Below are 60,948 nucleotides of genomic sequence, written 5' to 3'. Positions count from 1 at the left end.
ACTCTTCAGCGATATAATCATGACTTGCATCTCAGGTTGCATGTGTGACATCATAGACTGTACGTGTGTGTGTACATGTACATATAAACCCGTAACACAACTCCCATGTAATATACTGAAGTGTTTCCCGGGTGCCTGCTGTTGGCATCAAGGTCTTGTGTGCAAGTGTTGGGCGTAAAAGTGGAAAGAGACTGGATGCAAAACACAGGGGGGGAGAAATGTGTCAAAACAGTTGTAAACCTCCAATCTTCTTTTTTTTTTTTTTACCAGCAGGGCTAAAAGAAAGTGTGATGTTGAAAGGAATTGAAAGAGAACTAAATTATATGGAGGCAAAGCGTGAAAAGAAAGAGGAGAAAAGCAGCTCGGCACAGTTTAAAGGCGAGGGACTGAAGAATGAACACACCTTCATATGCAAATGAAATGTGGACACATTGGAGTTGGAAGATTGGACCAATTGTGGAGACACAGACAGAAATAAACACTTTAAACTCTTGGAACAAATTGCAAAAAACATCTTGTGTAGAAATGGGCTGATTTTGAGTTTCTAGTGAACATGCCTTATATATATATATATTATGCTCTAGAGGTATAAGAATCATCAAAAACATGACAATACAAACACAATCTAAAGATATTACAACCAGTCTTTATTAATATTATTATACACTGCTCCATCTACTTACATTATCTCATTAGGGAGAAAGTACATATAATTATTATACATCAATACAATTTTCTGTGTAAGTGCCAACTATTCTGCAGGTAATTTGAAATGTCATATTTAACATTTCAAAAGCAAAATTTATTATAAAATCCATACGTTTTGTTAAAAAAAAAAAAAAAAAGTTACTTTTCCCATTAACTGTAGTTTAGCTGATGAGTAAGTACTAAATCAGTCTTCCTTCTGTCATTTGTGTTAAACGTTTCACATTTTAGGGCGCATACATCACTTTTTTTTTTCTTTTCTTTTTTTAAACACTCCGACACTTAGTTTGCTCCTCTGTTTGAAGTCACCATTCGTAAGGCACTTAGCAGTTGCTACAGTATCAGAAAGAGTAGGGTTCTTTTTTTCTAAACATTTATCATATCGTCTTCGTTATCAGCACAGGAATGTGTGTGTGTGTGGGGGGGGGGGGGGGCTTAGCCCAGCAGACTATGAACGAAGGTAGAGTACACTATGGAAAGGTCACCAGACCATCCCAGGGCAAACACACACACCCTAAGAGGTCATTTAGATTCCCCAATTAATGAAATGAGTGTTTTTTTTTCTCCTGTCGGTGGAAGAAACCTGGAGAAAACTCATGCACACATTGAGAACTTGCATACTTCAAACAGAACCCCCCTTCCACCCGCCAAAAGCCAAACCCAGTCTCAAACCAGGGACGCCCCAGCTATGAGGCTATTGCGCGAACCACTACAGCACCATGAAGCCCTCCTTTCTAAACATTAGAGAGAAAAACAACCGTTGTGTGCGACTGTGAGCTTTAGTCACATACGTCCCGCTTGCGCTCGGGAGAAAGCTGCCGGCTCCGGACGTAAAACATGACGGCGAGCCACTGTTGTCTTGCTGGGTACCTATTGTTCCTGTGCTCACACAGCAAATGGTTTTCCCCCTGGTCCGCCCCACTTCCACTTCCTGCGAGTAAGCCTGGACGAGCTTTTCTCCACAAGCAGAACCTCTTTGCTGAGCGATTTCAAAATACGACACCGTCTCGGCGCCATTTATTCCCGAGGCTGTGGGCAACGACTGTGGCGCTGACGGAAACACTGGTGAGAGATTATCATTGTGCCTTGTAAAGAAGACATTCTGACACTTTATGACCAGAGATGCAGAAAATGAAACGACTTTTAGTATTTCAAGTGACATCTCCAAAAAAATGTTTCCCCATCGGTCAGTCAGAAATAAAGGATATTTTGTTTTCCCAGCATCTGGAATAACCAGAACCTTGCCGATTGTTCAAATTGAATGTTCAGGATTATTAACCGCAGCCAATAAAAAAACTAGAACTTGCCATAATAATGCAGCATGTTGCCCTGAAAACACAAGAGGATCTTGTCTCGACTTCAGTCTTCACGGTCCCCCCAAAAAAAAGAGTTTTACTGCCCCCCTGTGGTCAGCCATGAGACCGGCGGGTCTTTCTAGGTCAACACATTTTAAAAACTGTGCCTATAAAAGGAGCATGACCTTTCCTTCAGGTAGAAAACACGTGGAACGCCACAGAACAGACACGATTTCTCCAAAATGAAACTGAAGAAACTCGATTCAACGCGTTCTGTGAGTTAAAGTAAAAAAAAAAAAAAAGTGTATGTGTGAGAATGTGTGCAGGTGAAGTCCGACGCGAGCGAGTGACGAGGGCCGGTTTGGCCCCGGGAGGCGCCTCCACGCCCCCCCCCACCCTATCCCAGCAGCACCCTCTGCAGGCGGTCGGCGGGCACGCTGTTCTCGTCCTCGGACTCGGCGTCGCTCTGCGGGTTGGAGCTGCAGGGGGAGGTGCACTCCGGGGAGCACAGGTAGTGCATGAGGGGCAGCCGGTACTTTCCACAGAAGTCCACGAATTTGATCTGGCGCACACACGAGTCGAAGTACACGCCTGGAGAGAGAAGAAGAAAAAAACCCCCAACGAGGGACAGGTCAAGAGGCGGTCGTTCAGAGAAAGCGTGTCTTTTTTTTTTCAGATTCTCTAGAAATGGTGTTTTGCATTCGGTTAGAAAACCACGGTGAAACGAAGGAATCTCACCGGCACACTTGGGGTTGGGACATTTACTGGCCAGGTTGAGGTAGAGCAGCAGGTTGGAGGGCAGGTCGCTGGGGGAGTAGGGGACGTTCCTGCTCTTGACGGTGCGCCCCGCCAGCTCCAGCAACGACGGCGGGTCGTAGATCATCTCCTTGACGAAGCGGACCACCAGCGGGTTGCCGCGGAGACTGAGCTCCTGCAGGTGAACCAGGCTGAGGATCTCCCTCGGGAGGTACGTGAGCAAGTTGTTGTGGAGGCTCAGAGACCGCAGCGAGTAGAGCCTGCGAGAGACACGGGGGGGAAACTCTTAACACGTTTCATTTCACCAACCGCACCTACGGAACTGTGCAACCATTGATTCACATGGATCGACATATTGGCCCCGTGGTTTGATGGTCTATTGCTGCAGGTTAACGTGGCGAGGTGGTGGTCGGGTGCTTGGCGTTACCTGGTGAGTTGCGGCGGGACGCTTTGGATGCGGTTGTCACAGAGAACCAGGTAGCTGAGGTAGGGTAGGTTGGCTACTTCAGGAGGGATGGCCGAGATGAGGTTACCACCCAGGTACAACATCTCCAAACTGTCGGGAAGACAGGAAAAACTTTTTGTCATATATTGCCTTTTTCTAGAACACATTGATTTCATGCAGTTTCCCCCAATATCCAACATCAAAAAACACATAAATGGTTGATTTCTCTGACTGAATGGAAACATATTATATATATTAACATTATACCAACGCAGGTTGACTGTAAAGTGACCGATTCCAAGTTTGTTCCAAAGCCAAAAGAAACCTGAAGGAAGCAATTGCACACATTTTAGGTTTGAGCTTACAGGCCTTCTTGAATCTCCAACCGTCATCAGACGACAACCCAAAACACGTACCACAAGGGGGAGCTAAAGATACGTTGTGTTTTTGCACCCAAGTTCATGTTAAGGTTTCTGCCTGAACAATAAAATCCGTTTCATGCGGTCATGAGTTCAGACTCCCGGTTCCATCTCTCTCCCTCCTCTCTGTCAGGATGCTGAACGACTGCGATGTGTCAGGGGGGCATCAAACACATTCCCCGCGGGCCGCGACAGCCCCGCGACAGGGCCCGTGGCAGGAAGTGAGAAGACGTTTTTTTAAAAACCACAAAGAAAAACCAAAGCGTGGCTTGCATGCGACACACCTGAGGCCAGAAGCTGTTCCAAGTTCAGAGAATATTCAATTTCAATGTAGACATTTTCCATAAGTTGGTTAAAGAACTATTCGGAGCGGTTGAATGTGAAGTGATACCATCCAGTCTATTGAGGCTGACATGGAGCCGAGCTGAAAGGAGCTGGGCTCCTCTGGGGTATTTAGTCCCCCCCCCCCCCCCCCCCCCATCATTCTGCAGGGCGCTGAAGCAGCCCCTTGTTCACTTGTTTGTTTGGTCCTTCTCCCTCTTCTATCCACCAACTCTATCTAGAAGATGGCAGCCTCCTCTCGAGTCTCGTTCTGGAGGTTTCAACGTTTACGCAGTTCTTCCTTGGCACCATTTTCCAAATATATATTTATTAGGGTAAAAAAACATAGCGTTGACTATGTTTTTAAATGTGTGCCATATGAATAAAACTGAATTGAAAAACACAAAAAAAGTGTGAAAAGAAGAAAACCAGGACGGAAAGTTTTATATATATATATGTAAATGTATGTGATATTAAGAGAACAATATGAGCCTGGCATGTTAATGGGGGAATGGAGCACACAAAGGAATAATAGGGAGTCAGAGAGAGAGAGAGAGAGAGAGAGACAGAGAGAGAGAGAGAGAGAGACGGGGAGAGAGAGCCACGGATGGCTGGTCAGCGAAAGTAAGCTGTCAGGCCATCTGCCTGCTGGAACTGATGACACAGCGGCTGTGAGACATGATGCCATTATACTGTCCTTGGTGGCTGAGCACTGAGCAAGCCCCCCCCCCCCCTGTGATGGGGACGGAGACATCCAGGGTCTGCTCACTGCCCGCACTGACACAGTAACACAAATCAACCCGGCAGACACGAACACCGCTTAGTAATGGGGGTTACGTCAAGGACAACGCAAAGGGAGATAAGATTTTCACAGCGAAGCAAAAAAAAAACTGGAGCCTGTTTTATGGGAAGTTACAGCCAAGAAACAGCTGGTGGTGGAATCGTTCTCCGCTTTACACGCTTAGACTCGCGCTGCGCTGCCTGGCAACTGGGGAACAGCACGGCTTTTTACTTTTTCAAATTCAAAAAGCAGATTTTTAGCTCAGTAGTAGGGAAAACAAAAAAAAAAACACATGAAGAAGACACTTCTCTTAGAAAAACACTTGACGTGTGCTGAGCAGGGATGAGACATGAAACTGTCATCCTCAAAACCCAGGGAAAATACTTCCCAATTGTGATACTGTAACTGCACAGTTTTTATAAATAGTGTCAGGTTTAAGCGGGATTGAAATGACCATCTTCCTCCCAAAACCAATATGCAGCACATTTTTGAATATTGGCTCACGGGCTGCAAAAACAATGGGTGTGGGTTGTTTTGTACACATTTGGTTTACAGAAAAAATAAATAAAATAAAGCAATTGGGGAAACGGGAACATTTGAGTGCACCTCGAATTCTGATAGTTATTCAAACTGAGGAAGCCACACTTCCAACACCCTCTGTACCTTGTGACGAGGGAGAAAAACGATTCATGAATATGAGGCTCACTTCAGAAAAAGCATTTGAGGCGAGCAAAGTGTAACTCTTATTAATGTAAACAGAACACTTCAGTGAGGCTCGTACGGACCCTTATCCGCAAGACTCAATGTGGAAATGTGTGAGCGTTCAAAACATTAATTCAAATGCTTTCAAGTTATTTCTACCACTTAAAATCTTCCTTTACCTGCAATAGTGTGTCAGTAACTAGACACAACGATTCGGGCTGTTTGCTCACTGGCCTGACGCGAGGTCACCGTGACATTCCAAGTTTCATATAAACTCATGCATGCAACACACGTTTTGTTCCGCTCTCACAGACACACTGAAACGAGTCGGACTTTTAAAATCTCATGTTGTTGCATGTTATTTCAGGATGCAAGTTGCTCTGCCATGTGTCATTTCCTCTATTTACTACAATCCCTGTAATAAGACAGTCCCGCAGCGATTAATGTCTCCGTTCGATTAGCTTTATTACATTTCTGTAAAATATTTAACCAAACTCAAAGTGGACTCACATGAACTTCTAGTAATGAGTGGAGTTGGTGCACCTCCAAACCCACAGCAGGACACTGACAGGAACAGTTCAAGTCCACGGTTCTCCTGCCAGATGATGACGCAACATGTTCACGGAATAAACTAACTGGTAAAAAATGCAGGAAAGATGTTTTGAAACGAATTTTTCCTTAACCTTTAGCACAGTTTGTTGAAATGCTGCGTTTTGCTTCAGAGTGACAGCAACTTTAAATAAGTGGGTCAACTTTCAATGGAAGTCGGTTTATAATACTTTATATGACAACTAATAAATTCATAAAAAAAAGAAAAGTTAATGATTTCAACAGATGAAGTGAGGCATTTTTATGTTTTACCTTACATTTGGCCGAAATTAGTACCACTATCATTGTTTATTCATTTCAAATTGTTGGGTTTTTTTTGTTTTTTTTTATTGTCTGACAAAATGTTTATCGTATTGTCAACACTGGGAAGATGCATTCACTCATATGTTATTGGAAATACTTTTTTTTTTTTTAACCTAACAACTTATTTATTTCCAGATATCCACTTCATTTTCCATGGAAGATAAATGAAAACATGAATAATATCAAATGCCATTTGAACAGAAGGATCGTGCACCATTTACCCGCAAAACATTTCATTTATCAATTCTTATCCGATTAGAATTTTTTTGCTTAGAATAATTGACTGTTGCACACATCTGCTCCTTTACACAAGCTGCACTCCGTTTTGCTCGATTTCCTAGAGAACATTTGCATTGGGGGTGAGGGTGTTTTTTATATTCACTTGTGTATTTATTTATTCACCAGATCAGTTAGAAATGCAATTAAGTGATAGAGTGAAAATGCTCATTCTGGGAGCTTTTTTGTGAAAGTTTAATTCTTTTCAAAGGTTTACTCATTGTATTTATAGTTTTCATTTGTTGTTGACTAATGCACCTCTTTCCGTCGACATTGCCGATACTCAAAATTAAGTTAATTAAAAATATAAAACTTTTTGTGCCATTTCATTCATGCCTACTTTCAGTAACCTTTCCATTTATTTTGAGCATCAACCCTTAAAAAAAAAACAAAAAAAACCTAAATAGTGAGATGAACATAGTCATAATGATAATATCCACACTGCTATCATAAGTGATAATGATGGCAATAACAACAGGAATCACTAAAGCCTGCCACCTGATAGGACGTGATTAGCCTCACAGCGAGGTCATGGGTTCAAATACCAGCCAGGCCTTCCTGTGTGGAGTTTGCATGTTCACTGTGTGTGTGTGTGTGTGTGTGTGTGTGTGTGTGTGTGTGTGTGTGTGTGTGTGTGTGTGTGTGTGTGTGTGCCTGTGTCCTGGGGTTCATTGGGATCTGTAATATGTCCCAGGGTGTGAATGTGAGCGAGTTGTCGCTCGTCTCTGTTTGCCCTGTGATGGACTATGTTCTGTTTTTGCTTGTTTAAGATATGTCTGTACTGTGATGGACTGGAGACCCGTCCAGGGTGCATCCTGCACTTTCTCATAGTAAACTAAGATTGGTCCCAGTGCCCAGCGACCCTGAGCAGGATTAAGTTGTACAAAAGATGGAATGCATTGATGAATAAACCTAAACTGTAATTGAAAGTCGTCGTAGGAAGAGGGGAAGTGAAAGATGACAAAGTCTTACATCTAAAAGTGGAGGATCTTCAAAATAATTTCTTGATGTTCTTTCTACACCAATATAACGTACAACCTAAAAGGCTTCAAGCATTTAAACAGGTTATATTTACATATCCAAGGTTCAGCGTTATGACATAAGAATATCATCTGATCTAATTAGCTAGTAATGTTACAAATTAATGTTTGTGAGTAATAATATTAATGTTTGTGAGTAATAAACCTAAGAACAATAAACCTTGTGTCAGTGTTTCTCAGATCCATGTCAACATGGGTAACCCTGGCAACGGCACCAGGGTTCAACAAGTAAACTTCGGCGAAGCTAATCGAACAAGCCAATCAAACGCATTTCAGTCTGGACACGCTCGAAACAACAACCTTCACAATATAAGACCAGTAAATACGGAAGTGGGAGTTGACTCCTTCGTCTTCATATGCTTATTTATGGTGACAAATCTAAAAAATTATAATAATAAAAAAAAAAACTATAAGCAGGTCACAAAGCTCCATTTAACCACGCCTGAAGTAAACCAGCCAATCACCGGTCCTGTGGCGTTCACCCACCTGACGAGGTTTTCTATCTCCGCAGGTATACTTTTCAGTCTGTTGCCGCCGAGCGACAGCGACTGCAGCCGCGGCAGCTTGGTGCACTGCAGCGGGATCTCCTCGAAGCGGTTCCCGCTTAAGTTCAACACCTCCAGCGGCAGCAAGCCGAACTCTTTGGGCAGCGAGAACTCGTCCAGGCGGTTGTTCTTGGCCACGAGTGTTTTCAGCCTGGTCAGCTTGCTCAGGTCCTCGCAGATGACCGACAGTCGGTTGTTGCTGATGTCCAGACACTCGAGGTTGAGGAACACCGCCACCGACGCGGGCAGCGAGGTCAGTCGGTTGTAGCTCAGGTAGAGCTGCCGGGTGTCCCGTCTCCTCTCGTCGCGGACACTGTCAACGCTCAGAACGTCCAGGCTCAGGCGCGAGAAGTCGAGCACGCAGTCGCCCGCCGCCCCTTCGTGAATCTCCATTTTGGTAACTTCAGCGTAACTTTCTACCTCAACGCGAAGTCCTGCCCCAAAAAAAAAAAAAAAAAAGTCCCCGCCTGTGCGTCCAACCTTCCCCCGTGCGAGCGCGAGTTAGTTCCAGCACCCTTTGCCCTTTTCTAACGTGGACAAAGGATGTGTTTCTATACACCTGCCAGCGACATTAACCAGCATCCCTAGTAAAATCTAGGTCACTAACTTAGGACTGTGACATCGGGTCTGCTGTGGGCACATTTTAACTGCAGAGCGCCGTGCTGCTCCGCGAGAGGAATTCAGCGTACGTCTTCACCGATTGGCTGATGACTCGCCAAAGCCCCGCCCACGTCACCTCCGATTGGCTCCTCTGCCAGTCCGTCACATTGCGGGCGCACGTAATTAACGCGTGTAACAGGTTTAGAGTAGAAAAGTTTATCGTCGTTTTACAGCCATAAAGTTTCCACGTCAGCCGTGTGAGACGACTGCGACCGATTTTTTTTTTTTATTGTTTTTTTTTTTTTTTTTATCGCTCGCAGGTACAGTAGAGTGGCACATCATGTCAGCTGCAGTCTTCTCCAACTCTTATGCAACATCCTCTCTTCTGTTACATTATGCAACCCTCTGCTGACTTGGTGTGCGTGGAATGGGAATCAGCTTCAGAATATTCGGACCAATCCCAGTGAATTCAGAAGCGGCCACAATGCAATCAGTCATTCTTTAATAGATTATGGTCCAGACAGCTGGTAATCCTTGTTAATCCTACCGATTATACGTATATCGATGATACTAACTGAGAACAATTATGTGGTCAACTTTGTGTTGCTTTATGTAATTTTTTAGAATTAGAGAAAATTATGAAAATTAAAACATACTTTCACACTTCTAAAAACACCACACACACGCTGTCTGTACTTGATCAGATATACTGCAAAGAAAACTTGGATTTTGTAGTCCACAGTCACACATGGGCACGAGCTTATACAAGAAACTAATTGATTGGTATAGTCTGAAAGCAAGCCCACTAATAGGTGTGTCAAACTTTTGTTGATGAGCTGCACATAGTTCAATTTGGTCTTGGGTTGAAATGAGAGCAAAATACCTTTATAAATAATGACATTGCAAATGTTTCTTTATATTTTGAGGCAATACGTATTCTTTAAACATCTATATTTTTACAAACCTGAACAAGTTGAAGGGAAATAAGTACATAAAATGATAATGTCTCTCACTGACATCTCGCTTAAGTGGCATTGAACCTGTGCAGTCAGTACATTGGTCAAAGCATAAAATGAGAATTTCTGCTCAGAAACCTTTTGATCGCTCCCTGAAGGTCTCCTGGGGTCCTTCACGGGGACCCGCTCCTACTTTAGCAACCAGATATTGTATTTAGGACTTTTTTTGTTCATTAATACATTGGATTCTCTTTGTAGAAAGGCTTCAGATGACTTCTTCATTTCCTACTGTGCACATTAATATTATCATATTGGACTTTACTCATTTACAGTGTCAGATAGTTTCCTTCAACATTTGGCTCTTCAAGTGCAGTTGTACCATATTGAACAGAAATACACTATTTTTAGGAGTATCAATGATAATTTACATTTAGTTCAGTTTTGTTTTTTTTACTGTGACAAACATATAAAAAAAGTCCTGAAAGTGAAATTAGGCATGTATAACAGGTGTAGTCTTACACTTGTTGGAGTACTTTCAGCTTTAATCTCTTTTTATAATACAATTATGTGCAGCAACTTTACACAATGAATGATTAAACCAACGACAGCTGAATGTGAACGCCCCCTTGCCCACATTGAAACTCTACCTTAAGCGTATAAAGTTTTACTCTAGAGAGTTACATTTACCATAAAATCAGTCAGAGATAGCTTGCAGGAAAAAATGTCAAGTTTTGCAAATTATATAAATTTCTTTCCTGGTAATCTTTTCTGAAATGGGCTGTTTCTTAAACAATTCAGTTCATTGACAAATTCATTGGCTTCCTCAATACATGTTTTTAATCTTCATTCTAATGTGCACAAGCAGTCGGTCCAAAACTGCTAACAAGGGATTCCTGAACTTTGTATGGAGAGAAAATAGATTGATACATTGGTTTCTAATGTTAGCAATTATTTCTTTTTGTACAACAACAATGCATTTCCACATGGAGTTCCTATTAATCATGACTGACACAAACAAAATGACATCATTATAGTGGTGTATGGGCTTTATTTTCATACATACATATCCTTACAGTCTGCACTTTTAAGTATTTAGGTGGAATATAAAGATTCAGCAGGAACCTAGTAATGTAACTTTCACACAGACGTTTATCAGGGATGGAGTCACAAAACACTAGAATACTGCTCAACTTTAGAAAAGCCCGCTCGTTCTCATCACGCTCCGTGGCATTAACAGCCCAACGTGCAGGCAAAGGGAGAGAGACCTGCAGTATATCGTTTGCAGGTTTAAGGCACTGAGTTATATCCCAATTTACGTACAAGTTTTTTTGACAAAATACCACATTTAACAAACCCAACTACTCTCAGCATTGTATTCTAGTAGCACACTCACACACACACACGCACATTTTCCTTGCACCCGGTTATTGATGCGTCTAAGCTACGTTAGTGGACACTGAGGCTAGTCCCTCTGTTAAAGAGTGATTTTGAAAGCACAGGTATAGTGTTGTTGCTGGGTCCAGAGTAATGCTTTACCTGGAGGGGTTTGTACATCATTCAAACACTTCGTCAAGACTTTGGTTTTAATCTCCGCCATGTTGTGGTCGGATCAGGTCTCGCAGCGGTGCAGTTGTAAAAGCGGGACCACTTCGGTCTTCGCCAACTGAAAAACGTTGAACCAAAAAAAAAGCACCGGAGAGACTTGCCTAAGCAAAACATGGGAACAAAATTCATTTCAACTCAAGCCAATAACACACTGTACACAGACATAAAATAATTACTTAGCAGTACAATACAAATACATTTCAGCCTGGTGATCGTCTAAAACCTAATCAAGCTAAAGAGAAAGGAAGAGAAGTGCAATGGTCAAGTAATGGCCAACTGTGGCCGGACTAAATGGCAGGAAAACTATGAGCACGCGTAACTTTACTCTCCTATCCCAACTTTTATTCCAACCATCTGAAACTGTGGATGGTTGAAGTAAAACGCTGCACCAGGTGTCAAGCAGTCACTTCTTCGGGTGGATTACTCGAAGCACCAAACCACACAGCTCTCTCAAACAGCAACTTCCATATTCCAAAACAGTGACGACTCAAAATGTTTTTTTTTTCTTTTCATAATTGTAAAAATATAACAATTGTAGTAAAAATAGCCCCAGCGCTAGTGTGCAGGCAAAGTAATACAATCGAACATGACAGTACTGAACACAAGGGAATCCAAAATATACGCGTCGATTGCCCCCGAATCTAACAGACATCAACACAAATGCTGAAAACACTGTAAAAATGTATAATAATTAACATATTGGAAAAAGTCAGTTTGATGACACTTGGCCAAAAACGGAAATCAAGTATGGAGGAAGGGTGACGGCATGCATCCTCTCCTTCACCGCGTCCTCATTCAGGCCTCCTTTGTGCTGCTCTTCATCTTCTCCACTGTTTCCTGAAAAAAAAAAACAGTTTAAGGAAACATGAGCTGTAGCGAGTCACTTAACATAATGCATAAATATTTACAAGGGATATATCCGCATCTCCAGGCCATACATTTCCTTCTTACTCTATTATGATGATATTCATATCAATGGAATTCTTCCCTCCCCTTGTCAGTATGGAAATTGTGTTATTAAGGTGAAGTTGGTACACCCGAAGCCACAAGGGGACCATTTATTTACATCCCGCTGTGCTTCAGGGGATAGATGACATGACCTCGCTCACTCAGCCAAAACCTTCAGCGCGATCCCCTGAGCTGCCTCGTGAGCGCCGCGCTGTTGCTCACACATATAGGCAAACACGCAGCGATTTGGTTTTCACATACCAAGGTCATTGAGGAGAGGTAATAGCAAGTGAGCTTCAAGAACATGTGTTATTTTTTACATATTTAGTATTGTGAATAATTTAAGAATGTAAGACATGTCGGCGTTGTTACGAATGGGGGAAAAAATGCTTTATAAGGACTAAAAGTTAGAACTATATAATTTAAGTTAGAAGAAAAGTGATTGTTTGGTTTGTTTTGCGATCCAGAAGCAGGTCCAACTTTCGTTGTGTTGGTTACGTTTAGAAAACGTGGTCATATTTTTTCCTTTTAATCATGGGAAGAGGAGCAATGTCACATAAGACGTCACGTTAGAAACTATAAAAGTTTCGAGGGCTTATTAGATATGCCTAACAATCGAAAACAAAGTGATGCCAGCAAAAGTACATAAATGCAGTGGGAAAATAAACAGTTTCACAATTTCACCCCTGTTGATTGATGCAATGTCATTTTGTTTGTTTCTTTTCAATACTCTGACAGCAGCAGTAAATTTGACAGTGATGAAGGTGGCTTCGCTCCGTCTTTGTTACCTTCACGTGAACCGGAAAATGGAGCCTTCCCAACTTTTAACCTTCCCAGTTCCCAACTGCATAAATGCAGAATAATTTCAGAAACAACCGTATGCACCTTTTTATTTGAGGAACGTCCTGATCTCTCTCTACTTACTTTGCCTAATTCACCAATGATCCGTCATCAGCGATTAGCCTTTAGGAGAATTTCAATATGAGGTGATGATTAAACCTCTTTCGAGGGCATCCTGCCCTTTTCAAAATCTATAAGACAATGAAAAATGCCGGGAATCATTTGGCTCCTCTAATCTGCCACCTGCCCTCTAATTCATTGTCATAACATTGTTTTATTGACGTAATAAAGAAAAAGATTTTTCATTTCAGAGCTTTTGATTTACCGTGTCGGGTTTTATGTCAGGAGTAATAAAGCTGCTGATAGCACGGCTCACCGAGCTGTATTAGGTTGGTACACAGTCACTTAAATATGAACACCGACCAAGTCTTCTGCGAATTTTGTTGCGCTCGCGGAGCCGTTTCAAATGCTCTTTGTTCAAAAGTACACTGCAGGTAGTAAAAGTTATACGCTGAAGGAATCTTAAAAGAGACAATGGACCTTATGTTGGGAATCTGTTATATATATATATTTTTTTTTTATAACCAAGTGTAATGCTAAGACCTGTACACAGCAATTACACTTTGAAATAAACTTTGAACCATTTTGATTATGTAAGATTTTCAAGCTTGATAATCACGAATGAAAAACCTCTGCTTTCCAGCTTGAGCAGTCATCAATATGACACAGTCTGTCACTGTTGGACCGGATGTTCAAACACAAACCTGGTGCTTGTTGAGCTCGGCCACGCGGAGGTTCCACTCCTCCTCGGTCATCTCAGCGCCAGCATCTGCTGACTCATCGACAGCCGCCTGTTTGTCTGCACGGATATGCACAATGGTGAGTGGATGCGTTTCGTAAAAGCACTTGTTCAAGCCGTAAAGGTGGTGAGTGGCGCCACCAGGATGAGAATATATCCACAAGGACTTTGCCTCACCAGCGCAGGTCATGGCGGTGCAGACCCAGTTGCCGCACGCACACACGCAGCGGTTACACTCCACCTGGGTCTCGGCTCCATCCTCGTAGGTTTCATCCTCCAGGGCACATTCTGCAGGGCGCACATGACGAGCGACTCAGATAACAGAACGCCGACCAGTGATAACGGAAACAGCGCGACAATGATTTCCATGACCAAGACTTGTCAGCATTCCAAATACCACATGATTCATGCAGTAGCATATATTGGCCACGCTTACATGCCTCTGGCTACTTTTAGCTGAATCATGTAAGAGTCAGCAAGTACTCCAGCGCCCACGCAGAGCCGAGAGTTGGGAAGATTATCAGTAGAAAAAAAAAGACTTGTAAAGTGTGCATCATTATATCTACCCATCAAGACCTGAAAAACGTTCGCTTTGAAGCTGAATGCGATAACTTATATGTGAATTTTAATAACTAACACAGAAAAAGGACACATTTCCCAAAGGGTTAAAATTGCCAAAAAATACACAATTACTTATTAAATCCCAGTAGTTCAGTAGAGTCATTTTTAGCTTTATGGGCCCTGTATGTGTATTAAACACAAGGTTTATCTGAAACAACTCTTGTGCAATTCTCTCTTCAAAGCTGTATGTGACTCGATTATTATTATTTTAAATACTCGTGACATAAGACTGGAAATCACAGTGCAGCCAGCTGGGTTTTTTTTGGAATAACCTTATATTAAGTAAATGTTCCTCGGTAAACTTAACTTCATTGTCCTAACGTTGCACAGGTACTACACATATAGATTTAAACCTAAACAGCTCATGTGCAATTTTCTCGGAGAAGCTCTATGTGACACACAATCACACAATTGAAACAACTGTGGTGGCATGCTGACTGTTACTTTAACAGTGGGAAGGTGAACTCACAACATGTCCACCTCTAAATATAGAAGCTCCCAAACATTCCATCAGAAGTGGCCGAAGATCTTAAAGGGTTAAATTCTCTTCAGCTTAACTAAATTGCCCGTGATGGAGTCTTTATGTGCAGTAAACATAAAGTTTGAAAATTAAATCCTAAGCGGCGAGCCAAATTTGATTGTGTGTCTTCGAGCGCCGAGGTTTCGGGCTCCGCTCTGTTTGACGCAGCTGTGCTTCTGTTTCCTGTGAACTTTACCCCAGATACCTCGGCACCAGTCGACTGGGTTTGGCTGAAGTGATTCCAGGAAAAATGTGTGGCTATATCTTCGGAATAAAAACAAGGAAACAACTCCAGCCACGGCTGCGCTGCTGAGCTCCTGTTTGTGCATTAATATTAATAAACAGCCTACCCATGTGTGCGATACCCTTCCATTATATCAAAATACACAAAGTTGTGCTTTTCAGCTCACTCTTCTCGGGTGGATTGAAGCCGGGCTTCAGGCAGTTGAGGAACTCGTCAAAGCTCAGCTTCCAGTCGGCGTTCTCGTCAGAGAGCTCAATCAGGGCATCGACGCACAAGCTCCTGCGATGCACACACATACACGCAAATGCTGAATTGAAAGGCGTACAGTCGCATAGAGTGACAGCAGGTACAAAAAAAAGCAGTATGCAAAAATCATAATTAGTTTAGAGGCACCCGGCGCAGAGCCCAGATGTTTACGACAGCACTGAGTCCCACAGGAGGCCTTCAGTCATGATGGCTCTGGCCGAGATATAGGGTTCAACGACAAGCTGTGGGACTTAAAATAGCACCCAGATATCAGTCTGTGTATACAAGCATTGCCACTGAAGAAATGCTGTAAGGAGAGGGGAAAAATAAATACCTTTTTTTTTTTTCCCTACACTGCCCTGCACTAAATACTCAGTTTTGCCAAAACCACAAAGACAGACCTGAGCAACTTGTTGCTCTCCTGGTCCGCATAGGACTCCAACTCCACAACAGAGTCATTGTGCTGGATGAACTTGAGCAGCTCTGAAGAGTCCAGCTGAGCGTCGCCGCTGTCATATGTCTGTGGAAACATACACACATTCCATGTCAAACATAGAGAAATAAAGCAGTTTATATTTCTACTTTATTGACAGCCTAAAGCGACATGAAAAAGAATGAGTTTCTATAAAAGCACGTTATTATTTTTGATAAATGAGTATTGACGAAATCCTATTCATTACTCAGAATAACAACTGAACATTTGAGAATCACGTTGCTTGTTTGTGTGCAGAGGCTTTGCAAAGCTGTCTGCTTGAGGCAACTTAACCAAGGAAATCCTGCGGCACCGTGTCAGACATCCATCATTTACACAATGATTTGAAGAGTTTTGTGAACGGCTCATGTACAGAGAGGAGTTATAAAAACGCTCCATAAAATAAGCTTACAAGTACGCTTTCAAAATGTGCCATGCGTTTCTAGGATGGGAACACCGAATTGTTGTTGCAAACTGTTCACAAAAAGCGTTTGCTCCTCTGCTTTAATGCCATTCATGGTGCACTGTGAGAAATCCTCATTAAACTGAACTCCAGCCATCAGCTGACACGCTTGAGAGGTCTGTCACATGAATAATTAGACACAGGCTGAAGCAGCTCCAAGGATCAATGCAGTTGGAGTGGGCCCTGAATAAACTGGGTTATTCTGTAAAAAAGAACGGTGTCGAGCGAACGACGGGCACTAATCGCGACCGGGGTTCTGCACCCCAACAGATAAAGAAACCCCGCACCTTGAAGTATTTGAGGAGGATCTCAGAGAAGTTGGAACCCTTCGCAAACCAGCCATCTGGGACGATCTCCGTCTGCAGCCACTGGATCACGCGACTCCGTAACTCATTGCGGTCAGCAGCGTAGCACACCACTGCAGGGGTGGGAATATTCACAAAGGTCAGGCGCATTAATAATTCAACGATCCCAATCTATCAAGAAAACTCGTTTACAAATGCGACGTGACCTTTGTATATACATTTCTTTATCTGGTTTCACAATGTCCGCTCCATCATACCATAAACCAGTTATTAAAGATGCAATATAGAATTGCAATGCGAGTTCACAGGCCAACTCAGTGCTACTGCTGTAAGGTGCACACAATTAAAATAAACACATACTGGTAAAGAATACACACACCCATGCAAAAAGGGTAAAAGCAAACAGAGAACAAGTCAAATTCACAGAAACTGCATGAAGACTGGTAACAATAAGTCGCAATTCCAATTAACAGCTGTAACAACACTGGGATATTTCTGGCAGATTTAATTCATAATCGAATGTGAAAATTAGCCCAAATCAAAATAATTCACAAATATTGCAAACAGTCGATCTTCAGCACATGCAAGCACACGCATAGAAAATCACAGACTTACCCGGGCTGGCAGCAGCCTGCTCTGTCTTCTTTTCTAAAGGCCATTAAAAGAAAAGACAAAAAAAGCCCAAGAGATGAATAACGCAACACGTGAGGCAAAGGATCAATTGAATGGCCTGAGCCAGATTAACGCAGATAAACGTGCCTGTCACAGAATAGTTGGCCAAAGGTCTGGAAGGAGGACAGTGTAACGTAATGATTTTCCCTGACAACCATTCGAGTCACTGATAAATGTTCGTGGGCCAAGAGGGACACAAAGAGAGTGACCCCGACACTGACAGGCAGGAGAACTAAAAGTACAGTCAAGATAAGATGTTGATATTAGATTCTTTTGAAGGTGAGTCAAGGCCAGAGGTATGGGTGTAACCACTGATGGCTTCAGGTTATGTTGCGCGCCTGGCACACACACGACCAACAATAAACTCATGCACCTCGGATTATCAGTTCATCCATCATACGCCAGTTCAGAGATCACACACTTATCAGCTAAATTAACTCTGCACAGTGTCATCATTTGCTGTCAACGCCAGCACAGCAGGGGCTGATATCAAACAACAATAAAACAGCTGACAGAGAAGAAAGTCAGCATATGGCATGGTGGCTTTCTGACAAATAACCTGGACAGGAACGCCACAAACACCAGAGAATCAATATCAGACTTCAAATGATTGAATCTGTTTTGGTATTAAAGTCTAGTATCTGAAGCCTTTAGTATACACACCACACAACACCTGGACTACTGACATCTCCCTGCGAGATAAAGAAGGCCCAGCAGAGACTGTACTTCCTCAGGAAGCTGATATAAAGTCGCCTCCCTCAACCCCTGCTGAATAATTTTTACTAATCAGCCGGCGGGGACTTTTTGACGCACTGTTGCACTGTGTAATCGTCCAGCTGTACAGAGGAAGGACCTGTGGTGAGGGCGGCAGAGCAAATCATAAACAGGCTACCGTCTCCTGAAAGAGGAGCCATATATACGAACAACTATGAAAGAAGGCCAGCTGTGTTTTAAAGCAGCGCTTCCCAACCTTTTTCTTGAGGGAACCGACTTTTTTTTTTTTTCACTATCTAACTTAAAGGACCCAACCAACCCTAATCCTCACCTGATCTGCCCACTGCTGTCGGGAATACAGACAAAAATCTATAGAAATGGAATAATATACACCTTCTAGCCCCAAACAGTCAATTTGATTCTATTTGATTCTATTCTATTCCAATCTATTCTATTCTATTCTATTCCAGTGAGCCTCTCTCCTGCCTCCAACTTAATATTGGCTCTTTGGTGGCATAAAAAAAAAAAAAAAAAAACATTTCCTTTATTTCCCCAATGTGTGATATTGGTTCACTAGTAACTCACAACAAATCTTCCATCTGGTCTTTATTACCACAGCAGTTTTTTGGTTTGAGGTGAACTCGGATAAAACAAAATGACTATAGACATCTATGCAGCAGATGTTTTAATAGAAAAAAATAATAATAATTGAGTGGTGTTTGATATTATCTAATCACAACCTGTTTTAAAGATATGGCTGCATCTCATTTTAACTTCTTTCAAATACAATATCAGATATGACCTCGGAGTTAATCCAAACCAGAACTGGATAAATACTATGACAACATGGCCATTTAAAAATGATTGCGTGTTCCGAGCCACTTTTTCATTTTAATGGTCCTCCTGTATTATTGCGCTGCGGCTCGTACCGTGGCAGTGTCCGTCATGGGCCACCTGGATCTTCAGGCCAGTCAGACAAGCATCTCTGTGGAGCTCACAGTGATTCCTGTAGGTTTTGCCATTGCTGCCACACACTGACCTCTTGTGGGGCTTGCAGCTCTGGTAAATGAGAAGAAGAACAATAAGTAAAAGGCAAACTTTAAAGCTTTTTTTTTTTTTTTTACTCTCTTACATGGCTTCTCATTTGCCATTTAGTCCGTTGGGCTGCAGAAATAGAGCGAGCACTTACCTCTATGCAGAGACAGCTCGGCTCCCCCTTCTCGTTGACGGCGCACTCTCTCCCGGCCCCGCAGAACACATTGGCACACACTTTGCTCTTGCTCTGCGGCTCCTAACAGGCAAGGAAAACACAGCGTTGGCTCCAGTTTTGCTGGTCTCACACACAGGGCGGCGCTGTTGCATCGGCAACGGGATCCATTAGTATTACAGAAAATATGTTGGCCAACAACTGTGATTAAACATAAAGTGGTAGGAAAAAAAACAAAACAACCCGACAAATGTTTTGCTCTTAGATGAAAAATAAAGCCACTTTATTCTGTACTGAAAAGCACCAACACATCAGCTCTGAGCTCAGTCTGTCAACATTTCTCCTCCAGATGCTCCTAAGAGCTATTTACCCTGCTTTGTTTAAAGAAAGACATCGTCATCGCATTCCTCTTAACTCCCCATCATTTGTACTTTTAGCGTTTGCATATTTACCGAGGACACAGCAACCATTTCAATGAAAGCCAGACTTGCATCAAGAAGCAACTGTGATTTAAACAAGACAGTTATGCAGATGACAATCCAGCCATCATAATCAAGGATTGCAAGCAGGTTGAGAACCATGTAAACAGGCTAAAATTGTGTCTCCTCTGTTTAATGCAAATGTCTCACGAGTTTCAGGCACTTTCTTTTCTATTAGCTTTTAACCTCCCGCTTGTTTTTATTCACTCCTTTTTTTTCTTCTTCTTTGTTTCTTCATCTTTTGTTCTTCCATTTCAGAACACTGCCAGTAGTCTCAAACAAATGAGTTCGCCCGAGTTATGGGGCAGCCAATCACGAGACGCCAAGCGGAGCTCCGAGAGCTGTTTTACGACCCTCATTACCTCCTCCTCTCCCTGTTTGTGTGTCTGTCTGTGTGTGCCTGTGTTCGAATCTGCATGTATGTAATGGGGTGTTTCCACATCTGGAGTCTGAGCTGTGTTTTCCTTTGGGCCCATTCCCATGCTCTGCTAAATCTTTTTTCTCCACCCTGCTTAGTGTAGACACCCTCCCTCCTCCCTAAGTCCCGGTTTCCTGTATGAGCGAGACACAAAGTTGGCCTTCGGCGAGCGAGTGCACGAGAACTGGCTCCCAAGTTTCTGTGTGAGTGCAGGGGTCTGGTATGTAGGTTAAAACGAGGGTGGGTTGTCGGCACCGAACTATCATAAGCTCTAATGACGAAATATAGCAGGATGGGTCATGGGGAGGGGGGGGCTGGTCGATGGTGGTGGAGGAATCACATGAGAGCGTCGTGGTGCCGCTAGTCTAACTCAAAACGAGTGTGAGGAGAGGAATTGTAGGCATTTGCTTCATTCCCATGCGCGGCTCGAAGAGACTCACACACTGGCACTCAGAAGTTGAGGTCATGGAAAATCTTCAAAGCGAACCCTGTGGCCCTCAGCGTGTTGGACAATTCGGTTTGTTAGACACAGATGGGCTGGAGGCCTGTTGAAACCTGCAGAAACCTCCAACAAGAACATAAATAATGGATGGGCTCCTCAGATGAGCTGGGTGCAAAAAGCCGTGGAGCCGTGTCTGTTCATCCCTCTGCCAGCGGAATCAGCGGACGATCACTGACATTTAACTAATGAACACAGCAGCTACAAGGTCCTCTTTTCACAGCCGATTCGAGTGGATTGTTGCCATGGCGAGCGCGCGCAGAGTCTCCTGTTGTGGCTACATCTCTACGGTGTCAATCAAGCGAGGCAAAGTCCCGTAATGAGATCACAACACAGCGTGCCGTTTTGGAGTTTATAAATGACGCCGACTTCATACGCCAGCAGGAAAACAATGGACAAAACAAGTGTGATGTCACCGTCACCAAACAATGGGAGGCTGCCTTATGTGGTCATGAATCATGCCAGTATGTGGCCCAGGGCCGTCACTGTTATGATTCGCAGATATTAGCAGGAGTGGGCAGCCTTTTTTTCCGTTACTGAGGGTGTTCAGAGGCACACAAGTGTCATAGATTTATGTAATTACATAGAAAAAAAAAATATATATATATATATGGAAACAAGTGAAATCAACCTAAAATCTGCTTTTAAACAGCTTCAACATTTACCAGGTTTTATCATCACCTCGCTCGTCTACATCCAGTTCACTGATTTTTAGAGTTAGACGAGATTGGTGGCGAAAGTTAGATAAAAAAAAAAAATCCTAATAATACACTCATGAAAGTATAGTTAATTGACAGAATCACACTATATAATACTTTTTTGAGGATGATCATGTTACACACAGTCATTTTTTAAGAATATACACAATATTAGCAGTATTACCCGCGGTGTGCCGACTTTACATCTTATACAACTTAACGCCACTTTGGCGTTATTTTGTAGTTTCTCTTGAATACTAAAGTTGAATCAATATGGCTTCTTTAAAAAGTGTTTTACAAAAATATTTGCACTTAGTAAATTGCCACCTCTGCTAAGGATGACCATTGAAGCAATTCTTTTAATTGGGGCAACGGTAAGTCAAACGTAAAGAATAAAAACACTCGTGTAAAACCACTGTGTTTCCTGTACTTTCAGTTGCTACCCTCCGTGTTGTAGTGACCCACCTCCACCAAGGTACAACTACTGTACTTGATTACAAGTAGCAGTGCTGCTGGTGAAAACTCTAGTAAGATATAAGTACAAAGCAGTTACTGCATTGTTAATAGCAGGTATTTGACTGACGTTACCTGTCGAAAACATAGCTGTAGGATGGTCTTGGGTTGAGGTCTGCAGCCTTCCTGTGCAAGCTGGCATATTCTCTGTATGCGGCACAGATTTCCTCCCACATCTCAGAAACATGTGGCTCACTAGTTACTCTGAATTGCCCCTGGGTGTTAATGTGAGTGATTGTCTGTTTCTCTGTTTGCGCGTTGTGATGTACTGATGAGCTGCCCACGGTGTATCCTGCCTTTATCCAGCTGGGACCCCATAACTACCGCATAAGAATTGGATAAAGCAGTGTATATCGTGTAAATGGAAAATATCAATACTTGTATTCTCAGTAGCAATTTATGAATTTTATAATCAAAATCAATCACAAATACTCAGAAGTACAAATATAGCCCAAAATACTACTTTATTGCTTCCACCCCTGGTTGTAATATTTGCCGAGATGAATGGTTGACAGAGTCATGCTGGCTGTCTACAGCGTTGTCTCGATGCATCAACAAGCAGCAAGGTCTCCAAGCACAATACATGATTTACAGATGTGGGCGTAGTATTAATGTTCTCTTTCAACTCTGAGAAAATCAATGGGTCTTCTTTTCTTGCATCGAAAACAATATTTAATATGCATACATGATGGAAATGTTGTACCACAGAGGCAATAAGTAGAGTGCATGTAAACACACTCGTTTACCTAATCACCCGCTACAAAAAAAAAAGACATTTAAAAATGTACAAACTCGGCACACGCACAACAAACGAACCCACAGTGACTGTCCTAGTTAAATGACATAAATCTTTCAGTGACAACAAATGGTGGCTTCTCCCCCATTTAAAACTAATGACAGAAGCCCGTGCTTGTCACAAGTGACTGGCGAATCATAACAGAAAAAGAACTGAGTCCATCGTATTCAACAGCTGCCTGGAGCCTATCACTGATTGTGTGAAGACACATTTCACAGCTCACGCTCTTCAACTCTTGACCTTCTCTTCCAATTTTTTTTCTCGTTGCAGTCTCTCTCTCTCTCTCTCTCTCTCTCTCTCTCTCTTTTTTCCTACGGGAATGGAATCGTTTAAATGTTTAAGAAGAGTAGTTGTTAAGTGATCTTTCTTAGCGCATCATTATTTTATTTTTTTACATTTCTCTTATTTCAAGTGTAAGTGTGCTTTAATTCGTGCTCATTTGTGGTTCTATTTGTCTGACAATCCAGATTACTGCTCTTTTACAGCTGCATATAGTACATGTTCCAATGGGAAAAAAAGAAAACAACAATCCAGAAATGCTTTAGAGAACTGGAAGTCATCGGAGTAAAATGCGCCGTGAGAGGAGGAATAATACGAGGAAGCTGTGAAGAGCGTGTGAACATTAAGAGACAGGTAGATGGTGAAGACGATAAGGTGAGGCTGCGTGTGCTCTGAAGTCGATTTCTCCCCTGCTACATGTAGAATGGCTCCATGCTGAGTCCCACTTGAGCTAAAGGGCAATGTATTCTTGCCTTGCGAAATAGAAATAGTTTTTTTTTTTCTGAATTGCTCGTAATATGCACCAAAGAGACAGAATCTGTACACAGTAACACAATAATAAAATAAAAAAATCATCTATCTCCACACATATAAAAAGGACGATGTGAGCAGCAGACTGTTCACACATGTATGCTGTGCAGGCATTTTCTTTTTGCATAATGATGTTATTAGCTAATGTGCACATGCATGCATGCAGCATGTGTGCATACATACTGGAGAGACGTCCCATCGATGTCACGAGCCAATCAATACTTATCTCTTGTAGATGTCACGTTATAAGAACCATGAATCCATTCCCACTGTGCACACTGCTCCTCTTTAGCATAGAAGACGCATTGATTTATTGATAGTAAACATGCTGTGAATATGCTTATTGTCGCATACGCTATAATGTGGGATGACTTTAAGGAATAAATGCATTTAATAGGCGTGTAGCCTTTCCATTAATTAAGGAATCATCACGGTTACACAATTTAGCCCACCACGCTGCACTTCAAATGATCCGATACAACAAAGCTGCACAGTGATTCTTTCCGAGCTTTTTATTCCAGGCTGTTGTGTTGGAGAGCTGTTGATTCAGTGTTATGTTGTGTGGAGGTTGTACTTCTCACTGCTGAACAATTGCACTACATTATAAAAAGGTGAAAGGAAGGATCCAGCATGGTTTGCAGCAACATTTCAATGATACATTTTGATCATTATCCAAATATAAAAAGCTCTAAGAAGTTGGATTGACTGCAGAGGTTTTGCATTTATCAACTGCTTCTCCATGCGACGACAATTCTTTTAACAATAACGATGTCAAATCTGACAATCTGAAATGTTAAAAAAGAAACTCATAAAAATGCCTAATTCGTCTACAGTCTCACTTTCAGCAATAAAGTGGATTAATTTCCAATATTTTGTTTCCGCTTGAGAGCAATTTTCTATATTCCACAAAGTTATTTGGTTAGTACATGATGACATTTAATTTTTTACAATAATATAGCAATTATTTAAAGAAAAGAGAAACTTCAATAAAAACATCACTGTTTTTCTATTTTCATTCAAAATGCTGGAATCATCTGGTGAAGCCTTTTTTTTAATGGGGAAAAACAACAACAACAACAAAAAAAAGGATTTGAATTTGATTGGGAGACTGCCTGGATGATTATGAGAGTTTATCATCAAAACTCACAAAATAAATCCTATTTGAGTCATCAGGGGGTTGTAATAGTAATTCTGATGAGAAATGATGACGCACGGGCTCTTTGTTGCTCCTATCTGTGGCCTAATGGCATCAGTCTGCCGGAGTTTACATACTTTGAAGGTGTGTAATCAGAAAAACACAAATCGAAAGCTCAACCAGTGAAACACTGAGCAACATGTACCCGTTCAGTTCAACCTTTAGAGCGTGGGGGGGGGGGGGATGTAAAGTGAAGGTGATGACATTTTAAAGATCTGTGACCAATGAGAAGCGCCCAAACGTTGCGCACGGAAACATCATGCACATGTTTTCTAAGCTGTAAAAGGAAATGCATGGCGATACAGAACATTTTGCTCCGTGCATGAAAGCCTGTGATGCAGTTCAAATTGCAGCACATTACGTTTGAATGTCTATATTTCTGTAAGATGATTTTGAAAGCCAGAGATTTGAAGATTTATTCAAGGATCTGCATTCTTAGTGGATGGAATTTGTCTTTCATTCACGCTCACTTTGCACTCTTGTTCAATAATCGCTTCATTTCCTGTCACCGAACTTTGGCAACGGTACATCAGGAGAATGACGAAAAACCACACGGAAATGGCGATGGCTCTATGGGCATTACTTGTAACTGTGTGGGCGTCTGAGCCTCGTCACCACAACTGAATTTCTATTTGGTGCCTTTTTTTTTTTTTTTCTGGGGGGGTGATTTTCAGCAGCTTTGCTGTCGGCTTTGCTGTAGCTTAATACTTTATCAAAGGGCATAAAAGAAAGCTCTTGTGTGTGTGTGTGTGTGTGTGTGTGTGTGTGTGTGTGGGTGTATGAAAGGTTTATTGTTATATACTTCACTGAGAATATTATGACAGTGCATCTCAGTTGTGGCAGGGTATTGCAAATAAATATGATCAAAAAAAAAAAAAAACCCACATAGTATATAAAGTCAGAACTCTATAATGGAAACATGTCAGAAAGGGAGTATTTTCTTAAGGTAATAACTAGGTCCTATTGGTGTGTGTGTGTGTGTGGGGGGGGGGGGGGGGGGTATTGCACCATCAACCGGATTGCACTTTCCACACTGCATGCTTCCACTTTCACATCCAAGAATGTTCAATAGCATTCTGAACTTTGTGACATGTTGCACATAATAAGATTATTGTTTATATTTACGGGCAACACAAACCACAACTCTTGGTTTCAATCTAAAATATGAGTCATTATATATAGCCTGCAACTACCACACTAGTGTGTATTGTGTCCGTCCAGGAGGCACCCTGCCTTCGCCAACAGTTATCTGTAATTGGCTCCAGCTCGCCGCATTCCTGAGTCAGTATAGAAAATAGATAGATGGATGTTCAAAAAAACAAATCTGGGTCACTATGAAGGCATGCATATGAAAAAACAGAACAAGAAAAACAAATGAAAGAATAATGAAAACGTCTCGGGTTGGTTTTTTTGTTTTTACATTTAGGCCAAACATGGATAGTGATTGTCTCTTGTCTGGAGTTTTTAAGCTAATTCATAGCGTTGGCCGTAGTTTCATAGCTAATGTAACAAGAGCAGTATTCATTTTCTTACACTTTTCAAGAGTTGCTAAACAAGCGCTGATCTGAATGTTTTTTGTTTTGTGTGTGTGTGTGTGTGTGTGTGTGTGTGTGTGTGTGTGTGTGTGTGTGTGTGTGTGTGTGTGCGTTATTAAACCGAGGACACAGAAGCACTGAGGGTGACAGATGGACGTCCAACAAGGAACCTCAAAATGAAACCCACCATTATACAATTGTGTTTTTTAACGACGAGGGTGTGAATTGATGAAAGCAAAGATAGAAAGGCGGTGGGTAAAGGGTGGAGGGGTTTGGGGTGGGGGGGTTGCATTCCTGAGCTCAGCCGGAGTTCAGGACAGTTCGTCTTGAGCCAAAATCTCCTCAGTATCTGGGTCATGGAGGTGCCCCCCCCCCTGCTCTTCACTTCTCTAGCATTTCCTCTTTCTTTCCTGTGGCGTCCCTCCAACTCGAGACTGTCCGACACTTGCCGTCCGTCAGCTTCACGAGATGTGAGCTCATGCGCCGCGAGCAGAAAGGACAGGCAGAGCTCAAACCGAAGAAGCCTGCTTTCTTCAGCCCGCAACAGGGCCGAACCGGAGTCGAAGTGGAGCGTATCCAAAGAAGAATATGCACCTCTGATCCGCCACGCCTCGTAAGCTAACGATGATCCAGATTCCTCCTTTAAGGAATTTATGCAAGCTCGTGGCTAAATCCATCACACATGGGAGAAACATCACAGACTACCACCGCCTCTCGTTTTGAGTCATTACAGAAAGCTGAAACATTTGCCCTCAATAATTTTAATCCGCTATTTCTCAAAACTGTGCATCTACTCAACTGTATCTTCATTCATAACAAATCAGCTTGTGTCTAATTTCTTCTACTTGACAGCCTCTGGAGATCACAAGTGCCGACAAGCTTCTGTTCGTAGGTAGACGTTCGGCTCCTGTAGAGGCGGCGCCTTCCTCCTTTGAACTCAGCCGTCTGTGTTTAGTGGAATATTTGACAATTGACTGACAGTAGATATAGTGGAAGAAGAAGGATCGGTCGTTGGAATAATGAGGCCAAAGCTGAGCTAATATGAGTCTCCTCTAAAGACAGAGGGGGCTTTGTGAGAGCTTTGCGGGTGGTCCCAAACACTCATTAGAGGCCAGGATCTGAGATTAAACCTGTGGAAACAAGGGGACTCGGGGGTAACAAACGGGTTACAACAATCCGCCTGTTATTCTTCTCCCTGTTTCTTATTCAGTGTGAAAGGAATGCACCAACGGACGGGGATGATGTCACCCCAGCCGCTTATTTTTACCAGCTGAAATGAAGCGACCGCAGCCGGGAAGGACACGAGAAGAAGAAGACGACGACAGGAAAGAGAAGGACGACAGAAAGACGGGGCAGGCGAAGGAAAGGGGACGAGACAGGCAGAGAATAGAAAGCAGAGAGAGAGAGAATGAGAAGGAGAAAGAGAAAGAGAAAAGCAGGAAGTAAGTCACGGTCTGAGCAGAAACACATCTGCTGGCAGTTAAAATGTCACCGGAGAACATAAAATGCCATGAACACGGCACCACCCCCGGTCTCCCCCCTTCTCTGCTCGCCCTGTTGTCACACTGCTGAGACAACAGTGTCCCATGTCCTCGCCACCTGTCTTTGTCCCACCTCTGTTCAACCCTTTGTTCCACATTCCTCCGTCTCATCCATATTTCTCACCTTTCTCCTCACTCTACACCAGATAACCTTGATATTTTTTTTTTTTCCCCCCCTCTAATCCTTTGTAACTTTCTCTCTCTGCCCACTTTGTGTCACATTTCTCTCGCCTCTGACCCGCTCCCGCTCTGTTCTGGGCATTTTTCCACCGCCGTTGATAGGAAGCTGAGTGTGAGAAGGAGGGAGGGCCCAGACTCAGGCCGGAGGAATGAGGAGGTACTCTGCCCTTCTCGCTGCTCCCTCCATGAGGCCGGTATCGGGGCTAAATGGCTGGAACGTGTTTGTACAAGGGAAAAAAAAAAGTCCATTTACAGACTGTGTTTACTGCGTGCAGCATTTTAAAATCCGTACCACTACTATGTTGCAGTGTGATGACAAACTAAAGTAACTACTTTAATAAATATACCATTGGGGAAATTAAGTTTCAGCATCAAAAAAGAGGAAAGTCATATGCAGATTTATTCTAATTCTTTATAAATGGAATTTACACATCTGGTGCAGTTTACTACTGTACAACGTATATCACTTTTACACACACACACACACACACAAACAGCTTTGCTGTCAGCTGCCATGCGAGCTCCTTAGGACTGGAAGACAGCCCTCCCTCGGCACGGCTCCTCAGCTGCGTACCTTCTTTTTTATTCTAATTCATGCAGTCATAATCAAAGCAATCTCCAATATTTATTCTCACGCTCGTACTAATTAAAACTTGGAATAAAGCTCCGGCGTTCAGTCTGACCTTATATTAAATCAAGACATTTAACATGAAAAACTTTAAAAGAGGGCCCAGAAGCTTTTTCAGCATTATTTTCTCGCTGCTGAAATAATAGCACAATGCTTTTCACTCATTTATCGTGCCCTGGGGACACTTTTAAACATGTTTTTTTTTTTTTGTGAACACAAGGCAGACCTCTGCTGAATTCTTCGACAGGCCTGGGCGAGCATGGTGGACATCAAGTGGGACACTTTACTCAGAAACCATTAAAATATTCTTGCCTGCTGAGGAAAATAACATCACAATGTACCTATGGGTGCATGAAACTGTGAGAGTTTGGCAGGCCTATTGTACATGAGCTCATCTTAACAATATGGAGATCGGCGGCAGGAAATCTGCTTATTTTGATCTCGAAGAGGAAAATTCAGTCGGCGTTGTTGAGTCGGAGGTGTGATACGTTCTTGAATGCCTCTGCTGCTCTTTACCAACCACCACCAGGAAGCAGCTTCTGAACCTGCAGCGGTTCTTTCCCTTTTTGTTGCAGCAAATTAGGGTCACTGCCTTACTGGATTACTTTGAACCCTCACCTTTCGAACACCTTTCTCATTGGAATTCATTGATTTTCTTGTGATTTCATCATTCCTTTGATACCTTCAGTGGAGCTTCGCCGTTTTGATAGAAGCGCCGTCATGTTTTGCAGTGGCTCGGCTGCTACTTTGCTTCATGGGCATCATTCCGTTGCTTTTAATCAAGCTGAAGTGCTCAGTTCTCCGAAAGCTGTAATTGGGTGTCACCCGTCCATCCGATTTGAACTCAGAAAGACTCCAGCTTGTGAATGACAATGTTTAAATACCTGCTTTAGGTCCTCTCATCGCTTGGTTTCAAGTATGCAACATACAACAGTGGCTTCTTTTTTATATTGTGGCTGATTTTCAGTAACCTTTAATGGTTCAATATATATTAAAGAGCAGAATGGTAGTGTAATGTATATGTATTTATTATTCTGTATTTAAAGATTTGAAGTAAAATCCTCTTTACTCGCATTTATGAACAAATGTATTGCTTAGGGATTCCAATAGCTGTTGACAACTATACCTTTTATTGTGAATATAACTTGCATTCAACCAAAATATACCACTTTGCATTAGACAAACCATTTGAGGGGTGAGAGCGTGAGTTAGGCAGGTGGGATTTACTGTCTTTACGCCTCTGGTCATTTCCATGGGATTTATAAAAACTACATGGAGTTCTAAAAGAGGGTATGAGAAGAGAACGACACCAGCCAGCCACCTCTTTTCACAAAAGCAAACTGCGTCACATACAGAACCCGATCGCAGAGGTCATAGGACACGAGGAAATTCAACTTTTCAATAACAAGTCATCTCATTGCAACATTCAACCCGTTCTAAGTTTTATCTGCTTTGTGCTCCTTTTCAATTATGTAAGCACACAATCATGCACCTAGCATGATTAACATAAATACTGTAAAAAGAAAGAAAGAATGGCTGTAACATCTGACAGTCAGTTTGACTGCTTTTGACTCTTGAGCTCAAAAGAAAAAAAGAAAACTTGTCCTTCGCTGCTTCTGGTGGAACCACTGCACGAACACATTTTAAGCCTTTATACGAAAACACATGTTCAAGTGTGCGTGTGTGTGTGTGTGTGTGTGTGTGTGTGTGTGTGTGTGTGTGTGTGTGTGTGTGTGTGTGTGTGTGTGTGTGTGTGTGTGTGTGTGTGTGTGTGTGTGTGTGTGTGTGTGTGTGTGTGTGTATGTGCCTTTGAGTGCACAGTGCCGGTAATGATAAGACACAAGTACAGCTGGTAAGCTAAATGAGGACTCCTTTTAAGCCAAGCCAAGAGTGAAAAGAAAACACTGCAGGGACATGAAACGCAGCAACCCCCCACTTTTCTTTTTCTTTTTTTTTCTTCCCCCCCTCCCTGCCCCCTCACCACACAGCCAAGTCTTACCTCACTACCGATCTCCTCAGCTATAATTGCATGGCGGTGGCTTCATCTCCTCTCGGTTTTACATCACTCCATCTCAACACCCTCCCACAATCCCTGCACAGGGTCCACGAGTGGAAGTTGAGCTCCAGTAATTAGAGCAGTACGAAACAGACAGAGGACACAGCGTCCCCCCCCCCCCCACCCCTCATGCTCATGCCTCCCTTCCACCTGGGCAGATATTTTTAGCCCACCTTGAATGAGAAAGAACAAGCATCAACATGGCAACATGGCAGTGTGCCTGAGAGGCCGTGACTCAATCTGAGCCTGCTATGCATCCAGGGCCACAATAACCGGGCCGGCTTCTGCTGCCGTTATTCATCCTGTGCTTTTTTTTTTTTTTTTATATGTTCCCATCAACTGTTGGGCTTTCGGAGAGGAGAGCTTGTGGGGCCGCCCTGTTGGGCGTACTTCATCCTGACATCTGCGTTTTGTCACAATGCAGCCTGCTGATAACTAAATTAACCGCCATGTCGTTCCACCCCTGCCTCGGTGGATGATGCAGGATAACACAATAACAGTGCATGTCATAAAAACGGAGGAAAATAAACACTCCTTCGCCCTCTCGTGCTCTGTTTATATGCTGGTGTGTGTGCACACGGGTCCCCCGAGGCTACAAACTCTTATGACTTTCGTTACGTCTGCATCCGACCTCTTTTGCATATCCAGCTCCCGGTGTGTTTGAGTAAAACATCAACATTTTATCCAGAAGATGCATATCTCTTTCCCAGCTGAGCTTACACACACACACACACACGCACACGCACACGCACACGCACACGCACACGCACACACACACACACACATACACGCTCACACAATTTTCCCCGAGCCTCGACCTCGGCCACCCTGCCACACTACATTTTTGAGCAGCTTATCTTCAAACGCAGTAATTTCTCACTCCGGGAAGCACACAGGCATTCTCCTTCATAATAAATCGGGACTTAGTGTCCAGATTTTAATAGCCTGCACTCATGACAGCAAATAAAAACATCCGTCCACAACGCGGCGAATCGCATTTTCCACCCGTCCTTCCCGAACATTTCTCCTGCTGTGTGCACAGCTAATTTACCACACGAGCAATTATTGAGACATAACCCAAATATCTACCCAACAGGCATCAGGCATCAACAAACAGCCCCCCCCCCCCCCCCCCCCAACACCAACTTGTTGACCTCTTTCAGCACAATCACATGCCAGCTACGGTCCTTCCCACAGCCAGTCAACAACCCCTGTATCATCAAGGTAATTTACCTTTGGAGACCAAATGCCTTCCCACAGTCGCCTCATTTATTTATTTATTTATTTTGTTTGGTCAGCTCAACAGAGCGCTATGTGCTCTGCCTCCGCCATGTCATACCTCACGAATCATGGTCGCAGATTCAATAAAGATGAACAACAGTGGCACATTTAGAAGCCAGCAGGCAAAGACAGGAACAGCAATGGAAGGTCAGCAGTGGGGGGGTGGGGGTGGGGGTGGGGGTGGGGGTGTCGGACGATGAGCGATGTTGTTGCAGTGGAGACACTAATAGCCATCTGCGTTACGCTATAAAGATAGACCCAGCGGAAGACAATCGGTTTAGCCCGTGTTTCACATTTGCCGGAGCTGCTTTCTAATTGAAAAATCGAGGCTGTGATTAGGGTGGAGTTATTCCCCTGTTTATTTTTGTCCACTCTGTAATTGTCGAGTCGGTCAACGCTTGGCGTCAGCACGAGTCCAGGTGTGCAACAGCTGTGTGTTTTCAAAGTAAGGTCATCGGCGTACACCTGGGACGCGTGTGAGTGAGTGTCATTTTGAGATGTTCCATGAATCACTTTCAACAGGCTTTATAAGCACATTGTTACAGCGTCCATGTATTTTGGATAATTATCAAGCGAGGCTCTGGAGGCTCAGAAAATGAGGCCTATTTTTGCACAAAGGCAGGAAACCGGTGAATAATTTGTAGTTTTATGGTCGAATAAGGGATGGATTGAGGGTTTTCAAGCTTTGGAGACTCAGATGTTTATTACTGATCGACCGAGTGTGCGGTCTGGTTTCTAGTCTCCAACTAGTCTGGTTCAAACCGCACTAACTAGTTGCTGGCTGTCGGTTCACTTTTGGCAGAAAGACATGAGAGACGTTTCCCGTCCACTGACTCGGAGTGACTGAATAAATATATGGACGTAGCATGCTCAGCTCACTGTTGCAGCCAAAAAAACAAAACAAAAAAACATGTTATTGAGATCAAATGAAGATGGCATGGTTTGCAATGTCACCTCTCATCAGGATTGTTTGTAGTTTGAAACTGTTGGCACACTGTGGAGTTTGCATGCTGTGTGGTGAGTAAGGCTTCCTCTCACAATCCAAAAACATGCTTATTAGGTAGGTTGGGGGGGGGGGGGGGGGTGTAGATAGAGTAGATGGATGAATGGACAGACAGGCAGGCTGGCAGATAGATAAACGAGAAAATGTAAGGTTGGATACCAAATATGTGAAGAACTAAAACAATGGCGAAATAGAAAAAGGCCAATAATGGAAAAAAAATGTTTTTTAAATACACAGGTAAAGGTCTGCATCTGTCCATATTATCTGAAGTGATCCTCCTCACATGCCTTCCGGCCACCTAATCTTACCAGCACATTACCTCTGTGTTTACTCGGAGGCTGGTCTCCTTAGCGCTGCCATGTGAGACCCACAGGGTGACTATTCCCTCACAGCCAAACACACAGGCTCTGTCTGACTGACCACCCAAACACTGTGTGTGTGTGTGTGTGTGTGTGTGTGTGTGTGTGTGTGTGTGTGTGTGTGTGTGTGTGTGTGTGTGTGTGTGTGTGTGTGTGTGTGCTTGTCTGTCATTAGAGCGGCTGCCACTTGGCAGAGCGTTTCGCTCCACAACATCCTACAATATTGATGAAGAGGGCCATCAAGCCCGGCATAGTGAGCAGAGGTTGAGAGATCCAACACAAAACCCATGCAAGCACGGCCTTCACGTCCCTGCGACCGCCGCCTGTCACTCACCTCCTCTTTACTGTCACTCACCTCCTCCTGCTGTGATGGTAACTTCTGTGTGTGTGTATGTGTGTGTTCGAATTTACATGCAAACAAGCATACAGCCACTTTTCCTGTGCTTCATCTGTGGATGAAAAATTCCCCTGGAGGACTCGACCTCAGCAGCTATTCTGTGTGTGTGTGTGTGTGTGTGTGTGTGTGTGTGTGTGTGTGTGTGTGTGTGTGTGTGTGTGTGTGTGTCACTGTTATGTCTCTATAATGGAGCTCATGATGCCAACAGTAAATGTTATACCCGTCCCTGGACTGAAAACAGCTTGCAATATTTTTTGTTTTGTTTTGTTTTTTCCTTTGTGGTTATGGGACAATAGGCTGACTCCCACCTCAGTTGGGCTCAATCGGGTGGATCATTGCGTGCAAATGTGATCTTTTCAAAAGTGCTCCTGTAGAGACATTAAACAACAAAGCCTCACATGCGTACTGGAAGTTATTTAGAGAAACTTACCTGCGCGTTACAGACAACGGCGGCCAGCAGAAGGAGCACAGCGGCACTTCGCAACATCTGGACGAGGGAGAAGAAGAATAAGAAGGGGGGGGGGGGGACCCGGAGAAAGTATTGGTTTAATGGAGGAAGAATGAACAAAAGCCTCCCTCCTCTTTCGAACCGGACGAGAAAACTTGTGAGGAGAGAATAAACATTTACCATTTTCACCCCACTGGCGGCTGGTCGGAGGAGAAGCGTCTGGACGGAGTGCAGGAGAAAAAAGCTCCGTGATGTCAAGAGGAAATGTGAGGAGCGCTGAGGAATTCCTGCCAGCCCGTCAGTCTGTCTCTCCTCCTCTTTCTCCTCCTCCTCCTCCTCCTCCTCCTCTCCCCACTGCGGCCAATGAAAATGTCCAGAGTCCTCCGAGGACGTTTACAGAGGACTGGAGGAGGGGGAGGGACCTTAGGAAGCGAATGTATTTGATTGAAATGGGTTTGGGTTTTTTTTTTCTTCTTTTCTTGCGCATTACATCTGGCAATAAAAGAAAAGGTCCGCGCGCGCTGCTGCGATCAGTGCGTAATAGCGCGATCTGACTTCACGATCTTAAACTATCATTGAATAGTTCTTTGTTTTGAATGGGGGGAAATAAAACTTGCATCGAATCATTGTGTTTTGTTTTTTTCAACCGACCGGCGGCACCTGTTGGTTAAAGCTGTCGTTTATTCATTTCTCGACGCCAATGGGGGGTAAAAAAACAAACAAACAAACAAACAAAAAACAACCCAGAATAACGCCCTGAAGCACATGTCCCTTTAGATTCAAGTTACTTTTATTGAAAATGTGATGGGGGGGAAATTTTTTTATTCATAATAAGCAAAGCCAGCATAGTTTCCCAGTGGTTCTCGGTTGTATCAGTGTTATACTGGTGTGATGGTTCTCCATGTTGGTGGATGCAGGTCAATGACGATCTGATGCTACAATGTACTGGCCTGATGCTGGTTCATACTGGTCTGATGCCATTTATCAGTATAACAGAAATAGCAGTAAGAAAAACAAGTTCATGAAAGGTGTATGTGCCACAAATAAACTAGCAAAAGCACACGTTGAAATGCCTTATTTAGAGTATGTCTTCTTTTTTTCCTTTATGTTGTCAATACCTAAAACTGCACAGAATGAAGCAAAAGAAGACGTTTTTTTTAAAAATACATGCAGTTATTCTTCATGTTCTCTGTAGTCACTTTGGGAGTATGTATTATTTTTGTGGATAAGAGGATATGTGGCTTGTATGGATGTGTATAAATACATTATGTATAGTATGTAATGCACAATGTGAACACTACCTTTCACTGTTTCAAATGTCTGTATACATCTACAGTACGAGGGACGTTTTATATTCATATTTTGTTGCATGTGAACGATCAGAGATAAGATGGGAGAAAATACAGGTTTGGGAAAAGATCAGGAAGCTTGGGTTAGTATTGTAGCATTCTAAAGAAACTGCAGGACTTGTATTCATTACCAACCAAATAGACAAACCAACCCAAATATCCCCAAAGGCTTTGTCATTTTCAGCAACGCAAAACTCCACTTGTTGGTCTCTTTACTTCCCATCCAGAGTGTTTATGCAAGAGGAGATGCTAAACAACACTAAAATTGGCTCTGTCCCAACTTTTTGAGCTGTTACTGCAATTAAATGGTAACATTTCTTCATTCCAACATCTCACATTATGACTTCTGTAAACGCTGGTTTACAAGACTGCCAAGCGAATGCATTTTGTTTTTAATTAGGTTTTATTTCACACTGTGTTGCTATGGTTTAGCGGTTAACTCGCCTCACAGGGAAATGAGACCCAAAGTTTGATTCCGGGCTCTGTGCCTTCCTGTGTGTCCATGTTCTCTCTTCCAGTGTTTTCTCCAGGTACTTCAGTCTGTCTGAGGTGTGCCGTCACTTTTACCTGCTGTGAGCTTGAACCGGCTCCAGCCCCCAAGATCCCAGTGGATAAAGATTGCACACGAGATGAAAGGAAAGACACGGTAACAACCTTTACATAATTGGGTTTGTACCAAATACTGTATGCAGACTGCAACAAAAATGTCCATTGAATTTCGCTTCTGTTTCAGTTTAGGTGTAGCCTTTTCATGTCACCTATTATTTTTGTATGATATCCTGTCAAAGCTTTGTAAAAGCTGTCACGTCTTTGGGCCTTCAAAGCAACTCAAGCTGCAGCAGAATCCCCCGGTCAGATCTTCTGCAGAACTGCTTTCTATCAAAATGCACTGGAAGATGAATGCTCGCGGGTTGTTGTGATTTCAGCATTTCAGAAAAGCAAACCAGTGATGGTGTGCATGCTCCAGCAAGGAGTAATTAAAGAGCGATTAAGGACGACAGGCTGCGATGCTAAATGCAGCAGCACTCTGAATTTTGAATAGAAAAGAGGAGGTCTCACTTCAGGCACTACATTTTTTTTATGTCACTTAATCCTGTTCAAGTAAATCTTCCTCGATTGGAAGTAAAGTACATCTTTGAAAAGATTGCGCGATTATTTGGCACCTTGTGGGTTTTTGTTTTAATGTGTGAACAGTTTTTGTGTTTGCCGTTGTTTTGAAGTAAAAATGGCTTCAACTCCTGTCGCCAATGACATTTTAAGTTGCCTGTAAAACATCAAATTAGATCATCTGGAACAAGTTTCTTGTTCCCACGATCAAATCGAAGCACGATGAAGCAGTGTCTTAAAGCTCTTCAGTGGCCTTATGTGTTTGCTGTATATTTTTAGAAATGTCTTCCTGGTTCACTGGCCTGTGTAGGCCTTACTCTTTTACTGTTGTACATGATGTAAAATCAAAGGTGAAGAAAAGATTGTTGTTTTTTTTAATTCAATTTCAAAATAAGAGTGGAGAAGTTTGCTAAATTTGCTAAACTGAACCTTATACATTGCCTGTTTATTGCAATTTCGATAAAGACTTTCAAAGTTTCAATTATCTTTCTGTGGTGAATTTATTGTTCAGAATCTATTAATACGAGAAAAACATATTGTGAAGTATGGCTTCCTGCTAAGAGATGATTTATTAATACTTGTAGGAGATCTCGGCTGATTTTACACATCAAAGTGTATTCAGGCTTGTGAGTGTGTGTGTGTGTGTGTGTGTGGGGGGGGTGTCCTTTGTGGCTTCACAGTGCTGTGTGATGTCTGATAAGGTGCCTGGAGCGATTACCTGTGTCAGCGTGGCATGGGGTCAAACGCTTTGAGGATGAAAATTAAAATTTTATCTGCGGCTGTGCAGCTGGAATGTCATGTTGCTGGTTTCTGCTTGAGGCCAGTCGCTCGAAGCGCAAAAATCAAAACCACAATTCTCAACCAAGCTGTTGGTAGCGATTGTTCCATTGTGGGCTCCAAAGTTTCAAGCTGAACCACAATGGCTTCATTCTACACCTTTGCTTTCTGGTCCCGTTGCACGTCACACTTTCTATTTTTCCATTCCATTACTTCTCAGTGTGCAAAATGGATGTGCAATCAAATCAAAAGTGGTCAATACACATTGAAAAAAGAACATTGTTACAAATTCCCTGTGAAGTATAATGTGTGTTGTGTTAAATTAGGGGTTTTCATCAGGCATTATTTTGGACAGCCCAGTCAGGTGGTGGGGTCCTCGCGTTACGTCCCGGTGGACGGAGTTTTTCTGGTGTAATAATAAGACGGTAGTGAACCCCTCGTTACGCCGTGAATGTGTTCGTGAAGAAAAAACCATTCATCGCGTGCATAGATTCATCGTATACGTTCATCGTGTATACATTCGTAGTGTATACATTCATCGTGTGTACATTCGTCGTGTATGCATTCAGCATTAATCTGCATTCTACGTTCATCGTTCATCCATCCTCGTTCATTCATTCATTCATCGTTGTACTGCCAGCTGATTGAATTAAAAGAGATAAAGTCCACCCCGGTGTCCTTATCTGCTCTCTGACCGGAGTAGTCGTCGTGGATAAAGTGGTCCCAGCATCATCATCATCATCATTCCCAGGCGCATAATCGTCAATATTGGTCCTTCGAGCCGGATTACTTCACCCACGACGGCGCCATGGACACACAGAGAACGGCAGCACCCGAGAGTGAAGCTCCAGAGAGAGGGAGGCTACGACAGCTTCCAGCCCACCTGCTCGGCTATGAGGTCAGTCTACCACGGTCCCTTACACCTTATACTGCCCCCCAAAACGATGACAGCGGGAGCGTCAGCGCCCTACAGCTGCAGTCACTCAGCCTGCAAACCGAGTTTGCTGCTCCGGATGACCAGCTACGTCCGGCGCTCGGGCCACCCCCCTGTCTCTCACCACCGGGAACAGTCGATAAGGTGAACCGATGGGACACAGTGCGGCACCCAGCTGATGTGCATGGTCTGTTGGACGAGCGCGTCGAGCCCTCATCGCCAACCTTCTCAGAGAAGAGCGACGACAGTGAGCACCTTACAGAAAGGAGCTTCGGCACTGGTCAAGATGGCCTCTCTCCAAGACGACAATTAACACCCAATAATTGGGCTGTCCCAGCAATCTCCCAAGTGAATAACAGTGCCCATCGTCAGCCACCATTCCTCCCACCGGGGCCGTCTACCCAGAGACAAGGTGACCTGCCACCAGCGACACGGCTCCTCACAACAACGGCAACAATGCACTCTCACACCACAGGAGCGAGGCAGGAAAGCTACATGCTAACTCCTTCCCTACCACAAACCGTGACCTCCGCACCATCGTTTGGAGCAGTCGCGAGGCCACCAGCGCATAACATGATCAGTGCAATTAATACACCTGCTAACGTCCAGACGATGACAGGGGGTGGTCCCCTTGGTCAGCAAACGCCAATCGTGTACCAACCTGTCTTCCAGTCAACGCAGCATATTCCATCACCAATGCAGACTATACATGGTGGCATATCGGCGGCGGCGCATCCTAATTATCCGTCTGTAACCCCTACATATGCACCATACCAGAATGCTCATCACCCAGTGGAGCCTGCATATCAACCTCAGACTGCTATAATGCCTTATCCTGCACCTCACCCACCTGCTGCAGTTGGAGCTCCCCAGCTGTTAGGTCAACAACCAACAGTCATGCATCCGCAGTTCACCTACCAATCTCCATACGTCCCAGCTGCTCCCCTGCCGACAGTGTATCCGCCTCCATCAGTCAGCGCTGCACCGCCAGTATATCAGCTGAGCTATTCCCAACCAACTGTGTATCAGCCCCAGCCTGCAGTATCGACTCAGCCGGTCTATCCTCTGGTACATCCAACATCCACTCCAGCACCAAATGTTCAGTATGGTCATCAGCCCTCCTATATGGCACCACAAACACTGTATCCTGTCCAAGCCCCAAGGCAGCCAGTCCCAACACCGGAACTGCCAAAGTTGGTTCATGACAGTGAGAGAGAGTTTGCGGACCTGAAGATGGCGCTGGACTACTTACTCAATCCACACACCGAGCTGTCTGAACATTACAAGTACCGAGTACTTCTGGAACACTTGATTTTGGATGAGGCCAGGCTGATAGCTCAGTCGTGCAGACATTATGCACAGCCCTACACTGCTGCCATGCAGGCCTTACAGAGACAGTACGGGCAGCCACATCAACTGGCTCAAAGTGAGATTGCCACAATCCTGAACTCTCCTGAGGTCAGAGCCGGAGACTCTAAAGCCTTTCAGAGCTTCGCTCTTAGAGTTGACCTACTGGTGGGGATGCTGCTGTCACTGGAGGGGCCTAATGGCATGGAAGTGATGTCAACCGGTCATGTTGACCGGCTTCTCAGCAAGCTTCCCAAGTACTCGAGAGATGGCTTCGTGGAGCATCTACAAGCCCAAGGTCGTCTCAACACGAGCAGCCTGAATCCATACAACCTTCGTGACCTCTCCGACTGGCTCAGGGTGAAAGCGGAAGCTCAAAGACTATCCACTAAGATGGCACAGCGCTATCGTCCGGATGAAACTCACCCTCTCAAAAGAGATAAACCACCGCCTCCATCTAGGCCCCGGGCCCAGCCGGTCTCGGTCTATCACGGTACCGACAAGCCCAAACCTGACAACCGTCGACCTTCAGAGGTGCCTCGGTTGGAAGCCCACCAGCAGAAGCCGAACAGGATCTGTCTCTTCTGCAAGAGTAGTGAGCACTACTTATCACAGTGTTCAGTCATCATCCAGCGCTCACCAGAGGAGGTCGAGAAGTGGATAGCAGACGGCAGGCGTTGTCGCAACTGCGGCCGCACCAACCATGGACAGGAGGCCTGCACCTTGAAGAAAGCATGCAGTGAATGCCAGGAGATTCACCTGAGGGTTCTCCATCCGATTGCCAGGCCGGGCCCCCACGTCTATCTCATCACACCCAGGGACCGTACCGCAATCACAAACTCCAAGCAAGGTGGACGTGTGCTTCTCAAGGTCGTGCCAGTTATTATTAGCCATGGGAGCAAGTCACTTCAAACCTATGCAATCCTGGACGATGGTGCAGAACGCACGATAATACTACCAGCTGCTGCTCAACGATTGGAGCTCGAAGGTGAAACGGAGTCCCTAGATCTGCGGACCATCCGTCAAGATGTGGCTCACCTCAATGGTGAGTCAGTTGACGTGTATGTGGCTCCCCAGATGCAGCCTTCGGAACGACACCTGATTAAAGGTGCCTTCACAGCGGGTCGGCTCGCCCTGTCAGAGCAAACCTACCCTGTGTCCACACTCCAAAGACGTTACCGCCACCTGAGGGGCCTCCGGCTGCAGACCTTCAGTAAGGTACAACCACTATTGCTGATTGGTGCAGATTGTACCCACCTGATTACGGCTCGAGAGCCAGTCAGGTTCGGGCCCAGAGGTGGACCAGCAGCAATTCGCACAGCTCTTGGTTGGGCACTTCAGGGTCCGGATGGGGCCGCGTCTTGTACAACCTCATGCTACTTCACCGCTCTCAAACCAGCACCAGATGACCTCTACCAACATGTCGAGCGTCTCTGGCAGCTTGATGTGCTTCCATTCCGAAGTGAACGCCTTGCAGTGAGGTCCCGCCTGGATAAAGAGGCCATCAACATCCTGGAAGCACGCACCGAGAGGGTGAAGGTCGGTGATACACTCTGTTACGCCACACCTCTGCTCCGCATCAAGGATGCCCCCCGACTCAAAGTCACTGCTGAAGCAGTTATGCCAATGCTCCGCAACACAGAGAGACGTCTGCTGAAAGACCCAGTTAAGGCTGAAGTGTATAAAGCACAGATCCAGAAGCTCATTGATGCAGAGTGTGTTACCAAGCTTGGACCAGATGAGGTGGATAAGTCCAGCGAGTCATGGTTCATACCCCATCACCTCGTCCATCATAACGGCAAGGATCGACTGGTCTTTGACTGTTCCTTCACCTACCACGGTCTCTCTCTCAACGAGCAACTCCTCCCAGGTCCAACCCTTGGACCATCGCTCATCGGCGTCCTCCTGCGATTCCGACAGTATGCAGTTGCCATCAGTGGGGACATCCGGGCGATGTTTCATCAGGTCCGTCTCCTACCCGAGGACAAGCCGCTACTAAGGTTCGTCTGGAGGAATCTACAGAGGGAGGAAAAACCGGATATCTACCAATGGCAGGTCCTGCCGTTCGGTACAACCAGTAGCCCATGCTGTGCAACGTTTGCACTGCAGAGGCATGTCAGAGACAACTTGGAGGGAAATGAAGACATCTTAGAGTCCGTAGAGCAGGCTTTCTACGTAGACAACTGTCTTCAGAGCCTTTCGACACCAGAGTCAGCCAAGCTTCTCATCGACAAGATGCGGCATAGCCTAACCTTGGGAGGATTTGAGATCCGACAGTGGGCGAGTAACTTCTCATCGGTTACATCTCATTTGCCCTCCACTGCAGTGTCAGAGACTACAGACCAGTGGCTAGCTGGTAAGTGCACTGACCCTCAGGAGCCGGTTCTGGGCCTACGATGGCACTGCCCAACGGATCACCTTGGCTACAAGCCCAGCCTGGTGGAGAGGGAGACTCCCACTATGCGCCATATCTACAAGGTGCTAGCCCGCCAATACGACCCTCTTGGGATCATCATTCCCTATACAACACGGGCCAAGGTTCTCGTCCAGAAGTTGTGGGCAAAGAAGAGGAGCTGGGACGACCCAAACCTCCCTCCTGACATTCTCGATGCCTGGTCCAGCTGGGAGAGAGAACTCCCTGAGCTGGAAAACATCTCCCTACCACGAACTTATGCACCGTTGCATGTTGCCACCGAAGACACAGACTATATCTTGCACATTTTCTGCGATGCTTCTGAACAGGCATATGGTTCAGTAGCCTACCTCACCATGAAGGGAGACGAAACAGTTCATGTCTCATTTGTTATGGCAAGGTCGAGGGTGGCCCCAAAGCGCCAGCAATCGATGCCAAGGTTAGAGCTCTGTGCAGCAGTGACAGGAGCCCAGCTGTCCTCCCTCATCCACCGTGAGCTCACCATAAACATCATTCAGACCTTCCTCTGGACTGACTCCACCACAGTCCTGACTTGGTTGACCTCAGAGTCCTGCAGGTTTAAGGTCTTTGTGGGGACGAGGGTCTCGGAAATCCAAGAGCTGACGGCCCTACACACCTGGCGGTATGTGGACTCAGCCAACAACCCGGCTGATGATCTCACCCGTGGCAAGACCTTGGCTGAACTGGTATCTCCAAGTCGGTGGATGCAAGGTCCACCATTCCTCTATGGTCCACCTGACGAATGGCCGAAACTTCCTGCCTTCACAGAGCCAGAAGATACTGCTGAACACAAGCAAAGTGTTTTCTGTGGTCTCACATCGACGAGTCCAGCATTGCGAACACCAGATGCTACACAGTTCAGCAGCTGGACAGATCTGGTCAATGCCACCCAGCAGCAGCTTCTTGACGGGGCGGCGGCTGACCCTTCTCTACCTCAGCCTGATCTCCATGAGGCTGTACCCCTCCTGCTAAAGGCCAGCCAAGCAGATTGCTTCCCAGAAGAGCTTAAATGTCTCAGGGCTGGTAAAGCAGTACCACCCAGCAGTAAGCTCAGTATGCTGTCACCAGAAATGGATTCGGCCATGGGTCTCATCCGTGTCGGCGGACGCCTTCGCCATCTTGACATCCCCAGCTCGACTGACATCCATCCCATAGTTCTCGATCCTGGGCACGCTGTGACAAGACTCCTCATCCAGGACGTGGACGCACGTCTGCTTCACCCAGGGCCTGATAGAGTCTTCGCGGAGATGAGACGTCAGTACTGGGTCCTGTCTGGAAGACAAGCTGTCAAGCGGCATCAGAGAACCTGTGCTGACTGCAGGAAGTGGAGAGGGAAGCCAGTAGTCCCAAGGATGGCAGACTTACCTCCGGCCCGGCTGCGGCTCCTCAAGCCTCCATTCTTCTCGACAGGGGTGGACTGCTTCGGGCCGTACAGCATCAAGATTGGGCGGCGCACCGAAAAACGATGGGGTGTCATCTTCAAATGTCTCACGACCCGATGCGTCCACTTGGATCTGCTGACAAGCCTCGACGTAGATGCCTTTCTCTTGGCGTTGAGGCGATTCATCGCTCGTAGAGGCACACCCTCCGAGATTCTCTCTGACCAGGGAACCAACTTTCGAGGCGCTGAGAGAGAACTGAGGGAGGCGTTCTCTGCAATGCATCCACAGTTGCGAGAAAGGCTTGCTAAGCAGCAAGTCAAGTTTCGGTTCAATCCACCAGCAGCTCCCCACTTTGGTGGGGTCTGGGAGCGCGAAATACAATCAGTAAAGAAGGCGCTGCAGGTTGTTATCGGCACTCAAGCTCTCCAAGAAGAAGTCCTACTCACAGTCCTGATCGAGGTGGAAGCCATCCTTAATGCCAAACCTTTGGGATATGTGTCATCAGATGTGGCAGATCTGGATCCCGTGACACCAAACATGTTGTTGATGGGGCGGCGGGACGCGTCTCTCCCGCAGGGGTCATTTGCTCCTGACACTCTTACCCGGAGACGGTGGCGCCATTGCCAGATGATTGTGGACCACTTCTGGGCACAATTCCTCAGAAGCTACTTACCATCTCTTCAGGTTCGCCAGAAATGGCGGCAGCAGACTGATGACATCCTCCAGGACACGGTGGTGATGATCGTCGATCCCCAGTTGCCACGTGCACATTGGCCCATCGGAAAGGTGGTGAAGCTGAATGCCAGTGTTGATGGACGTGTCCGGTCAGCCGAGGTCCAGATCGGGGACAGAACTTACCTGCGGCCGGTTGCACGCCTCGTCCAGCTGCCAGCACTTCCAGGAGAGGACGCTAATTCAGAGACTGCTGTTGTACCTCAGGGAATTTAATTTGTTTACATAATATCTTTGCTATTCTGGGGGCGGCTGTTACAAATTCCCTGTGAAATATAATGTGTGTTGTGTTAAATTAGGGGTTTTCATCAGGCATTATTTTGGACAGCCCAGTCAGGTGGTGGGGTCCTCGCGTTACGTCCCGGTGGACGGAGTTTTTCTGGTGTAATAATAAGACGGTAGTGAACCCCTCGTTACGCCGTGAATGTGTTCGTGAAGAAAAAACCATTCATCGCGTGCATAGATTCATCGTATACGTTCATCGTGTATACATTCGTAGTGTATACATTCATCGTGTGTACATTCGTCGTGTATGCATTCAGCATTAATCTGCATTCTACGTTCATCGTTCATCCATCCTCGTTCATTCATTCATTCATCGTTGTACTGCCAGCTGATTGAATTAAAAGAGATAAAGTCCACCCCGGTGTCCTTATCTGCTCTCTGACCGGAGTAGTCGTCGTGGATAAAGTGGTCCCAGCATCATCATCATCATCATTCCCAGGCGCATAATCGTCAATAAACATACTAGGATAAACTTAACTGACTTGCTTCAGTGTAATTCATTAACTTAAGTTAACTAAGCTTTGAAGAACTTTGATTCGTTAAGATGATTGAAGTAATTCAGTGAAGTTGGTCCAACTATTTTCTTTTTCATTGGATGAACCAAAACCTTTCCTATAGTGCTTTTTAAAAACTCCGTGGTTATGAGTGCTGAGGGACGGGGAAAATCATTCCATATTCTGGGGGCAACAGCCTGAAAAGACAAGTCCCCCCGGGTTTTAAAGGACATTAAATGTCCCCATAGATAGTTTCAATTCAGATATAAAACACGTATATATGTACATTATGTGTCAGCTACTCCTGTAGCTGCTAACCCTTTAATCATGTCCTGAAAAGTGTTTTATTTTTATTTGGTCTTTATGACACTGAGATTAGATTCAGTTTGAAAAATGTGTGTTTTAACAAAGGTATTAGCAGTCAATCACAATAGGAGATGTTGTATTGTCCCGTGATCTGAGCCACAGGGAGCTGGTAGATGTTCAATAAAAGAGCCTCAAGGATTAAACCGACAGGAATCCATACGCTCGGATTAATCATTATTTATTAACACAGAATCGTCCCTGTTTTGAAAGATTCAAACCATTTTCATGTAGTGCCAGAAATTCCAACAATTTTTTTTGTCATGTCACAATATATTCAAATATTGATATGCATCTATAATATGTATATGATGTTTGAAGGTGAAGCTTGATTGATGTGTTTTGTAAAGACCTGACAGACAGTTGATCTGTTGTGTCATTCACACCAACGCAGATCCACCAACGCACTGCTAATTCAGAAAATGACACACATGTGCTCACTATGTCCTGCAAAGTGGCTTGGAGAAGATTAAACATGAAATGTATTTCCTCTCTGGGATGTTCAAAGAAAAAAAAAACAACAACTCATATGCTGTTGCTGTTAGAGAGGCACTTGGGCTAAAACTGTGTTTCTCTTCCACAATTTTAAATTTATGGGCTGTGCATGACCATTTGTGCCTGAATCATGCAGTGTTCAAAACCGAGAACGAGGGTATTAGCCCTTCTGATGTCTTTGTGTTCTACCGAAAGCTTTCTACATGGCATCTTAAATATTCACAAACATCCATCACGGCCTGAAAGGGTCAGAGACTCGCTTGCACTCACAAGGAATCACATCCACTCAACCCATCGGCTCACAAACATGCCGTACGCATTCAATTTAGATACTGTTTTGCTCTTGGGATGTATTTTAATCACTCTGCTTCCATCAGTCCTTTCTCTGAGGTCCATATAATTTGATGGTGATTCAGAGATAAGAAATGTGTGGCGCTTGTATCCTGCATAATGACATTGTGGGAGATTCAAGAAAGAGTCATATTTTGGTTTCCAATGAAATGTGCAAATGTAATTTTTACAACTTCACAAGCCAAACCCCCAACGTGATCTTTATCACCCAGAGCGAGGTCGTCTCCAGTCCCGGTTTGGGAACCACTGACACGAGGAGTAAAACGACAATGTGATGAAATCTGGCATCGTCCTTTGAAGCAAAGTCATATGATATGTGACGACGTTTTTAATTGTTAGAAAGTGGTCACACGGTACGTGTGTGTGTGTGTGTGTGTGTGTGTGTGTGTGTGTGTGTGTGTGTGTGTGTGTGTGTGTGTGTGTGTGTGTGTGTGTGTGTGCGTGCGTGTGTGTATGTGTGTGTGTGTGTAAGACCCAGAGCCAGTTAACACACATGATATTGCTCTGCCCTGATTATTTCCCAGTTGCAATTATCAAAAGGAGGGAAAGAGCGATAATGAAAACAAATAAAACTGTTCATCAGTAGTAATCTTGGTCGTGGGGATAAGACACTTTTTTTCCCCGGCCCTAATGGAGGGAAATAGAGACGAGGCTGGAGGGACACACAGATGGTTGGTGCTGTGGCGAAAAGGAGTGGTCTCTCCGCCTGTTATGTGGGACTCTTGTCACTCTGGTGAACGGAGCTGAAGGCGCTCAGTACAACTGCCACTACCAAAGATCTCATTTATTAACCCAGCATTTGGACAAAGCAGGACGCCAGTAGGCACATGCTCATGCATAGATGTGAGCATACAGATCAGTCCCAACAAACGCACGTACAAATCATCATACTGAGTGGGAGGGAGCAGACATCCGAAACAAGCATGTGAATAAGAGAAGATATAGCATCCATAAAGTACCGACGCTCCTCCACACAAATATATGTGACATACATTTCAAATGTGGTGCTCCCACATGTCAAATAAATTGAACAGGCTCGGGTGTTGTTGTTTTTTTTCCTTCTTCTTCTTTGAATGCCTGGCAGTCTCATCCCTCCACAGACCCGTTGTCAACCTGAACCCTTTAAATAGATCCTCAGCATGTAATCAGATTCAGCAACAGCTCTGCATCGGGAGCGAGGGAGAGGGAGGAGAGAGGAAGAAAAGAGTGACAGCTCGAAAGCTTGTGTGGTAATACGTAAAAAAAAGAAGACCAAGAGTGACACTATATCGCCACAGAGGTTAAAACCTGACAAATGTATATAAAATATATATTATATAAAGACTGTTCAAATCAGAAAGTATAACCTGACACATGAATAGTGGCTGCAGTACATAATGAGAGTGAAAATAAGAGAAATATTCAAGCCTAAGCTGCTTCGATCAATTTAACTTCTTCACCAGTGAAAATGTCATCATGCCTCAAGCTGGAAAAAAAACAAAGTGGCACACATGGATGCAGGCATGACTTCAGGGGCCTCTATAATGACCTAATCTAATCTTAACATAGTCCTGACCTGATTTGAATCTTGATTAAAATGTTTAAAAAAAAAAAAACCCTCAAAGAATGCCTCCATCTTTAAATTTAATTAACCTTTTTATGTGGGTTTTTTTGTGGTTTTTTTGGCACTTATCATCAAATGACTTTGTCGTAGTTCGTCATATCTCTTTCCTTAATCTAAATACGTCATAGATAATAGTTATTTTCTGACCATTTTCGCCTCACATGTCGTTTTTCCACTCTGTTGATGTTGTTTTCATGATTTAGCTTTGCAAAAGCTCCTTGTAGGCCCAGCGTCTCAGGGGTTATGGATGGATTGAGTTTCATTCCACTTTGAAGATGAAACCCTGCCATCATCCGATTGCGTGAACACATTGAGGTGTCCAAAATATCAGATAAACCTCGAACACACACTGCCTTTATATGTGCTGACCTGCTGCTTTCCTCTTGTGAAGTGCAGCTTACAGTAATACTGTAGTAAAGAACATAGGTGATGAGAGCACCCCCTGCTGGTAGGCAGTACAATTACGGTAAAGCTCATCGTTAAACCTCGGAGTAATGAACAAACGCCCTACTGCCATTTGATTCTCTCCATGCTTTCTGTAAGGATGTGCATACTCTGATTCTCTCACCCTCTATCAGCTGCTTTTGGCAAAGTATTAGATACTGTGGTTATTGACCAAACTATACTTCCTCAATCAAAACCTCATTGACTGAACCCAAAATGGGTCAACAAGCTTGTTGAGGTTTGTTGCTTTGCATGAGAACGATCCCTGTCAAGGCTTTTGTGAATCCACTTCAAGTGTCGCGCAAGTGTCATTTTGACGCTGCGCCTCACACCACTGGCAAAGTCTGAGCTTCCTGTCCCTGTTTTTCTTGACACAACGACGTGTGAATGAGTGTGTTTTCGGCATTTAGGGGAAATGAGACAAACTGTGGTTGGGCCTCAGCTTGAGGCTGTGGTGGACATACAGATGTGTATATGCATTACTACATGTCAATGAGGCTTTACAGTCCTGTTACTCACACCTTGTTTTTTGTTTTCATTTGATATATTTTGACTGACTGCACAGATGAGGACTATTTCAAATGAATAGGTTTTCTGTGTTTTGAGGGCGTCCAAATCCTTTTACTGTCTTTTTTTATCTACTTTTGCGTTAAAACTAAAAAGTTCACCGTGTCTTTCATTTTTCCTTCATCTTTCTTTTCAGGGGTCATCTCGTGTCTCTCGAGCACATGACGCAATGGCAAAATAAAGAAATGGATAAATACCGACGTTTTTGTAGCGCTCTGAAGGTAAACTGAGAGGAAGACTGTCAATTTCTTCTGGGCGCATTAAAAGAAGTCCTTCAAGTCACATTATCGACCGCTTCAGCCCACTTTGTACATTGACAACAGCACACAAGCTATTTAGTTGCACTATGACACACCTATTTTTCTTATTCTAATTTTTTCTATTATTTTTTTTGGCATTCTCAAGACATTAATGTCTGAATCATAATGAAAGAAAAACTGCAACTGTAAAATTTAACAGCTTTGCTTCCACACAGTTGTGAACTCATAAATTAGCATGTGCTACTGTCGAAATTGAAACTGTAACTTGTAATTAGGTTCACCAAGTGTCATCATATGAAGACACATCTTGAGTGGCGAATCCGTGGAGAACGTCTGCTTGGTTCTGATTTGTTGTCTTCCTCTTCAGAAACATTTGCCTTTTAATTAGGCTGAGGGCTGATCCAAGAGCAGACTAGCTGGGTACAGCTCTGTCTTCTGTAAAGCTGAATATAATGATTGGTTTTGGACCACGAATTGGAAAGACGACAACAAAGTAATTACGCATCGATCGAAACACCTATTTCATGCAACTTTTCTTCAGCTCAATATGCTTATGATGAATGAGCAATAAAAAAATGTGCCTAGACAAACACTTAAGTATAGTAGTTGGCCACAAAATCTTAATTACTGACTCAAAAAAAACACCCCAAAACAAACAGACTTTGTTCATTTATATTATCATTATTTCCTGTTTCATTCAAAGTATGGCTTTTGTGCATAAAGACTGTTTCTCAATTCTAAGAACTCAAGTACAGACAAGTAGACATATTGAGAAAATGCCTTTGATTCCCCTAAGGTTGTCTAAAATAGGTTTGTACATGTATTCCAGTGAAATTAACCCACGACGGGACACAAGGCTATGCTTTTCAGGTCTTTTAAAGTTTATTTTACCGACTTAAAACCCAAAAAGCATGGCAAACAGACTTCTTGTATAAACTTCCTGTAGGAAAAAGAAAAACCCAAACAAAAAAACCTCCTGTAGAAAAAAACAGACAGGGGTCACCGAAGCAACACTCCCCTCTGGTGGCATAAACAACAGCATTTTGATAAAACGTCTGATGATCTCAATATGTAGTAAAACGGGGTGGTATTACACTGTGAGGAACCTGGAAGTTACTTATCCTTCAACTCCACATTAAACAAGTCTGCAGGACTTCTCTCCTCCACCCGGAATGTTTCCCAGATCAGGAACACGTTGGCTCAGAGTGACGCTGACAAATACATCAATGTGTTTATTCTGGATTGGATTATTGGAAATCCCTATTATCAAGGTGTCCAGATACGTCTTCGATTGATTCAAAATGCTGCAGCATGAGTACTGACCAGAACGAACAGGAGACACCGCATCACATGTGGCCTTCTCTCCATTGACTTTCTGTGAAAAATCTACAATAGAATTGAACATTTCTTTTAACTCATGAAGCTCGTCACAACAAGACTCCATCATATCTTAAAGAGCTGTCGGTCCCACACTGCAGAGTCTAAAGGAAATCTTATATTTTGAGAACACCTGCTTTCCCAGCCGCCCAGTGTTTAGTTTCATTCTTATGTTGGCACTAAGTGGAAAACATGTGTGATTCACTGTTTTAAACTATGTATGAATTTTGCCATATGAATGTACTTTTTTTTTTTTCTCACATCTTACAGCAGCCTGATTTTTCAGTTACACTTTAAATGAGATCACTATCATTAACGGCAGGACATGTTAATAAATTGTATATTTCATCGTCTTGAGTATTTTTACCCTCTCAGTCGATGCCCGCTATAGGAAAAAAGCCTGGAGACGCACAGGGAGAGTTTACTGTATAATCAGAGCTCCATGAAACCAAGTGTATATGAGTAAAAAAAAAAAAAAGTATATTAGCTGCATTAGGTTGAAGAGCTTGAGTGTAGAAATGCTCTTAAAGTGTCCAACTTCCCCCCCAGAGCAGCGTCTGCACGCCCACACAATCTGGAGAAGAGGTCTGGTGTTCAGAAAGTATTTTTACTTTTTGAGCACCGACATCAGTCTCATTTTTTTTTTTTATAAAGAGAAGTTGGCACTTGGCCTGTAGATTTATATATAGCATGCTGCTGGTGATACCTATCGGTGATAAGGAAAGGTGTGTCATGACCAGTGTCGGTTCTTCGACTGGTATTAATACCTCCTTAAAGTTCAGCCCTGCATCAGCAGCTAGCAGTTATAATGGATACCAGTTACAGAATTACATCAAGTTTTGAATGACATAGTTTGCATCGCACCATTTATCTGTGTTTATTTATAAAAGAACTGAATGACAAAATTAAGAATGCCATAGAGGGTGAATGTGTGATTTTCACTGAACATTACAGAGTCACAGAAGGTCTTCGTCTTTTCGTTCTTTAATCAATCGTCAAGCCACGGAGACTCTCTGAAGAGTTTGACTTTCCGAAGTGGTGAGGAGTTGCAGATACACTCTTCCTGTGGTTAACGCTGTCCATCAACGACATTTTCTTTTTCATATGTTAACAGAAGTGACGAATCATAGACACCAAGTCAGACACGTATAGTTATTTCACCTACACATTACTAACACGTGACTTGATGTTTTCAAAAGGCGTTAATTCAGCTCTGAGCTGAGCGCAACAGCAACTAACCACTTCCCTTTTCTTAAATCTCCTCTACAAACACATGCAGGTCTGATGAGAGGCTCCTCACTCTCTACCTGAACGCCACAATGTTCAGTCCCTGCCGAGCAGCTCTGCTCCTCGTTCAGCTGCTGGGGATGTGGCAGGTCTTTGCAGGTACGATAAAGTTTACATTACCTTTAAACAAGTTCAGTTCAAGTTTAGATTTCCTTCAGGACTGACTGGCTGCTTTCTTTAGGGGATGTTCAAGACGAGAAGAGGAGTGTGGTGGTGTCCAGAGGAGAAACAGTCGTGCTCAACTGCAGTATATGGACAATAAATGCAACACAAATCAACTGGAAGAAAGAAAAAAAATATATTTTTTCCTTCTCTAATAATAATAAGAGTTTTTCTAACTTCTCCTCTCAAAGACAAGTCATACATGAGGACTGTGTTACCAGGTTCAGTATTTTGAATGCTCAGGCTGATGATGCAGGACTTTATTCATGCTCCTTAATCTTGAAGAATGCCCTCCAAAACATTGAATGGAATGTAAGTGTGAGTGCGAAAGGTAGGTAAACCTTCTGACTGGCTCAGCATCTCCACTGCAGAACAACCATCATCTACATTCCACCTCAATCTCACTCTCTTCTGCTTTTGATGCAGATTCATGGAGTCATTGGTATGTCTGGACTATACCTGCTATAGGATTCTCTCTCTGCTGCATCGTATTAACTGTCTGCCTCTACAGGTGAGTGAAAGTATCAGATTATCCATAATAAAAAAAAAAAAAAAAAGTCAGTTTACCTGAAACACGTGCTCATTTCTGACGATTGATTTTCGGGTCTTTCAATTTCAAAAATGTTCTTGAGATGATCTGAAGAAACGCACTACAAAAACGTCGACAGTATGTTTTTAATGTTTAACGACGAGGTCTCAGGTCGTACGTTAACTAGGTGAACTATAAAGTGGCTTGTCGATGATGTTCTTTGCTGGATATTTGCAGAAAATGTAAGACGAGAACCACAAATCAGGATCCAGCCCAGCACCAGTTTCAATCACAGTCAGCAGAAGAGGTTAATAACAGTTTTGTCATGTTTAAGAGAGTCCCCATCATTTCGGTTCATTAGTCGTGATTTCCTATTTTTATGTTCTGTCTTTATAGGCAGACCTGAGTCAACCACAGGGGAGACGCAACAGGCGGCGGAGTAAATACATCGAAAAATTAAACTCCATCTACGATCCCATCTGAGCTGGAGGGCCTCTCTGATGGACAAACAAAGCTGCCACGTTCATCTTCATTACACGTTTCCGCTTCAAGAAAGTCTCTGAAAGAAAAGCCGCCATTGGAGCGACAAGTGATGAAGCCACGCGTTGAAGTCGCTCTCGATAATTTATTATCTATTTTATCTCGGTTGCTCACAGTCGTTTAATACAATTTTCTATATGAACATTTTACATTTGTGCTTCCATGCTTTTGAGTTCGTCCAACTTGTTAGAAATGTGACCTTGGTTCATGGTTGGTAATCTGGGTTTCTCATGTAGATTTGTGAACTAATGAGAAAGAGCAGCAGCGTCGAGGTCTGTTCCAAAGGTCACCTGATGTTTATTCAGCACCACGAATGCATCGCAGGAACTGTGTGCGTTAGCGTGACGTGATGCTGTCTGGGCTGAGTTGAGGATTAATAAGACGTCCACCTCCAGTAAAGAACACTTTAATGAACAAAACACACACCGTCAACCTATTAAGCTCCACTTTTGACTAAATCAGAACTTCCTGTCGTGAATCCCAGAGGAGAAGATTTGACCGTTTGTTATATGGAATTAGATTGGGTTTTTTATTATTATTAATGGTGAAAATGATATTAAAATGATTACCTAAAAATGGCATCTTGATTCCACTCATGATTTGTACTATAGTGTATTTTTTAGCTTTTAATTTGTCCTCATTACTTTTATGATGTCCTTTTTCTTCTACAGTAACATTCAGTTCCCGAATTCTCTTGATGTCGTATTCTTCAAAAGGCGTTAATTCAGCTCTGAGCTGAACAGAACAGCAACTAACCACTTCCTTTTTCTTAAATCTCCTCTACAAACACATGTAGGTCTGATAAGAGGCTCCTCACTCTCTACCTGAACGCCACAATGTTCAGTTCCTGCCGAGCAGCTCTGCTCCTCTTTCAGCTGCTGGGGATGTGGCAGGTCTTTGCAGGTACGATAAAGTTTACATTACCTTTAAACAAGTTCAGTTCAAGTTTAGATTTCCTTCAGGACTGACTGGCTGCTTTCTTTAGGGGATGTTAAAGACGAGAAGAGGAGTGTGGTGGTGTCCAGAGGAGAAACAGTCGTGCTCAACTGCAGTATATGGACAATAAATGCAACACAAATCAACTGGAAGAAAGAAAAAAAAATTATTTTTTCCTTCTCTAATAATAATAAGAGTTTTTCTAACTTCTCCTCTCAAAGACAAGTCATACATGAGGACTGTGTTACCAGGTTAAGTATTTTGAATGCTCAGGCTGATGATGCAGGACTTTATTCATGCTCCTTAATCTTGAAGACTGGCGTCCAAAACATTGAATGGAATGTAAGTGTGAGTGAGAAAGGTAGGTAAACCTTCTGACTGGCTCAGCATCTCCACAGCAGAACAACCATCATCTACATTCCACCTCAATCTCACTCTCTTCCGCTTTTTATGCAGATTCATGGACTCATTGGTATGTCTGGACTATTCCTGCTATAGGATTCTCTCTCTGCTGCATCGTATTAACTGTCTGCCTCTACAGCTGAGTGAAAGTATAAGATTATCCATAATTTAAGAAAAAAAGTTAGTTTACCTGAAACCTTTCATTCTTCATTAGTCATATTACCATATTTGTGTCGTCAAAGTGATGCTCAACATCCATATACTGGTAAAACTTCTGCAGTATTGCAGTACAAGTAAAAATGCTATTTGTCTTTTTTCTTTTATAGTCACTCTATAAGCCCCAAATATCAAAACGTGAGAAATATTGCGGCTTGAAACCTCCATGTTAGGTGTTGTGTGCGTATTTTATAAATGCCTTCGGAAGAGATAAACAAACATTTAGTGACTTTAGAGGTCGTCATGACCGACCTCTCTCCCAAAACGCGATATTGATGTTCTTCAAATATTGACGAAAAAGTCCAAATGTAATAGTAATAGGACATAAAACAAAAAAATGCAATTGGTGATTAGAAAAGGAAGCGGTTTCTTTAAATGTACATATGTTCTCATAAACCAGGGGTGTGAAACATAAAACCAGAAGTTAAAAGCCGGCCTGCATGAGGCGCCACCCTGGTTCGCCGAAAGTTAGAAAAATGTCAAAGAAAACATTGATTTTTCTTCCTCCTTGACCAAAGTCAGGCTTTCGTCTCTGTATCTTATCTTGATCTCGAGCTGTGAACTTCTGTCTTCGCCTCTTCGCTTTACTTCCTTTTCCACGTTCCAAAATAATGTCAATAAGTGAGTTAAATACTTTATTTTCAAACAATTGAAATTAACTTTCTCATTTCTAAAAAAATTGTACATGTTTTGTGTGATGATTGACAGAAAAGACCAAACCTTGCATGATGCACATTTCACTTTCCATGAGCTACACAAATAATATTGCAAGAATTGTGAAATACTGTTTGTTACTAACTGACTAACTAACTTTACTTGTTTAATTGCTAGGATGCAAACCAAACATGAGAAGGAGAAGAGGACCGAGCTTCAAGTTGCTCTTTATCGTGGTCAGCAAAAGGAAAAGGTTAGAGGAAATTTGAGGTTAAACTATTTTTAGGACATCACGTTGCTCAACTGTGTGTCGACGATAAGCTGTTCTTTACTGTGCAAAATTCTTCTTCTTCTTTTTTTTTTCTTCTTTTTTTTTTTAAACAGACGGCCTTGACCGGTTCAAGCCAGTGCCGTCAGCAGGAACGATCCTGGGCTGTTTATACGTCCGTCCAACCAGACGTTTCAGATGAAGACTGACAGGAAGAAGAAAGATGATGAAGACATTTGATCATGCATGAAAAGCAATAAAGCAATAAAATGATCTCAAGATATTTTTTTTTATGAACTATTCCGTGTGTGTGAGTGTGTGTGTGTGTGTGTGTGTGTGTGTGTGTGTGTGTGTGTCTGTGTGTGTGTCTGTGTGTGTGTTCATTATGCACAGTAATGATGAAGCCAAACACTGGTGTTGAGGTCAAACTTGCCCCCAGGCTATAACCACGGCAATAAAAAAAGGTCTATTGCACTTTGTTAAATGTCAGGATCTTCATCTTATCAATAATAATGATCAGTTCAGGAAAGATCCTCTACATGGATACTGTGAATTGAGACGACTGCAGCAAAGGGGAGGCACCACACACGCGTTAAAAAGCAGCATCAAGACCTTAATTTGTTTTTAATCATGCTTTTAACTAATCAATCTCATTTTTACCTGATGTAGGATTTTAGATTTTCTTTAAATTAATTTACTTACCTTTCTTATTTATGTACAATGGCAGGACGTGGGTGGCTCACTGGGTTTTTATTTTTGTTTTTAACCAGAAAAGCACTTTGTACAGATATTTCATTGTACTAAAAGTGCTATATAAATAAAGTTTGATTTGATTGAAAAGAAAGAAAAAAAAGACTATGTGTGTCAGAAGGTCTGTACTGTGAAAGAAGTGCACTCAATGGGAATGTTTTCAGAATTTCTTTGCAGTTTCAAAAGCACGTGAAGTGTATTGTGGCTGCAGTCGGCACATCAGCAGTTTGAAGAAGCAACATAAATGTTACTTTCCTGTTTGGTGGTGGACATTTGGTTTGGTGACTGTTAATGTGACAAACGAAGGATAAAACTATTATTACTACTAACAACAACAATAATAATAATAATAATAATAATAATAACATTTCCTACTGAAGTTCGATGTTAGAAATAAACTCAGCACACGTTCCTCTTGGCTCACAATGTTTCCCTTCTTTTAAAACAAGGTTTTGGAGCAACTTTTTGACCAGGGGTGTCAAACATGCGGCCCGGGGGGCCAGAAGCGGCCCGCCAGAGGATCTAATCCGGCCCGCCATGTGATATATATATATATATATATATATATTTTTTTTTTTTTTTTAAGTATAAATATGAAAACTGACAGAGGCTGATCTATTGACACTGGATTGGCAAAAAAAAAACATTTAAAACCGCCCTTGGTCAGAATTAATTAATGCATCTGTGGATGTCACAGAACACAACACCTTTCACAATAAAGGTGTCCAATTTATGTGAAGCGATACTTTAGACACGTAAACTCAAAAAACATTTCCAGATGATGACAAATTGTTTTAATCCTGAATAAAAATACGAGATCCAGGTACAGGTGACTGAGGATTTTTATTTTTTTTGCAAATATAATAATATCTGATTAACTTTAATATGTATATTTCAGAATAGACTGGCAGATTCTTGCAGTTGCAAAAGGATCAAAAGAAGGAAAGACTTGGACATTTGTCCATATCTGCAGTTTAACATGTTACGTTTGACTTGTTCGGCCCTCCAGGGGTCAGATTAGTTGGATGTAGCCCCTCAACTAAAATGAGTTTGACACCCATTTTAGACAAAGGCCGCGTGCTATGAATTTATATTGCCAGCAGATGGCGGAAAGAAAACAAACATCTGAGTAGGGGTTTTCTCCATCCCACTGGGGGAATTCCTGTGGCAAAGGATCTTGCACACCCGGAGAGTAGGACTGCCATAATAATGTACTTTAGAGGGTAAACAGTCACACAGCATGCCTTTCATGGTGCTACTTGGTCCGGCTGACCATCAAAGGTAAGGGTAAAGGATGTATTATTTGGAAATTAAACAGTGTCCTAAGATCTTTTTTTTTTAACTATTGCCAACAGAAAAACAGCCTGAAAAGTCCCACCGTCAATGGAGGTCAACCCAGGAGAGGCGAGGGTGTGTCTGCATTCCAGTTCAGTGAAGTTGGGGGTTTTCTGTACAAGGCTGGAATAGAAAGTTGAACTCAGAAGGAAGACAATGTAGTCGGTAGGTGGCGCTCACTTAAAAAGGAGTATATTGGAATGGAATTCTAAGAATTATATGTATTTTACTGAAATAAAGAAAAAGTGAAATATGGCATTTATTGGACATATCAATGCGATGTCTCCTTTTGCATGCCAATGTCCATATCTGTGCCTTGTATGTTCTTGTATAAAATAAATCTAAATATGAATTTGCCTCCAGTTATCCTTGTGTATTGCCTCGTGCCAAAACTTTAAACTTTAAACAACATATGATTCCATAGATAGTATGTAAATTATACAATTTGGTGATATAATCATTGAAATTTTTAACTTTTTGTTTAAAAAAAAACAGCCATTTGGATTAATTAAACCTTTTAAAATCACAGGTAGGACATGAGGTAGTACTTTGGATGGAATTCTCCCGCTCTGTAGACATATTTACTGGGATGCAAATGAAAGTGGAATACTCATTAAATAAAGCTTTCAAATTATATTTTGTGTGAAATCATCCTTGAAATGAGTAACCTATTAAATTTAAAGGGATATTTTGAGTAAAATCCTCCTTTAAAACACTATATTTAATAGAGATGCACAATAACTATCGGTGCCAGTAATTATAATTATTGGCCTGATATCAGAAAATGACGTCACACACGAGTCCGAGAATCCAGAAATCAATTGACACAAACATGCTAGGATTTACAGATTCTGTTATGATATAAAACTAGTAGTTGCCCAACATTAATGATGACTTCAAACATAGTTTATCACAATTGAGCAGGTTAATAACATTAAACAAAATTTTGAAACAAATGTTCATTTCTTATCTAAAACAGTAACCTTTTAAATTGTATGTATATTTTAAAGGAAATCAACATTTGAAACAGTACAAAATCCTCTTTAATTTTCCTTTAAAAAAAAAAACCAGGAACAGTATGTTCTTGATCTATAATGTCTTTTTTTAAGGGAGGTGTTTATAAAATGCAGTGCAAGATATCAGTAAGCGGTTGCAGGACCTCACTCTACTGAGGCACAATACTCACTTTAATTCCTCGTGGCCTGGCAGCCTCTTTTCCTTTGATTTCAATTCAAACATTGTGATATTTGACATTCTATCCGTGGTCAGAGGCGCAGGGGAAAGTGTTGCAAAGGCGCATTTTGTAATCGAATTTTGGGAAATTTGTAGTTTTTCCACCACGGCAGACGTCACCAACCTGCGCTGCCGGCGGATTATTATTACGTCACCAAGTGACGCCCATAGACATGAGATAAAAGATAGCCTCTATTTGTGCAAGAAAGTGATACAGCGTCGCCGCCATATTGGATGGGGCATCTCGCTCTCGCATAGCACCAGTGAACTGGACTTAACGCAGAAAGAGCAACTTTGTCCGTGTTTTGTTTACAAAAACTTAAAGGACAGCTGAAGAGAGCCGACCAGTGGACCTTTCTCAGCCTTTCTCTCAAAGTGAATCTCAGTCTGATGATGTGAGTCTTTGATACGTTGCATAAAGCTGCGAGCATCAGGAATCTGCTCATATTAAAATCTCTTCATTGCTTTGTGCAACTCTTTTGAGACATACTCACACATGCCCTTTTTACATGTTTTATAAAATTTTATATAAAAACACTTTATAAAATGTTTTTATAAAGTGGGGAAACAAGGGGGAATACCATCTCCTGTTTTATTTAATGTCTATATGGATGACCTATCAAATCTGTTGAATGGGTCTAATACAAGTTGTCTGGTAGGCAATACCATTGTTAATCACATTATGTATGCTGATGACCTGTGTCATAGATGCATTTTTATTTTTATTTTTATTTTAAGTACTTGTATGTTCTTGTTTTTTTTTTTATATGGACCCGTGTCTGCAATAAACATTTATTACTGACAGTTTGTTTTGATGAAGTTGAAGTTTAATAATAATGCCAAAAGGTCATATGAGACAGTGGCGCCACCAGGAATCATATACTGAACGGTGACTCATGAGTTATAACGTCCATTAACTCATTCACTGAGTCATTCTTGCTACAATCGTCCAGCTGCAGAGAGGAAAACAGAAAAGTCACTGTTGTGCTGCTGCTGGTCGAACTCCAACTGTATAAATATATCACATTACCGCAATTGCTCGCTGCTAAGCCCATCAGCTCCCGGCTCCTTAAGGTCACATGAGGCTTTCAGCACGCTCGAGTCAGCTCGCAAGTGTAGTTCAGCACGAATGTTAGCTCGCTTCAAATCGAATACCCGAGTCAGCTCGAAACTCTAAAGAGTCGTTGACCTCCATTGAACCGGTCAGCAGCAGTACGCGGTGTCGTTCACCTCATGAAGTGAGCCCTCCGCCTCTCCCTCACCCGAAAGTCTGCAGCTCCCCTCAGAAAGTTTCTGAGTGACTGAGTGAATAAATACACAATAAATAATGTTAAAAATACGAGTGTAGCGTGCATTGTGTCACCTGTAATATTGTCCCCTATAATTAGCTCTGCCTTATGAACATCACCTTATTTAATGGTACGAGTAAAAAAAAGAAAATCAGAATGTTGGATGAAAAAAAAAAGCTATAAAATCATATGTATATATTTATATATACTGTATATCTGCCATTCTGGATGCTAGGTATTTATTCAGTTTAATCGTTTATTTAATTTATTTCATGGTTCAACTAAACCTTATTTTGACAATGCTTCAGTGTCTTCTGTCACATTATTCTGTATCTTCGTGTTTTATTAATAAGGAAAATATTCCCAATAAACCATCTGCCTTCTCACTTTCATTGCTCAAATCTTGTGTTTTTATGTTATTTTCGTTGTTATAAATAACCTATGATCATTAAAAGAATATTAAAACCAAAAGTCAACGGACAAATCAAATGATTTATTATATTTTGGTGGACAAACATGTATAAAAACTATTACCATTCTGTAAAACAATAATTTCTCACAGCGCAGACAGCAAGAGGACTGGCAGACCGGGGTGGTGGTCCCTCTCTTCAAGAAAGGGGTTCGGAGGGTGTGTTCCAACTACAGAGGGATCACACTCCTCAGCCCCCCCCCCCCACCGGGATAGTCTATTCCAGGGTACTGGAGAGGAGGATCCGGCCGTTAGTCGAACCTCAAAACCAAGAAGAACAATGTGGTTTTCGTCCTGGTCTTGGAACACTGGACCAGCTCTATACCCTCCAC

General features: G+C 43.0%; 2 protein-coding genes across 2 annotated transcripts; both read right to left on the bottom strand.

The window, feature by feature from the left end:
• Positions 1–685: 685 nt before the first annotated feature.
• Positions 686–8,590, bottom strand: lrrc58b (leucine rich repeat containing 58b; the record flags this gene model as incomplete). Its single annotated transcript, XM_080498234.1, has 4 exons — positions 686–2,591; positions 2,739–3,016; positions 3,184–3,312; positions 8,139–8,590. The coding sequence occupies 4 exons, from the start codon at positions 8,588–8,590 to the stop codon at positions 2,398–2,400; spliced, it is 1,053 nt and encodes a 350-aa protein (XP_080354360.1). The 3' UTR covers positions 686–2,397.
• Positions 8,591–10,781: 2,191 nt separating this feature from the next.
• On the bottom strand, positions 10,782–34,534 carry fstl1b (follistatin-like 1b). The gene is made up of 11 exons (XM_080498236.1): positions 34,426–34,534; positions 34,228–34,284; positions 19,392–19,493; positions 19,132–19,261; positions 17,432–17,464; positions 16,799–16,929; positions 15,978–16,096; positions 15,497–15,609; positions 14,123–14,233; positions 13,911–14,005; positions 10,782–12,195 (listed from the first exon to the last, which is right to left on the bottom strand). Exons 1-11 carry the CDS (start codon positions 34,426–34,428, stop codon positions 12,154–12,156), a joined length of 936 nt encoding a protein of 311 aa, XP_080354362.1. The 5' UTR covers positions 34,429–34,534; the 3' UTR covers positions 10,782–12,153.
• Positions 34,535–60,948: the final 26,414 nt, after the last annotated feature.

Source organism: Blennius ocellaris (genome assembly GCF_963422515.1).
Source record: "Blennius ocellaris genome assembly, chromosome: 6".
Lineage (NCBI taxonomy): Eukaryota > Metazoa > Chordata > Actinopteri > Blenniiformes > Blenniidae > Blennius > Blennius ocellaris.
This window is presented reverse-complemented; position numbering and strand designations above follow the sequence as displayed.

Bases quoted from the DNA above. Each gene is read 5' to 3' on its own strand.
- fstl1b (XM_080498236.1), bottom strand. The intron at 16,930-17,431 runs GTAAGTCTGTGA...CCACCCCTGCAG, and splicing joins GCAGGCTGCTGCCAGCCCGG to TGGTGTGCTACGCTGCTGAC. The intron at 16,097-16,798 runs GTGCGGGGTTTC...ATGTTTCCACAG, and splicing joins TCCTCCTCAAATACTTCAAG to ACATATGACAGCGGCGACGC.